The sequence below is a fragment of the Asterias rubens genome, chromosome 4, assembly GCF_902459465.1.
Source record: "Asterias rubens chromosome 4, eAstRub1.3, whole genome shotgun sequence".
Lineage (NCBI taxonomy): Eukaryota > Metazoa > Echinodermata > Asteroidea > Forcipulatida > Asteriidae > Asterias > Asterias rubens.
Window position 1 is genome coordinate 19984596 of NC_047065.1, and position 58252 is coordinate 20042847.

At 39.0% G+C, this 58252-nt stretch overlaps 3 protein-coding genes across 6 annotated transcripts; 1 reads left to right on the plus strand and 2 right to left on the minus strand.

The window, feature by feature from the left end:
* Window positions 1–15449: 15449 nt before the first annotated feature.
* LOC117289165 lies at window positions 15450–19358 on the minus strand. The gene is made up of 2 exons (XM_033770163.1): window positions 19121–19358; window positions 15450–16252 (listed from the first exon to the last, which is right to left on the minus strand). The coding sequence occupies exons 1-2, from the start codon at window positions 19356–19358 to the stop codon at window positions 16026–16028; spliced, it is 465 nt and encodes a 154-aa protein (XP_033626054.1). The 3' UTR covers window positions 15450–16025.
* A 9533-nt stretch (window positions 19359–28891) lies between these two features.
* On the plus strand, window positions 28892–56267 carry LOC117289288. 4 transcript variants are annotated; one of them, XM_033770347.1, is made up of 7 exons: window positions 28892–28964; window positions 44318–44548; window positions 46340–46418; window positions 47252–48608; window positions 50352–50594; window positions 53350–53457; window positions 54369–56267. In XM_033770347.1, the coding sequence occupies exons 2-7, from the start codon at window positions 44330–44332 to the stop codon at window positions 54922–54924; spliced, it is 2562 nt and encodes an 853-aa protein (XP_033626238.1). In that variant the 5' UTR covers window positions 28892–28964; window positions 44318–44329; the 3' UTR covers window positions 54925–56267. The 4 variants fall into 4 exon arrangements, with proteins under 4 accessions (XP_033626238.1, XP_033626237.1, XP_033626235.1 ...); XM_033770346.1 differs by having other exon boundaries at window positions 28897–28972; XM_033770344.1 differs by lacking the exon at window positions 28892–28964 and adding an exon at window positions 42718–42799.
* Window positions 30048–37848, minus strand: LOC117289166 (paired box protein Pax-9-like). The gene is made up of 5 exons (XM_033770164.1): window positions 37515–37848; window positions 34697–35404; window positions 33074–33197; window positions 31785–31794; window positions 30048–30464 (listed from the first exon to the last, which is right to left on the minus strand). Exons 1-5 carry the CDS (start codon window positions 37528–37530, stop codon window positions 30048–30050), a joined length of 1275 nt encoding a protein of 424 aa, XP_033626055.1. The 5' UTR covers window positions 37531–37848.
* Window positions 56268–58252: the final 1985 nt, after the last annotated feature.

Genomic DNA, 58252 nt, shown 5'->3' on the forward strand with positions numbered 1-58252 from the left:
ATAGGGCTATATGAAGGATAGTCTTTGACAATTACCAATAGTGTCCACTGCCCTTAAAGAAGTACGTAGTGTTGTTATTCCACTCGCTGTATAGGTTCATTGACAAAGAATTTGTCCAGGTGTCTTATAGGTGGTGGTGTTGAACAGCCAGCCAATATAATTTTTAAGGGCAATTTTTTCATCAAAATAAATTTAATGATGAAATAAAATTTATTAAACCTTTGAATGATCAAAACAAGGGGTTTTTTTTACACGTTTTCGTTTTTTTTCTTGTTTTTTCGAATCCCGGTCAGGACACTAACCCTTGTGTCATTGAGTATGATGGCTTTTCTTCTCTTCATTCCATGGGTATGAATTTGTAGAGGGTAGAGGTTGATATTGTGTATGAAAAAGTCTCCCGAGCACCACGGCAGCCACACGGCTGAATACTTCACAGGGCGCTGAGAATGAGTATTAGGGGACGGAAATATAGTATAAAAAATGGTTCAAGTTCTTGATTCATTCTGGCCCGAGAGGGCGTTAATGAACAATGCATTCTTAAATCTATTAATGCATTCCTGTAGAGGTATTATTATTGGCCACAATTGAAGCTAAAGCTAACCGTAGTCCTATTGTCAACTTAACCTTTTTTCGATGACCAGCTATTTGTTATTGGAATGCAGTCCGCATAATACTACATGCACCGCCTCTTGTGCTAGCTGCCGAGGTAGGCCAGTCCGGGACTGCTTTGACGTCTGAAACTTAATCAAAATGACAAGTTCGTCCCCACCGCTGACTTCAAGGGTATAATTTCAGTTTCTAAACTGAACTCACTAGGATTTTTTTTTTACAGAAAACAAATGCCAGGAAAACAACATACCGGCAACAAGACCAGGTAAGTTTATTGTCTGTGTTTTCTAAGCACCGTGAATGTATCTGCTCTGCTCATTTAGCCTTTCGTACTGGTGTGGCAGAGGATTATGTTCCCCCTGATATTCTGTCCCCACACATACGTCCCGGTGAACCGCCCTCTTACGAAGCCTTCGCGATCAGCCCATGTCTAGCTTCCCATGGTGAACAGAATCACCGGTGCACAGATTTCAGCTGTGTAAAAGTCATTGACATACAGTGATTGGTGAAGGAGAGAGAGCAGACCAGAAATTTCCTGATAGTTCGAAGTAATAGTTTCAAGTGTCTGTGCCTCTCTGTATATACATTCTGCCAACCTTTCTGGCAATAAGAAGGATATCATTTGTCCTAGCACGTTAAAGGCACTGCACACTTTTGGTTGTTGTCAAAGACCAGTCTTCTACTGCCTTAATTCTTGTGTGATTGTTTTTTTGGAACCTTGCTTATCAAACGTATAATTAGGAAGATGCATTATCCAGTCTCATGTCGATGGCTAGAGCAAGCTAGTCGAAATGTTGAGACCAATTAAAGACGCTGGACACTATTTGTAATTGCCAAAGACCAGTCTTCCCACTTGGTGTATCTCAACATATGCGTAACATAACAAACCTGTGAAAATTTGGGCTCAATTTGTCGTCGAAGTTGTGAGATAAAAATGAAAGAAAAAACACCCTTGTCACACGAAGGTGTGTGCTTTCAGATGCTTGATTTTGAGACCTCAAATTCTAATTATGAGGTCTCGAAGTCAAATTCGTGGAAAATTACTTCTTTCTCGAAAACTACATCACTTCAAAGGCAGCCGTTTCTCACAATGTTTTAGTGTCAATTTTAAACACTTACAAAGTGAGGTAAATATTCTGCAAAAACAAAACAAGTTTACACGTCCTTCGTAGTGCCATTATTTATGCTCGTCGCCGATCAACACCTGTGCCTTGTATATAATTAAAGTTAAAAGAGTCAAATTAAGGAGAATAAGATTATACCTGGAGCGGACACAAAGAACAACTCATTATTTCTGAGATTGTGAATGAAGTCAATCATCGTATACGGTTCTTTAGAATTTCCCCCACGCACCTGTAGACTGAAGCAATTTCCTACTTGTCTAAAAAAACAAATGTTTATCTAACCCCGCGTCTTTAATCTAAAACATCAGGAAATGTGAAAATCACACCTTTCGAAACGTTGTGATATCTGTCATTGTTTTATAAAAGATCACAACTAAAGTCATGTTCAAGAAAGACGTAGGCCTATGATATAAACTCGTTTTGTCGTGCCATGATTTTTTTAAAGATAAAAGACACATCAATAGTTGCCATTGTCGAATTAGATTTGTTCCTTTCTTTGTTGACAGTTATTATTCTTTAAAGATATAACTCACTTTCTGCGGTTACACAAGACTGAGTGCTTTTTGTAGCGTATACTGTATTTTTGACACAAACAAGGTTTGTTGTTTGCGTTTGCCCCACATCTCAACATTGTAAAAACATAAAACACACATTGAGGGAAAGAGGTTGGCGTTGTCTGTTTGAAAGACAACAAACGGCTCCCTCTGAAGTCACGTAGTTTTTGAGAAACATTTAATTTTCCACGAATAACAAAGATGTAACATTCCAAGATTTACATTCCGAGACCAGGCATCTGAAAGCACACAACTTCGGTTGACAAGGGTGTTTTTTCTTCTCGCAACTTTGGCGACCAATTTATTTTAGCTAACATTTTTACAGGTTTGTTATTTTATGCATATGTTGATATACACCAAGGGAGAAGACTGGTCTTTGACAATTACCAAACATGTCCACTGTCTTAATAATATGAATGATAACGTTGTTAAGTTTGGTAACCATATTGACAATCAAAACGTACTTGGTTATTACTAGCTTTTGATAGTGTACAGAGCATTTTTAGCGTCATTTCCCATCGGAGTAAAACAAGTGAAACTTCTATTTCTTTTGTACCACCCAAAAAACTTAATCTTGGAAGTGTTTCTATCTGAAACGTTTCTCAGATTGTGTATTCCGAGAGCGGATTATTCTTCCTGTGTTGGACAATGGAGGAAGAAAATAATATATAACGGCCCCAGTAGCCGATTTACATAAACTTTACGCAACTGCGCAAGTCCACTTGCGCAACATTTACGGTGTAAGTTGCGCCACAGACGTTGCGCAAGTGGACTTGCGCAGTTGCGTAAAGTTTCATGAAATCGCCTGTAGATTTGCAGTGATGTCTTCACGACTCTACCACCTTAGCAAATGAGATTTTCACATTTTTTTTATTTGTGGTTTTATTGTAGAAATCTAGTTCATATAATTATTAAATGGAACAATGAATTAATGAGACAATGAATCAATTAGACAAAAGAAACTTTTGTTACAGATCGTGGCTTTAATTTCTCTTTTATTTTGTACACATATACTTAATACACATACAACTGAATTAAAAATTGCTTTCAGTTTAAAGATCCCATTGCAGTAAATATATTATATATATATATATATTTATTTTTTTTTACTTTACAATCGCTGTAAACCTTTAATGTCATTCAAAGGTAGTTCCGTTTATGTCTAGTCTATTAATGTTGTTTGTTACCATTCTTAAGTTATAAATTGATCATTACTTTTGTCTGTGGCTGAATCAGCTGGCACATTTAGTGTAAATTATTCACTAACATTCATTTTACTAAAACAGCGTTACTAATATAAACCATGCTCATTAAAAGTAGAATCTCTTATCTCTACTACAATAGAAGAAGTCTTTGAATAATGATTGTACAGTTTACCAATTTGTGAGCTTACATAAAATTGTGCATCACAAATACAATAATATAACCAGGAAGAATTGGTTGCGCTGTGTGCGTTCGCAATGTATTGGTTGAAAAATTCCGGTTTGTGATTGGTCAACACATCAATGGCGGTTGTGTATGTACGCTGAGTAAGTACACACTTTCAGAAAGAAATATGGTAATATTGAAGTGATGAATTCTGAGAGCCCATTATGTAGCACCGTATAAGGGTTTACAAGGTGCTACGGCGCATTTGGCAGCCACAGCCAGGAACACCGGGCGAACCCCTTCTCTTTAGTGCAGCTGTACTGGAGAGCAATGGAGAGCGGTTGATAGTATAAAACAAAAGCATTTTAAGAAACGACTCCCTTTGGAGTAACGTAGTTTTTGGTAACGAGGTAATTTCTCACTCAAATAATTATTTGAATCTGAGAAGGACCTCAGGCTCGAAGCCTTTCTAAGGCATCCGACATTTGTTGTGCAAAAATTGCGTTTTACCTTTCGTTATTTTCTTGCAACTTCGATGACCAATTTAGCTCAAACTTTCACAATTGTGTTGTTTTATGCATAATGTTGTGTTACACAAAGTGAGGACACTGGTCTTTTACAAAATTACCAAACGTGTCCAATGCATTTAAAAATTTGTTTATAACATTAAACTCTTTGCATAACATTCTCGTGATGTGAAGAGCCAACTTATTTAATGCTTCTTTATAATACGTACATAATGGTCTTTCATCATTCATTAAAGGCAGTGGACACTATTGGTAATTGTCAAAGATTAGCCCTCACAGTTGGTGTATCTCAACATATGCATAAAATAACAAACCTGTGAAAATTTGAGCTCAATCGGTCGTCGAACTTGCAAGATAATAATGAAAGACAAAAACACCCTAGTCACACACAGTTGTGTGCTTTCAGATGCTTGATTTCGAGACCTCAAATTCGAAATCTGAAATATCGAAATCAAAATTCGTGGAAAATTACCTATTTTTTCAAAAACTACGTCACTTCAGAGGGAGCTGTTTCTCACAATGTTTTATACTATCAACCTCTCCCCATTACTCGTAATCAAGAAAGGTTTTATGATAATAATTATTTTGAGTAATTACCAATAGTGTCCACTGCCTTTAAACAATTAAATGTACATGATTATAGACCTCTAACTTCTATCGATTAATAATAATATGTCACTTTAGATAATGCCCCTTTTACACATCACATGCACATTGCAATATTATAATAAATAATAATAATCAAAAAAGTGAGGCCTGATAGTAGGGAGTAAGATGAAATACTGCGTTAAAGCCATTGGACACTTTCGGAACAGACAACAAAATTAAAAGTTCATAGATTTACAAATAACTTGGTTTACAGAAGGTAATGGTGAAATACTTCTCTTAAAGTTTTATTCCATGAAATGCTTAACGTGTTGAGAAAACATTAAAACAATATCAATTCTCGATATTGAGATTTACGGGTTTATTTTAAACACATGTCATGACAGGGCGAAACGTGCGGAAACAAGGGTGGCTTTAAAAACATGCTCTTTTAATTAAATGGTAGATTATCAAGGATTCATTACAGAGCTAAAATTAGCATATGTAGTGCTTTTGCTAAGTGGTTTTGCATAATTACGTCATACATTTAAATTTACGAAGTGATCTACTATAGAGCACAGATTTCAAAGAAAAACTCTGTCCAGCGGCTGCTTCTCTAAAACATCATTTTTATAAACGCTCTTAATTCTTTTGTCATACATTTATTTAAGTTTCCAAAAATATAACATTACCATTTTATAGTAATCTACCTGTAACTTTGGTTTAAATAGAAGTATTTTCAACTTTCCTATACTATATTTGTATGCAGGTTATCATTTCAAATTAAAATTAACACCCTTTAGTCAATACATTAAAGATATATCTGGACACTATTGGTAATTGTCAAAGACCAGTCTTCCCACTTGGTGTATCTCAACATATATGTATAAAATAACAAACCTGTGAAAAAGGTGACAAGTAATGGGGAGAGGTTGATAGTATGAAACATTGTGAGAAACGGCTCGAGAAACAAGTTATTTCCCACGGATTTGATTTCGATACCTCAAAATTTGATTTTGAGGTCTCGAAATTAAGCATCTGAAAACACACAACTTCGTGTGACAAGGGTGCTTTTCTTTCATTGTTATCTCGCAACTTCGACGAATCAATTGAGTTCAAATGTTTACGAGTTTGTTATTTCGTGCATATGTTTAGATACACCAAGTGAGAAGACTTGTCTTTGACAATTACCTATATAGTGTCCAGTGTCTATAAGAGAAATGCAAACTGAAACTACGGCTTAGCTGACCTAAAGTGCCTTAAGAAAAACGGTTGCTGCCGGTCCGCATCTTTTTCTGTCGAAGATAAGTTTTTTACATTGTCCGGCGGCTATTTAAAAACATTATTTTAATTATGTTAGTTCACAACTAAAGATTTTACTTATTTATCGTTTAATTTGATTCAATTTATTTGTAATTTATTTGTTATTTTTATACTGTTTATATTTGTTATTGTTTTAAAGTCAACTAATAATATCCACATCATCTAGTTTCCAATTACTGGTGACGTTTCAATAAAAACAACGATTTATATTTTTTTTAATGAATATTTTAAGCACGTTCCCATCCGGCTAGTTTCGACTGCTTACCACAGCATTTTTCATGGACATTTTTCATGGACCAATTCTACCGACCCAAGGCAACGCTTTCCTTTAACGGGATCTGTTTTTCCAGTAAGAGCCCACACTTAACCCTAAGAGAAGTCTTTAAGGTACAACTTCAATGACCAATCGATTCCAGATTTATAACGTTAAGGAGAATGGAAGATATAGTGTAGATAGTGATATAGTGAATAGAATGTACGAGTCTATTCTCTGTTCCCACATTGGTTACGTAACAGTTTCAATTATACACTAGTTAGTTTATCTTTTTTTCTATCTAATTTCCTGTAAGTTGTCAAACGACGTTTGGTCACATTTTACAACTGTCTTACAAAATATAGGCAGGCATACTTAGTGCTTTCAACATGTTTATTGAGTAAAACGTCAGTTTCCTCAGCAAAAAAAAAAGGGGTAATACTAAAGTAATTTTTCTCAACTGATTTTTTTTTTTTTTTTTTAAAGATAACATATTTTCAGCTATGTTTTCACTTCATGCAATGTTTCAGTTTGGAAAAACAGTCAATTTCAAGTTGAACTATTTACTCAAGCTTGCTAATGAATCTACACTCAACTGTAGATTATGTTACGAATCTACACTTAAGTGTAGATTCGTATTACGAAGTGTAAATTCGTAAAAGCAATCTACACTTTCAACAGTAGGTTGACGTCACAGAAATAGTTAATCAATACATATTATGGGGATACACCAAGAGGAAATACTGATCTTTGACAACTACCAAACGTGCCTGGTGCTTTTATGTAAGCTCTATAACATATTCCGTGCCGTAGTCTCTGCGAATCTGCAGCTTTTCCATTCGCACGTCTTGAATCAAGGCTAACTAAACTGCCACTCAAAAACACTCATAATATAACGCCGTGACCAAAAACATGCATTTCCATCCACAATCTATATTATTCAGTAGCCTCCTTACCAATCGGATCTCTTCAGTCAATCAATCATACTGTACCGATCGCACTCGAACTCACTCGGAGATGTTCACATTTGTCATCTAATGTGTTTATTTTTGTTTATTTTGTAATCATTATTAGTCCTATAAGTATTATTGTAAGAATATCACCTCGATTGACTTGGAGGTGCTAAACACGTGAACAGGCGGTGCGTATCCTTAAAACGTAAATTGTCATAATCATAAGTTGGGTCTGATGTTGTTGTTTTGTTTTGTGGGGGATTTTTTTGTGCGCCAAAATCTCTAAATGCATTTCGGTTGCATTTCGGGCAGTCAATAGACTGATGCACTATTCACCCATCAACCCTTGCAAGATCGTTCTCAAACTGCTATGGCTAGTAATACAAAGCCTATAAGGCAATCTTTGCATGACGTCACAACTAAGTAAATGACATCAAGTGACCTTATTCAATTGACGTCATCGTCGTAACAATCTTGATTTAATCGCCATTTTGGAGTCATGTAAATTTTATGAAATCTTGAATGTAGAGTTTAGAGAAAGAGGTCAAGTTTTCATTAAATAAATTGAATATAAAACAAAATATTCCGAATTGAAGCAGTTATAAAACAAACAAGGGAGGTGTTTTCTTTCATTATTGTCTTGCAACTTCGATGACTAAATGAGCCAAAATTTTCACCGGTTTGTTATTTCATGCATATGTTCAGATACACAAAGTAAAGATACTAGTTCACCAAGAACCAAACTCAATTATTCCTTTTCAAACGGTATCCTTCCTTGAAATCTAACAGGTACAACGAGATACCCCTTAGTGAATGGATCTTTTATCGAGCTACGTCTTTAATAATTAGCCACTATTTGATCACGGGTGCAACTAATTATTAATGTAAATAGTGGCATTACACATTACAGCACAATCCAGTTGCAATCATTCATGACCATACTTTGCTCTTGATCATCCTCACATATCCTTGATCATCCTCACCTATGTTAAAATCTACACCACGTGTTGTGTCTTCATACCAAAGAGTATCATAAGGTGTTGAAATAACACTTATGTTAGTTTTTTGTGGTGTTTTTTTGTTTGCAGAAAATAGTGTTATGTTAACACTAGGCCTACATGGTGTCGAGTTGAGCGACCACACCCATTATGTCAATTTTAACACCCCAGTCATTGCAATATACACCGCACAAAAGTAGGTGTTGAAATGTACATCATTGGTGTTGTCATACAGAAGAGTATCACACTGTGTTAAAATAACACCAATGGTCTTGCTTTGGCAGGTGTTATTTTAAAACTACATGGTGTAAATTTAATGTTTTCTTTGTTTTAACGAGACAACACCCATTCAGTCAACTTTAGCACCCCAGTTGATGCAATATACACATTTATCATCATATTTAACCATCTTTACTCGCCTTTTCTCTCATTGACTACTCGTTCAAAGCATCATTCAAGTCTTGGGTACTCAAGGGCGAGTGTTTAAAACTTGGCGTGTTTGTCTGCAAAAAAAATGTTTTCGAATGACATTGTGCTACTATCATATCGTCGGCTCTATGCCATAAGATCATTAATGATCGTAAAGGAAATTAAATTTTTAAAAAGTACCCTTCGAGAAAGACTCTGCTATAGGGTCGAAACGTCAGGCTATTAACAAATTATTTGCTTTTATACCATAAGTCATTTTGGCGGTAAGCAGGTTGCAACAGGTCAAGTTCTACTTTGTTTTTATAAAAAAATGCAATCTATTTGAAGGAAAACAACAATATAAATCAACAAATAGTGTATTTTTATAATTCTTTTTGCCAAACAAAGTGCTTCAAAGATTAGTCTTGAATTAGTCTATAAACTAGACTATAAACTCCATTTACCAGGGGCCATGTTTATAGAGCTGCTTAAGCAGACAAAATTGCAGTTTTCTGCTTAGCAGAAATAAGCAGGATACCGGTCACAAATGGTACATATGACATGGTATTTTGGCTGGTTATTCTGGTAATCATAATTTTGTTGTGCTTCGCACATTTTTTTAAGCAGCTCTATGAAATTGGGCCCAGGAGCTTACAAAAATATAAACAAGCAATTTGTTAAAAATAATCCATTTAAAAAAAATAAAATAATAATAATAATCTTGATAGTCGACCTGAGCGGACGATATACTGTCAAACAAATAGATGTGCCTGCATTGCATCCCATAAGTCCAATTGTTGTTGTTTCGAAATTATTTTCAAAGCAAAGATGATACTCATTTCCACAGATATGCGATCAAAATTACCTTTTCAAACTATCACATTTGATTTGAAAATGAAGGGATTGCTGCAGCTCCTTTTACGAGAGGAGCCATACTCATTGGCATGTTCTCTCACATCCTCAACCGTCTTATATCTATATGTTTTTTCGGTCAATTTCGGAAAATGAGCAGCCAATTTAACCTCCAAGCTATTCTATTTCGCGCGAAATAAAATGCAACCGCAAAGGGTCATTCGATTTCGTCTTCTGATTATTCATAATTGGAGTAATGTATGTAGTTTTTGAGAAATATGTTATTTCACACTCCAAAAATAAAATACTTCAAAATTGGTTCACGTCATTCCTCGTAGAACACGACTCTCGCTCTCATTTCACTCGATTTTTAATACAGTCGACCTTCGTTACAAAGTGTGACTCTCGTTACCAAGTTACTCTCGTTACCAAGTCACACTCGTTACAAAGTGTGACTCTCGTTACCAAGTTACTCTCGTTACCAAGTCACACTCATTACAAAGGGTGACTCTCGTTACCAAGTTACTCTCGTTACCAAGTCACACTCGTTACAATAAGCACACAAGAAGTGTCTGTAAAAAGTACATTCTGAAGCCCCGAATCTCACCTATGCTTTTTATTTCTTCGTTTAGCAACTGTCCTTTTAAAAGCAATGGACACTATTGGTTATTACTCAAAATAATTATTATCATAAAACCTTACATGGTAACGAGTAATGGGGAGATGTTGATAGTATAAAACATTGTGATAAACAGCTCCCTCTGAAGTGACGTAGTTTTCGAGAAAGAAGTAAATTGTCCACGAATTTGGTTTCGAGAATTTGAGGTTTCGAATCAAGCATCTGAAAGCACACAACTTCGTGCGACAAGGGTGTTTTTTCTTTCATCTCGTAATTTCAACCACCAATTGAGTTCAAATTTTCAGAGGTATATATTTTATGCAAATGTTGAGATACACCAACTGTGAAGACTAGTCTTTGACAATTACCAATAGTGTCCAGTGTCTTTAATAACAACGTCACAGCCCAAGTTTTTGCGAACCCAGAGATTGGAAAACTATGGAAAGCCATTAGTGCAAGGCAAGAAAAGATCGCTTTTTGGGCAACAATGTAAACCACATTTCTTGATTTTGTTTAACAAAACCACTAATTTATTATGAGAGGTATTTTGTTTAGTTGAAAGTTTGCAGAAAATGTTGAATTTTGTTAAAACATCTGTATTTACGCTGTAGTGTTTTACTAACATTCGGCCGACCATTTCAACCAAGGCAGGTTGTTTCTCAAAAAGTAATTGTATGTAGCATCAGTTTGGGTAAGAATTATGACGTCATGCATGATTATTAAGAGGGGCGTATAAATAACAAATAGGGTTCTTAGCGCCACCACACTATTTCACTATTACTTGGTACATGCGAGTTAGCTGTGGTATGAGATACTAATAATAATAGTTATAATGAACGGCACTTAAATAGCGATTCACACAACAGTCCCGAAGCGCTTTACAAAACTTAATGAGTAAACATGTTGGTCTATAGTGGACCAAATAGCCACGGATTTCACAAAGAGTTAAGACTAGTCTTATATCGAGTTGGGACAAGTTATTCGTCCTAACATAGACAGCTGTCTGTAGTAGTTTTAAAGAGTCTTCTATATGACATAATCCTAAGTTAGGACTATCTTTGTGAAATCGACCACAGGAATGGATTTCAGAAAGCACTAAGATTCATCTTAAGAAAGGTTGTCATGACTATGACATCACACTTTGCGTAGCGAGTATTGGTACACTGCTAAGATCAAATAGCTCTCTTTGAAATCGGTCTCAGTTGACCTTACTTTTTGGTTGATGCATAAAACAGATAGTAGTTACGAGGAACCGTATTCTATGGTAGGCCTCGGAGCACTTCTAGATCTCTCTGAAGCGACTGAAACACGTGGGCATTAATCCCCAGGGAAACAGTGTTCAATGTGTTTGTTTTTTACCCGCGGTTTTGGGGTAGATAATATGTTTTTGTTGTAAACCTATTCTTTAAAAGGGATTTGTGAATTTAATTCATTTCCGTATAAGGGATGATGATCCTTGTTATTGAAATTCTAAAAAACATATTTTCTACTAATGGGATTTCTTTGTAATAATAGACCAAAGTTACTCAAGATAGTTTACTTCATATACTGATGCTCTTGGGAACGTACGTCAACCTCTAAGTTTGTCAGTGGGTCAGAGGGTTATGGCCGAACGGCCACAACCCGACCTGGGCCCAATTTCACATCGCTGCTTAACGGTAAGCACATTTTTGTGCTTACTGTAGCAGAAAATGTTGCTAACGTGCGGCCATTTTGCGCGTTTACCATTGGTTTGCAGTGTGACGTCATTTATTTTCGTGCGGTAAGCACCGGAAGGTTAGCATGTCTTTTCGTGTGCTTACAGTTAGCGGCGCTATGAATTAGAAACTGTACAGTAAGCACAAAATCGGCCGCTAAGCAGCGCTATGAAATTGGGCCCAGAAAGCACAAAGTCGGCCCTGAACATAATATTTATTGTTATCCTTATTTCAGTTTAAATCTTCAGACAGAGCAAACTACGATAAAAGATACTTCGTTAACCGTGATGAGAATTTGCTATTTTGTTTAACCCGCGCACACGATCGTAAAAGCCAGCCCGCATCATTAGTTTTGAAAACAAGTGAAAATCACAGAGCGATGTTTTCAGGATAGTAGTGTCAATATCAGTGCTGGTAAACACGTTGTTCATGATCAAATAATATTCGTGACATTGTCATTTCTCAAAACATACAGCACCTCAGCATAGTATATTTAAAGGGAAGCTTTATACCAACATTATCTTCAAACCATGAAGGTTTAATGTGAATCTGTGGACAATATGTTTGTTTCGTACAAAAAGTACCCTAACCCTTTCAAACCGAAAAAGGAGCCTTTAGTTTCAGAAGGGAGATTCCTTTTTCATTACTGCAGTGCACGGAGGTCGAGCATCCTTGGAAATCTACAAGTACAATTTTGATTTCACACAGATTTTTGCATACAAATCGGACACTTCTTTTTTCGATAGAGTTCGTGGGGGATTTAATGTAAGAGCTTTTTTATTGGTTTCTAATCACATCTAAGACTCCAAGACCTAACGAGATGGAAATTTAAAAGTGTAATTGCAACCAATAGGGACTTTATAATCGTCAAAAGTTGAAAAACACGTCTTGGGACAATCGCTTCTTATAATATACAGCTATCGCAATTAACTCGATGAAGTTTTACTCAATTTCATTCAAAGCTAGGACATGCGTGGGTTTTTCAGCTGTATTTATTTATGTATATATTTTTATTTATTCAATTGTTTATTTCCGCGTGACGCCTTATTTACCTTTTGGCGTTACTTTTTTCCCCATAGGGAATGCGTTGAATCCATAGGACAACCATGGTTTCAATCGTGGTTGTCTTTTGATGAATTTAACACCATAAAACAGATATCACGACACGCCTCCCTTCCTGTTTACTTCAAAACACCGAACCAAAACTCGTCTTGGTGTGAAAAGATCGGTGTTGACTAATGGAAGTATAATGTCGAGACTACAGTGAGAAAGGCCCAGTGGGAAAGGGATTGGTTTTTATTATTTTTTTTTACATTTGTACCGATGTATAAATGTTCGTTTACTGTTGCGTCGTTAATCTTTGTAATGGATACCATGCAAGAGTCAACTGATGTTTTTTATATGCAGTGATTTGAACATCCACATTGTCATTCTGGCATAAATCTGCATTTCCCTTATTTGTCAAAATGATCAAATGTTTTCCGATTTTCGTTTTGATTTCAACTGGGGAGCTGTTGATGGTATAAAACGTTTTGAGAAACGGTTCCATCTGAAATAACATAGTTTTTGAGAAAGAAGTATAGATTCTCACTCACAATGTATTTAAAAACTCAGGTCTGAAGACTTTTGTTATAGGCACCTGAAAACATAAACATTTTGTGCAGAAAGGGTGATTTATTTTCTTTCATTATTTTCTTGCAACTCCAATAACCATTTGTGGGATACACTATTAAGTGTCCAGTGTCTTTAAGTAATGTTGTTGTTCAATATTCAAAAAAGCACCTTTCTTAAACCTCATGCTTACGTGTTAGCGAAACGATTCTGGGGAGAACGAAATAATATACTGACGTAATTTGTTAGATTGTTTATGGTGGTGTTGTTGTTTTTTTAGATAGATTAAACCGTTCACTTTCTGCTTTACTTGTTTCTTTTCGGGATCCGTAGCTTATTAAATCTAATGATTTTGTATCACAGTACTTGTAGGTTTTTGTTTAAATATCTGGCTTGCCCGGGTTTTTGTTGTTGATTGTCTTCGTAATTCTTAATGATTGATTTTGTAAATGTGTAATTTTTAGTATTTTTTCAGCTTTTTGATATTACCAACATAAATTAGGAAACACAAACAAAGAAAACAGTTTTACAAAACCACCATTTGCCAACACCTTATTTCTTATAACTACACTCTAAAAATAGAATACTAATTAAACGATATGACGTTACCCTGCTTTTTAAAAACGGGCTTTCTATTGTGCAGACAACCAGGGTCGGATCAAATTGTGGCGTGTGCTTTCTTAAAGATGCTATGTCAGATTTTTTGCCGATTTGACCAAAAATGTTGATGGGGGTCGAGAAAGTTACAAGCTTTCATTTAAGCCATTGCTCAAAAAAGTCAGCCAATTATTAGTAGCAGTGAAATAAAGTGCTCAAAATTATTTGTTTTAAATTTTTGTCATGGTTCCTGACCATCAAAAGTAAAAGTTGAACTTTTTTTCGTTAGAGCGGGTGATACTCTTTGAAATACCATTTACAAAAAAAAATAAAAGGTAATTACTGTTCGGGGCAAAAAATCTGTCATAGCATCTTTAATTTAAAGGCAATGGACACTATTGGTAATTACTAAAAGCAATTATCAGCATGAAACCTTACTTATGGGGAGAGGTTGGTAGAAGTATAAACGTTGTGATAAACGGCTCCCTCTGAATTAACGTAGTTGTTGAGAAAGAAGTAATTTCCCACGAATTTAATTTCGAGACCTCAGAATTCAACTTTGAGGTCCCGAAATCAAGTATCTGAAAGCACCCAACTTAATATGACAAGGGTGTTTTTTCTTTACTACGACGACCAATTAAGCTCAAATTTTCACAAGTTTGTTATGTTATGCATATCACCAAGTGAGCAGACTAGTCTTTGACAATTACCAATAGTGTTCAGTGTCTTTAAGTGCATTTTACAATGTGTGAATATTAGACAAAAGGTCAATACAGTCGGTCAAAGTTTAACATAACGCAGTTGGGAAAATGCAGCTCACTCAAGATGACAAGTAGCATTGCCATCTGAGAGTGTTCGATTTCGTAACAAAACTCTTTCCAAAAAAAACTTCAACAAATGCAGCGATATCAAATTGAGAAATGCATACTTTTATTTGAGCTATTTTAAGTCACAAAAACTACAAATAGATACCGGTGGAAAACGTTGTTGGGTTTGTTTAAGTATTTTTAGTGCATTACTGCAGTGTTGGTGAAACACATGAAAGTAAACGATAGGCTTATTATAAGATATTTTAAACAAATATTAAAACTTAAAAACTTACTTGGTAACGAGCATTGGAGAGCTGTTGATAGTATAAAACATTGTGAGAAACGGCTCCCTCTGAAGTAGCATAGATTTTGAGAAAGTGGTAGTTTTTCCAGAAGTCTTTAATTCCTATCTGAAATCACACAAATTCGTCCATGCAGATTGTTTTTTTCTCTCATCATTTTCTCGCAACTTCGATGACCAATTTAGCTATAATTTTCACAGGCATGTGATTTTATGCTTATGTTGGGATACACCAAGTGATAAAACTGGTCTTTGACAATTACCAAACATACCTTCCCTTTAATGAGAAAAAACACATTGTAACAATTTATTGTTGGTGTTTCTAAACGAGGATAGGCACTAAAAAAAACCTATATATGGCCCCACCTTTAACTGAAACAAATACAGTTATCTCAGGTCACTTTAGCTTTTATAAAATTAGCGTTATATACAGAAGTGAATTTCAAAGCGGTGCTTTGTCATATTGTTTTGTATACATTAATATAAGTACAAAGTCAGTACGCGTCGAAAAGCATAACAAAATACATAACATTTAAGAACATCGAATTGTGACAAAATTAATTGGCTCTGCGAAACTAATAAAGCTTTGTATTTTAATGACAATACTAAAAACATAAGTTCACAAAGCCGTCTTCTTTGTAATGTATTTATCACTGTCGGTGGTGTTTTTTTTTTTTTACTGGTAGCAAACTTGCCACTACGTCCTTGTCATGTCGTGTTCAATTTAGCGGTACTATTTGTTACATTATGTGCTTAAGTGTTCCTTCAAATAGTTTTAGATTATACAAAGTGCACTTCCGTAAACGAGAGAGCACAACGGCCCACCAAACAAAAAGATCATATGTTCTCAAGAAGGCTAAATTTATTAATTAAAGAGGCGAAGCGCCTAAGGAGATTTACCGACTGATTCGTATCGAGGAGTCGATGGTGGCCGGACCGTCTTCGTAGACCGTTGAAGAGCTTATATGTCGGTAACGAGTAGAGCCGCTTGGAGACGTGGACCGTCATGGGTGGACCTCCATTCCGCCGGCCGTAGCGAGGTGGGTCGGACAAGGGTCTTCTATCTGCGAAATCAGAACATAAAATGTGAAAACTGATCAACAAAAGAAGATAATATTTATATTGTTTTAATAGATGTTAAATTTGCATCGGGGATAAAGAATATTAATTTTTGGTTTTTACCGTACACCGATGTGTGTGTTAGCACTGAGTGTATACTCAGTACTTCTCCGAGTCCAGTGAAAAAAATCACAGGCATGTTACTCGGGTGTGATTCGAACAGACGACCCTTGCAATTCTAGAGCAGTGTCTTACAAACTAGACTACAGAGGTTGCCCGGTCGCTATAGAGGCAGTTCGAATCATGTTTTGGCAGCGGGTACCGCACCGATACAATAGATGTTAAATTTGCATCGGGAATAAAGAATATTAATTTTATATTGGTTTTACCCTTACACTGATGTATGTTAGCATTGTATACTCAGTGCTGTCCCGAGACCTGTGAACATAAATCACAGGTATATTACTCGGGTGGGATCGAACCCACGACCTTTGCAATTCTTGAGCAGTGTCTTACCAACCAGAAAACAACTCGTTCGTGACAGATCTGTTTTGAAAATCAGCGAAATCTCAGCCAAATAATAGTTATAACCAAGTCTTAAATGGTGCATGTATCCACCAATAAGAGAAACACTTGTTTAAGACAAAGTTCGAAGTTTTTAAAAAATCATAAGACCGGTTTATGTAGCACTTTATAATGGTTTTTGCGGCACACAGTCGGCTTGTCATGTTGACCAAATTAAAACGCTACGCAGACTCTTTTGTGGAACGCAACCCGTCCAAATGTTAAATCAACGCAGATCTGAGGACCTCTTTTGTTCATTACTACACTGCAAAATCTAGAGCAAGCTATGGTCAAAAGTTGAGACCAATTAAGAACTCACTCCGCGGCAGCGAATTTAATAATGAGAAAACCTCTCCATCCACCAAGTTGTTCCCGACCGTTGTCTGCCTCCCAATGTAGCCTTTAGTAGTAAATATGCAGGACAGTTCTTTATCGAACGAAGTATTTCCGAATCGGGAAATCAACCCCGCGGCAGTAGAAACTAAATTATAGCAAAAATTATAACTCTATAGCAAAATATCTAGATATTTTTGTATACAGTTATCGCAAACTGAATATACTCAGTCACCTAATGATGACTAGAGCAACTAGTCGAAGCGTCGATCCGCCCTAGTAATACTATAGTTAACGAGCAGGACAGTTCTTTTCAGAACTGAGAAGTCTCCCGAACCCCCGAACATCTACTCCACGGTAGTAGAATAAAGCAAGACAGTTCTCTAAAGAACAAACTCTACACATAGCAAGTAGATACACACATGGTGTTACCGCAAACCAAATATATATTGATACCTCAGCATGCAATACCTCAAATCCTATTTATGAACTTTATTTGACACCTCTCAAAACAATGCCTCAACATCCACATCAACGCCAATAATATGCAGAACATGGTCAAAATGGCAATGGTGTAAAGTAAGTTCGTTAGATATTGGCACCTGATTGTCAAAAACAATAACGAGTACTGTTTGGAAATAATATAATTCCCCTCTCCTTCAAACAAATAGAAAATTAAGATAGTTAAAGGCAGTGGACACTGTTAGTGATTTCTCAAAATAATTGTTATCATAAAACTTTTCTTGGTGACGAGTACTGGGGAGAAGTTGATGGTATTAAACATTGTGAGAAACGGCTCCCTCTGAAGTGCCATAGTTTTCGAGAAAGAAGTAATTTTCCTAGAATTTGATTTCGAGACCTTAGATTTAGAACTTGAGGTCTCGAAATCAATCATCTAAACGCACACAACTTTGTGTGACAAGGGTGTTTTTTCTTTCTTTCATTATGATCTCGCAAGTTCGACGACCGATTGAGCTCAAATTTTCACAGGTTTGTTATTTTATGCATATGTTGAGATACACCAACTGTGAATGCTAGTCTTTGACAATTACCAATAGTGTCCACTGCCTTTAAGAAATAAAAATGTAATCACGTAAACGAAATGTCATACATTTTATATTACTTATTAGTGTAACAATTGAACGTTTGATATTAAAAACAAAAAACGAGAGATTTTACTTCGAAATGAAAAACTTATTTACCAGTACCGGGTAATAACGCGACTCTCCGAGAAACAACGATCTGTGCTTTTAACTTTATTTTCTCAAAAACTTGACGACTAACGAAGCTGGAACTTATACGGGCAATTTATATGATATATGTCTTTATCTAAGGTTATCAAACCATTTTAAAGGGTCTGGGTACTTTTTGAAGAAAAAAAACATAATATCCGCACATTAAACTTACACAGTTTGAAGAAAATGATGGTAGAAAGCTTCACATAAAATATTACTTGCTGATGTGATGAAGTTTTTGACAAATGAGTAAAACAATGTAATGAACATAGTTTTCGTCTCAGTGATCATGAGACGAAAATTGTTTAAGCATGTAAAAATGTTTGGGGTCTTTTCATTACATTTTTTGTTACTCATTTCAATAAAAAAAACTACAGCACATCAGCAACTAATATTTTAAGGTATGCTTTCTGCTATCTTCAAACGGTGTAAGTTTAATGGTAAGTCTGTTGACATTGTGTAATGCATATAGGATTTGAGGCATTGCGTGGTGATGTATCAATATATATTTGGTTTGCGGTAACACCATGTGTGTATCTACTTGCCAGGTAGAGAGTTTTCTTAGAGAACTGTCTTGCTTTATTCTACTGCCCGAACCCCCGATTATCTACTCCGCGGCAGCGGAAAAAGGCAAGACAGATCTATAAGAACAATCTATACCTAGCAAACAGATACACATGGTGTAACCGTTTTGTGTTAAAAAAGGTACCCGAATCCTCGAAACGTTTCTCCAGTACTTACCCGGTGGTGACGCTCTGGTTCCGGAGTCAGACATCGCACTCGTGGCAGTTCCCATGCTAGCCAATAGCTGATCGCAAGCATTCTGCAAATACGACGGTAATACTCTATTAGGCTGACAGAGATCCAATGTAGCCACTCCACTGGTTTGTTGCATTGTTCCGGGTGCGAAGGCCACCAGCACGGCAAAGAGAACAAACCAGGCCCAAGTCATTGGTGGGAAGCTACCCCTGAACCACATCACGATCGTCTGAATCTCGTATTAATGCGGAAATAGTTTACAATTCAAAAGGCCCCTGTTGGTGATGGTGATTGTGATCAGGACAGCACAGTCTGTGTTGTAAAGATATCTTACCCCCACTCAACAAGTTTGAAGATTTAGACGAATCATTGGTGAAGTGGGCCAAATTGAACATTAGTACAACTATAATGTTACCCACTCGCCGGTACTTATGCGACGGGTCGGCGAGGAGGGCCGGTTTAATACAGTTGGAGGATGTAAACTTGTACCTCACCACTTTTCTTTCCAACTTGTCTCCTAAGAATCTGACCAATGGCTGTGAAGATGATAACCCACGCACAGACATGTCAGTGTCATCTAACTCTGTGGGTGCACCGTACCTTTATACCGTCTGCAAACGCCTCTATCATCGTCTGACATTTCCCTGGACATTTCCCTGGACAATTAATTCTTCCTGTTCCTTTCTTTCAGAAAGAAAAATAAAGATTTCCTCCATGTTTGTGTTTGATTGATGTTTTGAAACTGTGCTCCTTGATGAAGGCACATTGTGTTGACGTAGATCAGATGCGAGTCTCGTGGTAATCTGGGCTCCTGAAAAATAATCTTTGGAATTTTAATCCAAGGCTGAACAATGTGATTTTGTATATCTGCATTGTGATTGACTGATTTAAATGTCCAACTCAAGAAGAGCAAACAGCTAGAGTGACGCAAATATAACATGTGAAAAGGAGCCTGGATCCAGGAAGGTCTAAAACGGACTCAAATGTAATCCTTCAATGATGAAGACATTGTTGATCATGCAGGCGATACCGGGGTATCCAAAACCAACTTGATGGCTTATGGATTTGATAACATTATTAGTATTTTGGAGTTGATAATAATAATAAATATATATTTAATGTTTAATGAATAGGGTAGATAGCCTTACCTTTCGATCCAAACCGGACCTTATTCAGAGGCATAATCAAGTACAGACAAATACATATCCATTTATAGAAAAAAAGGGAAAAGTATTAAGGGCTAGGGAAGGATAAAAAAGCGGGAAAATTATAGATTTAATGTTTGGTTTTATGTTTGTTGCTGAGTAATGCCCACATAATGACGCAAATGTGTGCGTTTGGTGTTAGTTTCATTCGGGATCGAGCAAAACGTGTTTCAAAGAAGCCATGGATCGACTCAAGAGAAGACATAATATTCAGTAGTTTCATCGGTGCATGTTGCGGGCGTATTCGAACATAATTTGGGAACATGACCACTGCTTTTAAAGGCACTGAACGCCCTTTTGTTGTCAGAGACCAGTAGTCAATTGGTCATCAAAGTAGCAAGAGAATATTGGAGAAAGAAACACCATTTTGCGCAAAATTAATTTGTGTGTTTTGCTTTCAGAGGCGTAAAAAGGGGCCTCGGGCCTGAAGTCTTTTCATATTTGAGTGAGAAATTACCTTTCACAAAAACTGCGCTACTTCAGAGGGAGCTGTTTCTCACAATGTTTATACTATCAACAGCTCACCATTGCTCGTTATCAAGTAAGTTGTATATAACAATTACTTTGAGTAATTATAAAAAGTGTCCTGTGCCTTTAACGAGTATGGGAAAGATAACTCCAGCACTTTTAACAGGTATAATGTTTAAATGAGACTTACACAGTCTATTATGCACTGTGACATCACATCTTGGTTTGCAGTGATGATTGGTACAATCTTTTAGCTCTTTGGGTGAAAGCAAAGCCTGGCCGATTTCCGAGTCAGCATGACCCTGTATTCTGGGTGAATTCAATTAACACTTAGACTGGCCAAACAAACAACAACCATGTTAGGAAAACCGTTGCAAAACAGCAGTCAACAACCACACCAACAACAACAACACCAACAACAACAACAACACCAACACCAACACCAACACCAACACCAACACCAACACCAACACCAACACCAACACCAACACCAACACCAACGCCAACGCCAACGCCAACGCCAACGCCAACGCCAACGCCAACGCCAACGCCAACGCCAACGCCAACGCCAACGCCAACGCCAACGCCAACGCCAACGCCAACGCCAACGCCAACGCCAACGCCAACGCCAACGCCAACGCCAACGCCAACGCCAACGCCAACGCCAACGCCAACGCCAACGCCAACGCCAACGCCAACGCCAACGCCAACGCCAACGCCAACGCCAACGCCAACGCCAACGCCAACGCCAACGCCAACGCCAACGCCAACGCCAACGCCAACGCCAACGCCAACGCCAACGCCAACGCCAACGCCAACGCCAACGCCAACGCCAACGCCAACGCCAACGCCAACGCCAACGCCAACGCCAACGCCAACGCCAACGCCAACGCCAACGCCAACGCCAACGCCAACGCCAACGCCAACGCCAACGCCAACGCCAACGCCAACGCCAACGCCAACGCCAACGCCAACGCCAACGCCAACGCCAACGCCAACGCCAACGCCAACGCCAACGCCAACGCCAACGCCAACGCCAACGCCAACGCCAACGCCAACGCCAACGCCAACGCCAACGCCAACGCCAACGCCAACGCCAACGCCAACGCCAACGCCAACGCCAACGCCAACGCCAACGCCAACGCCAACGCCAACGCCAACGCCAACGCCAACGCCAACGCCAACGCCAACGCCAACGCCAACGCCAACGCCAACGCCAACGCCAACGCCAACGCCAACGCCAACGCCAACGCCAACGCCAACGCCAACGCCAACGCCAACGCCAACGCCAACGCCAACGCCAACGCCAACGCCAACGCCAACGCCAACGCCAACGCCAACGCCAACGCCAACGCCAACGCCAACGCCAACGCCAACGCCAACGCCAACGCCAACGCCAACGCCAACGCCAACGCCAACGCCAACGCCAACGCCAACGCCAACGCCAACGCCAACGCCAACGCCAACGCCAACGCCAACGCCAACGCCAACGCCAACGCCAACGCCAACGCCAACGCCAACGCCAACGCCAACGCCAACGCCAACGCCAACGCCAACGCCAACGCCAACGCCAACGCCAACGCCAACGCCAACGCCAACGCCAACGCCAACGCCAACGCCAACGCCAACGCCAACGCCAACGCCAACGCCAACGCCAACGCCAACGCCAACGCCAACGCCAACGCCAACGCCAACGCCAACGCCAACGCCAACGCCAACGCCAACGCCAACGCCAACGCCAACGCCAACGCCAACGCCAACGCCAACGCCAACGCCAACGCCAACACCAACACCAACACCAACAACAACAACAACAACAACAACAACAACAACAACAACAACAGTAAAACAACAACAACAATAAATCAACAGCGGCAACATCAACACACACAACAACAAAACTTTGAATTCTGTGCAAGCAGGAAGTTATACAGAAATCCTCTTTCCTCAAAATCGTAAAAAATCAGTAATTTTTTTACACGTATTAAGCTCATTACCATAGTAGAGATTATACGATTGTACGTGTTTATCAAAAATTGTTATAAAATTAATGCAAAATTGAGATTGTCCATCAACTTTAGTAACCACAACATTAGCATCATCTGGCGGGTGTTTTGGTCAGCATTTTGTAGATCCGTCTTTAATGACTATCAAGGAGGCTTAACGATAGAGGGTAAAAGTATAGGCTTTCTAATGTAACTCTCTTATTAAGTAACTCATCTGTATAACACATACATGGGAGCTTCAAACCTGGAGAGCGGGTTGAATGACTTTATCAACCTCAAAATATAAAAACACCACTTCAACCTCCATTATGTATGGAGGATTGCCTGATAGTGATACCTGTTTAAAAGCTTTCACCTGAGGTCTCAGCGGAAATATACTTGGTGAATAGAAGTACAAAATATACTAATGTATTCCTTCATTATGGTGTGGTTTTGTGGGTTTCATTTTTTCATTTTTTTTTTCTTTCTCGATGAGAGTAGCTCGGTGATTTCTCGTGGGAGTTTATAAGTTATTAAAATAATAATCATTGAAATGATATTAGCAACAATAAACCGCGTTTTAAGATGCGGGTGACGCGCAGACTTATTGACAACGTCGGGTGAATGAGGGCAAGGCTTTTTTTGTAGTAAGTTTTTCAGTTCGGAAAAAAGGTTGAGACAAAATAAATCACAGTTGATGCAGTTTTCAAACAGATTTGGGCGATATTGTCAGGGAGGAAATAAATCCAATTTTAATTCTGTAATGTTTTGTGTAGAAGAATGTATGTCAGTAAATGATGACATCATAATAATATTATTTAACTCGTAATGAACCCTTGATAGAAAACAATAAAATAAAGGAACACGTTGCCTTGGATCGGTCGAGTTGGTATTTGAAAAGCGTTCGTAACCGTTTGTTATAAAAAGCATATGGTTAAAAAAAGATGTTTAAAAAGTAGAATACAATGATCCACACACATTTGCCTCGAAATTGCTTGGTTTCTTTTTACTTTGCTAACTAACACGGTCGGCCATTTAGGGGAGTCAAAAATTTGACTCCCATAAATGGCCGACCGTGAAAATGAAAACCACACGCAATTGTGGATCATTATATTCTACTTTTAAAACATCTTTCTACCCATATGCATTATATAAAAAAAACGGTTACATACGCTTTTCCAAAACCAACTCGACCGATCCAAGGCAACGTGTTCCTTTAAACTTTCCCCAACGCGTGAGTAAAAGTTTTGTTTCTTGTGTAAGCTTTCTTTAAACCCCCACACTACTGTATGGCGCACATATGACAATAATCAGAAGCAGATATATTTATATCAATGACGTGATGTCTCCGTTATAAATAGAGATCATCTCTATTGACAATCATTCAAGAAATTCAATATTTACTCTGTATTCCCGAAACAGAGATAATGTCTATGTTTTATTAAAATAATAATAGTGGCTTCTAATAGTGGTCAGATCCGTCATTCAGTGCTGCTCAGTGCGCTTCAATGTGTGGAACTACGCTCGAATTATGACTGTATACGACGCTTTGAAGCAGTGGTAAAGCCATTGGACACTTTCGGTACAGATACAAAAAAAAAATAACAGATTTACAAATAACTTACAGGGTTTACAGAAGGTAGTGGTGAAAGACTTCTCTTGAAATATTATTCCATGAAATGCTTTACTTTATAGGAGTCAAATTGTTGACTCCCATAAATATAATGGCCGACCGTGTTAGTTAGCAATGTAAAAGGAAAATCACGCAATTTCGAGGCAGATTTGTGTGGATCATTGTATTCTTACTTTTAAAACATCTTTCTACCCATATGCATTTTATAACAAACGGTTACAAACGCTTTTCAAAGACCAACTCGACCGGTCCAACGCAACGTGTTTTTTTTAAGTGCTTTGTAAATGCAAATAAGATGTTTAGTTTGTCTACATAGCACCATACATTGGTTTACAGGGTGCTATCGCGCACTATGCAGCCAATCATATTATGAGTAATGTATCTTTTTTGAACATTAATAGTGAGGTGGATTAAGGACAAAAAACACGAAGATCGTGACACGGCGGACAAAAGCACCAAATTTTCACCAAAGCATCAGTTTGACCCGTAGATTTCAAAAAAGTCATGCTCCAAAAAATCTGAGCACGGGATGACCTTGAATTACGTCATTATGACGTCATTGCGTCTTTTAATGTAATAAAGCAAACGCAAATACCATGGTTGGATTTCTACATGCCAAAATTATGTTTCTAACGCCAAGGAATTGAATGAGGGTGGTATTAGTTTGTAACAAATTAATATCCTTATGGTGACTATGTTCATGCTCAAAAAAATTGCAATGACCTTGACCTTATTATGACGTAATATTATATTCAAAATGGCAGTCATTTCCTTAAAACAGCATAACTTTAGTTATGTAATGTTGATGCAAGTGATTTTAGTTGCGAATTATACATATCGGAGGCCAAGGAATCGAATGAGGGTGGTATTAGTTTGTAACAAATTAATATCCTTTATGGTGACTATGTTCATGCTCAAAAGAAATTGCAATGACCTTGACCTTTTTATGACGTAATATATTCAAAATGGCAGTCATTTCCTTAAAACAGCATAACTTTAGTTATGTAATGCCGATGCAAGTGATTTTAGTTGCGAATTATATGTATCGGAGGTCAAGGAATCGAATTGCAACGTTCTTGTTTCGCTGAAACCAACAGTTTTATGATTTTTGTATTAAATTTTATTTCTTTAGCATATAATAGTATAACATACGTCATCATCACTGAGGACAAATCAGTGGTTTGTATTAAAATATTTTAATATGTTTGATTTTCAGCTCATGGTTCTGATGGCTAGCAAACCAACGTTAGTAACATTTGAAATCAAAACTTGAAATGAATTGAAATGGTTTTGTTTCAAATTGAGACAATGCAATTGCCATATACAACTTTGTAAACTGTTTTTGGGGGCAACTGGTGTCGAAAATGTCCTACGATGACCAAACCACTGATAGTTTTGGAGATCAAAAAACACAAGTATAAACACCATGCATCTGGATTGCGTCAGGTGGTGCCAACAATGTATTGACTGCTATTTTTAGATTAAACGAATGGTATCCAGATTTCTACCACACACTGACTTTTGTTTGAAACCGGAACATGTTCTAGCTTAAGACAAATTGTACAACGATCTAAGCTCCACTATCAGCGACGTCCCAGAGCAAGATCCAATCTTCATCCTCGGGGATCTGAACGCCAGAGTTGGTGCCGATCAAAAATCCTGGTTTTCCTGTATGGGACAGTTTCGCATCAGAAAGTTATAAATGAAAACGGTCAGCGTCTTCTTGAGTTCTGCTGCACAACACTCTCTGCATCACTAACACTTTCTTCAACACAAAGCCCCAACACAAGGTATCCTGGAGACACCCTAGATCAAAGCATTGGCACCAACTTGACCTCGTGCTCACAAGACGTAGGGACCTGATGGGCAGCGTCAAGATAACCCGCAGCTACCAAAGTGCAGACTGTGCACGATACAGACCACTCGGGTGTGCAGCAAAGTAAAGCTTCAACCAAGGAGAGTTCATAGATCCAAGAAGGCAGGGCATCCTCGCATTGACACGAACAAGATTCACAACCCAGAGATGGTGGAAGCGTTTGTCCAGGTCCAAAAAGATGTCTTGCCAAGAGTACCCTGAGATGCATCCTCTGCATCTCCTTGAGAGACCACATACCAATAACACATTGCTTGATAGAGCGGCAAGTCTCCATGTTTACCACCCTCAAGTAGAGACGCATGCCTTAGCTGGGACATGTCACCAAGTGGAGGATGGACGTATCCCAAAAGACCTTCTGTATGGAGAGCTGGCATCAGGGAAGAGGCCGTTCGGAAGACCCAAGCTGCGCTACAAAGACACTTCCAAGTGTGACCTCAAGTCACTTGCCACCAATACAACCACCTGGGAAGCAGCCACTGCAGACTGATGCGCCCGGAAGGAGGAGGTGCAGAGAGGTATTTCCAAGTTCGAGGAAGACCTGTCGCAACGAGCAGATGAGGGATGACTCCCAAGGAAGGCCCAGACTCAAGCAGTTAGAACAGCTTCATCTTTCACCTGCAGTTACTGCGGTAGAGACTGTCATTCCCGCATTGGACTCTACAGCCACACCATACGCTATTCCCTAGCCGACATCCAACGGCACAACTCCGTGGTTCTCAACGATTGACGGATGCCTACTACTAATAATACAACAAACTTCATTTTGACCCTCTGTAAGACTTTTTTGCAACCTTTCCTGTGAAGTTTCCCATATGCGCTATTCAACATAATTAATCTCCCCTATAACCTATATCCGGTCAGAATCATTGTGTTTCATTGTGTTAATGTGTTTTGTTTTGGTTGATAGTATATTGTTTATGATATCATAAAGACATCACGGTATCTTATAGATCAGTGCCATGGTAATTGTACCATATGAACACAAAAAGGTTAGCTACTTGGCGAAACCACACGACATTAATTTTGTTTTCAAACTTTGTGTTATTTGTGTAGTGTTGATGATGATGACGTCATAATTACATCAATATACTCACCATAAAGGATATTATTTTTTACAAACTAATACCACCCTAATTGAATTCCTTGCCCAGAAACATAATTTCGGCCGGTAGAAATCCCATTGCATGGCATTTTCCTATGCTTTATTACATAAAAAGAGGTTATGACGTCATAATGACGTGTTTCAAGGTGATGCCATTCTCAGATTTTTTTTGAGCATGACTTTTTTTAAATCTGTGGGTCAAACTGACACTTTGGTGAAAAAATGGTGCTTTTGTCCGCCGTGTCACGATTTTTTCCTTAATCCACCTCACTATAATGCCCAAAATATACCTCTATGCCACCGTGTGTGAGCAACGCTACCAAGGCCACTTAAAAATCATTCTTTCATTTGAATAAGTTCGAGACATTTAATACAAGTCTTAATCCCCACTGTTGGTACAGCTAATCACATTGTCATCGCGAAGATTGGAGTAAACATAATTTATACATTCAAATGTATTCCTCTCTTCTACAACTCTACAGTGGTAGAAATACAACTCAAATAAATGTGTTATTCTATGTATTAATAGCTCTTTATACATTGTGTATGTTTTATGGAAAGAATAACCTTCAAATATAATTGGCTTAAAGCCCGGTTCTTCTCGCAAATGCGAATGCAATACGATTGTTGACGTCACAAACTCGCAACTCTGCTCAACTCCTGCGAAACGTTCAATGGGAAAACATTCACATTGGCAGGAAGTATGAACCGGGCTTATCATGTTGTCGGTCTCCCCACTGGACTGGTTGCTCAAGCCTGCTCAGACATCGACACTAAAGACCTTTATCACGCTTACACCATCTTGGTCATATTCCCTGTTTCCAATAATAGCATCAATGCTAACATTCATTGCGCATGGCACCAGACTATTATTTCGTCCAGCCTCAGTTTGGTTACAATGAGTTGGAATGGAGTAAAATCAAGATGACCACACCGTGATAAAGGTCTATACTCGACTCATGGAACCTAACTCGGTATTGTTTCTCAAGTCTGCATCAAGTAGCACCTTTTCTCAGTTTACTCCTCTTATCTCAATTACAGATCAAAATGTATTTATACTCAATCTAACGTGCTGTGTTCTTGATTTCGATGTGCTATGCCTTGTACGTATTGCCTGATTAAGGTATTACCGTTAATCCCAAACAGAACTGTACCTCTAGTTTAAAGGAGCAGAACATGAACTACCTGTCTTAAAATAAGATTAAAAAAGTCAGGATTTGAATCGAAGTATTACACTTATTGTTACTTTAGTCACAATTTCATATAAAACAAACTGTTTTAGTCGTGGAAATGAGGAATCTTTTCCACTCAAATGAGCTCAATAGTAAGAAGGAAAAAAAACGAGAAAAAAAACACGATTGTGTTTTTTAGTTTCTGATTCTATAATCCCGAGAGACTATTGGGAAGCCTGATATGTGCTCTCCAGACAAAATCAAATCTCAATAATATTTAAATTAAATTCTGAACATTTTTATTTTTTTTATCAGAACTATCAACTGGAGACTGATTTGAAAGTTTTTGGCGTGAGGTTTGCAGTGATGGTGAACTATAACTCTGGTGAGTTGGTGAGTTCCAAATTTGTTTGTCTTTTCTTGGTGTCCCATGTTTTTATTGTAGGTCTTTTGTGGCCTTTGTTCCTTTTTTTTTTTTTTTTTTATATATTCTTAACATATTTATTGTAATGTTTGTAATTCAAATGCAATTCGGCTTTTTGCTGTGGCTTTTGAAATGTTTTTAACAAACCACTAATAAACCAATGCCGCTCAATGGTGAAGCTGGTCTTGGTTGTCCCATCACGTGTTTCATGCCAGAAACCAGTTTCAGCACGTGTGCCGGACAGTAAAATTAACATGGCCTGAATTATTCAAAAGAGGGCGCTATTGAATTTAACTTTCTAACATCTCCAGGGGACAGAATCTCCTGACACATCGACAATAAACAAACCAAAGAAAAAATAATTACCATTCACGCTTTGCATAACTTTATTCAGACAATCAGAAAGCAATTATAAGTACTGTCTGTGAATGACCGACACTGTTTCAAATAGAAAAACAGAGTATTTTATTGAAGGATATTCATTTAAAATGCTCACAAGGATAATTTCTCTGCAGTTGCTGTTTTAATGAATAATTAAAATTCAAAAGCACAGCCAAAATGTTTCGCATTCCCCGAGAACAAGATTGGGTTATATTATTTTGATGGATAGAATCCATTCTAGAAAATAATCAAATTCGTAGTTTATCTTGTTGCCTTGCAATAACAGTGACTGCACCGAGATAAGCTATTTACATCATAATAGCGATTTAGCAAGGGTCACTTGCTTAATTATAGCATGGTTGTAAACAAAATTCCAAGTGTACCTCTTGTGAAGTAAAACAAAAAGTTAGGCTCAGTATTTTAACTGTTTTGTCTTTTCTCGTCAAACGAAATCAATATATAATTTAAACCTGTCTTTAACAGATTAGGGTTTTAAAAACCATAATGTATAACCACAATTATCACAATTTACTCATTATAAAACCCTCATTTGTCTTAATTTTAAGATACAAAAACACTGCAAAATAAATAAGTTCACAAGAAAACAATTGAACGACTTTGCAAACATGCAAATCGGTCAGTGGTAGGGGGGGGGGGCTTGGATCACCTAGACGTGTTTTCATGTTTGATGCTGGCTGAATTGAATCTCAAAGCTGAGAAGGCTGGGATGTGTCCCATTGCAAGGTTCCATGGTGTAGTGCTTCCCATCGCAGGCAGGTGTCGAACCATCTGATGGCCGGTGGGTGGAGGGTGTAAATAAGACTCAATGGGGTAGGCACCAACCCCTGAGGGCGACAGTGCTTGGTGGAATGGGTGTGCATTGCGACCTAGCCGGGAGGCTTGCATCTGCGCATGTGTGGCCTGAGCAGGGTGGGAAAGCCTCCTGAACAGAGCGAGATTCCACAGCTGAGCGTTGTCTGGGATCGAGGTTGGATACGAGGATGGGAAACAACCCAGTAATGGCGGGAACCAATGCTGTGCTTCTGCAGCTTGCTTGCCGTTTGTTAATGTGTTCATGATCTGTGTACAAAACAAAAGTTAACATTTTGTTTTTAAGTTATAATGTAAAACTAACTTTGATCATAACCATAATGAAGCTTTTCTTCACCCTTGCACCGACCAATGTGTGTAAGCACTGTATACTCAGTATACACTTTTCCGAAATCTGTGAAAAAAACAGGCATATTACTCGGTGGGATTCGAACCCATGACCCGATTTTAAAGCAGCGCATTACACAACTCCAATACCTAGGGTATTACATGCAAAGGTCATGGGTTCAAATCCCACCTTGTGATTTGCCCGTGGGTTTTCCACAAGAGTCTGGAAATATACAGCGCTTCATACACAAAATGTGTACCATGTAGCCATTGACAGCTCGTAATTATACTCGGTCTCGAAAGATGCATCAAGCTTTATTTTTTTCAAGATGGCGCTCGTGGTTCTGGTCAATTGTCGCTTGACTGCAATCACCATGTACCTTTCATCGATCTGGTATCGACTCTCGCCGCAATACGAAACCGGTCAGTAGAGGTGTCAAACACAGTGAAGTGAGTGGCCAGTAATTGACAGAGAAATTAATCGATACCACTAGATAATGTAACTCCTCGGATTTAATGAAGCATCATATCGAGCGTACCTAAATACCTTTAGTATATTGAAGGTCTCCGACTGGCGTAACTAATTATTGAACTCCTTTCCCTAGGGTGGTACAATAGACACCGCGTCGGTCTCTTATTAATATTTTATCAGTTAATAATTGCAGTGCGAGGGAGGGTTTTATTTTGGGGTTCTATAATCCAAACAAAGTCTGCTTCTATCGACCATTCTCTGGTTTTGTGCTTCAACTGTGACAGAAATCCTGATCATTCGATACAGCCCAAGGCCATGCTCGTACTAATCCCTACAAATTACCCAGCCTAGTGCCAAATCCTGGAGTGGAAAGTAACAAAAGGTTACCAAAGTAATTACTTAAAGAATGCACAACGCCAGTTTGTTACACTATGTGAAATCCCTTGATAAAAGGCAAACTTTGTCCCAAAGGCCCTTTGGTTGGCTGGACGTACAAGCTTTTTGCTTCTTCTTTTTAGCGACGATAATAACAGTTAAATACACCAGAACATAATCTGAAAGTAACTGTTATAAGTGTTCATAGCTGTGCTGGTACACGGTTGATTTTAGGAGGGAGGGTAAATCCATTCCAATTCTAGTTTCTCTCCTGTAGACGATTAGAGCATTCTGATCAAGACGTCAAGTTGTCGTCCAGGTTTTTGGTTTTTTGGTTTTTTTTAACTACAATCCAAGAGAGAATTTGATGAACATGGTATTACCGAACACTTTACTTTACAAAATCTGATCAAACCAGTCGGAAATTGTTGAATAATTACAAATTCATGGCTGATGCTTTGTCGGGGATTTTAAGCGGATACCTTATAGTGATTGCTTCAATTTGCTTGGTATGGAGCCAAAATTGTACTGGTCAAAAATTGTGTACCCGCACAAAAACAACTTTTCGGCAAATCTGTACTTGCCAGAAACCAGTTTCTGCACTTTAAAGACACTAGACAACTTTGGTAATTGTCAAAGACCAGTCTTCTCACTTGGTATATCTCAACATATGTATAAAATAACAAACCTGTAACAATTTGAGCTCAATTGGTCGTCGAAGTTGCGAGATGATAATGAAAGAAAAAACGCCTTTGTTACACGAAGTTGTGTGCTTTCTGGTGCTTGATTTCGAGACCTCAAATTCTAAATCTCAGGTCTCGAAATCAAATTCATGGAAAAATACTTATTTGAGTCGAAAACTATGTTACTTCAGAGGGAGCCATATCTCACAATGTTTTATACTATCAACAGCTCCCCATTACTCGTTATCGAGCAAGGTTTTATGCTAATAATTATTTGGAGTAATTACCAAATGAATAGTGCCAACTGTCTTTTTAGCTTAATCAGATATAAGTCTAGTCAATCTATGGTTTGACCTAGACAAAATTTCAACAGAAATGTTTGGTTCGTTGCAAGTTTCGCTTGACACCCTCTCAAACAACATATCCAAAAAGTAGAAAAAAGTTAGCATGGGAAATATGCATAATTTATATAAGTTAAAATTTACCGTTTTCCCCCAAAAATACATATGCGCACCCTGTACAAAGTAAAAAAGAAAAACACATAAATTTATTTCAAGGAAAGATTCCAATTGTATTAACCATGGTCTTTAAAGGCATGGACACCTGGTAATTGTCGAATACCAGTATTCTCCCTTGGTATATCCATAGCCCAACATAATTATGCCTAAAATAACAAAGTTGTGAAACATTTGACTCAACTGGTAATCGAAGTTGTGCTTTAAGATGCCTAAAAAGATCTTGAATATTTTGAGTTGGAAGTTACCTCTTTCTCAAAAACTACGTTACTTCAGAAGCAGCCGTTTCTCACAATGTTTCTCACAATATCAACAGCTCTCCATTACTCGTTACCAAGTAAAGTTGTTATGCTGGCAATTATTTTAAGTAATTACCAAAAGTGTCCAGCGCTTTAAAGCATCGCAATGTATGTGCATTTTAATGGTCACAGAGTCTGACTTACCGTTTGATCTAGGTACTGTTGTTGTTGTTGTTGTTGTTGTTGCTGTTGTTGTTGCTGTTGTTGTTGGTGTTGTTGTTGTTGTTGTTGTTGTTTCTTACCCCCCAGTGATGAGGATTGACGTCCATGGGAAGTTTTAAGTTTCTTGCTTTTCCACTGTCGCTGTATTTCTGTATAACAGAGAAATAATCATCCTATAAGTATGATGTCATTAGTTTACCCCCAAAATAGGCAAGTCCGAATGGCAACAGAAGTGGCATAATTAGAGAGGGGGATAGAACATTGTATCTAACCATTCATTTGTACATTTCTTTCTTTTGTTTCGATCTTATTTTGGGGAGAGGACAATGGTGCTGGTAGCAGGGATCCAGCCCCCCCCCCCCCCCCCCCCTCTCTTTGTTAAACACCTGTATATTTTCTAAGTAAAAGTAAATATCAAAAAAACAAAAACAAAACGGATATTATTTTAAATAAGGGAATCCTTTAAAATAAAATCAGAAAGAGGATTGTTTGAGGTTGGAAATTTATACTTAAGAAAAAAAGTTGCCCACCCCCAGATTAAACGCCCTCTATCTCCCACCAACTCCAGCCCTGTATGCGGAGCGCGCTTCAGAAGGTATACAGGGGATTAAAAGGAAGCTCCTTCGGTAGAGACGTCAAGATTCTCTGGAGCGTAAATGATCTTTAATGACCCCCGTTCTTTCATTCGATGAGGACCCAGTGTCACCCACTGCATTGATCACAGACACTCGATAATCGTGTATCCTTTGTAAAGAGGCACCGTGATAAATAGTCACGTCTCGACCCTTACGAGACAAAAAAAACACCAGATACAGTCTAACTCTCGGGCCCTTTCCGAAACCATGGCGTCGGCTTTGGATTCGGCTCCGGCTAGCTTGGCCCCGCGGTTGTATTGGCATTTTGGCGAGTGCTTTGAGTACCCGCTCAGGGATTCAGACGAGAGGACGAAGCCGAATCCGAAGCCGAAGCCGTGGTTTCGGAAAGGGCCTAAGGGACTCTGCTGAATAGTTACGGGGTGCAGTTAAATTACCGGACACGGCAATTATTTTAAAATTATCACTTATCTTGTTTTGATCCGTCTATCTTTATTGATAGAGCAATTTAATAGCGTTATTAATCTGAAGCCAAAATGTTATCGGTTTAAACGAACTGTATAAAAATTATCATAAGTGCGATGCCATCCTAATTTCAAAACAAAAAATATTATAAAAGCGCCACGTGTGCTCTGTTGGGCATTTTGAAAAGATTGCCTAAACCATAACTTGCATCATAAACACAATAAGAATACATTATAAATGATAGTAAACTTGCGGGTACAACGATGTAATAAATCTGTTGAGTGGATGACGGCTCTAAAAAAATCTTTAAAGAGCCAGATTGGTCTCGACTTTTCGAATAGTATTCTCCTTATGACGAGCAGAGACTGTTCGAAACTCCGATAACCAAGACGGCTCTTGTTTGTTTCCATAGCCAACACTCCCTCAAAAGAGAGGGAGAACCTTAGTGGAGTGAGAGGAAAAAATACATAGTTCCTTGACCGGTGATGGTTTGAGAGAAGATGGTTTGGAAAAAGGGCACACTGAAACTGTAACCTCAAAAACAAGCCAAAGGTATAAGATAACTGGCAAATCCAAGTTTATCCACTAACCTTTCTTAAGTCTCTTAATATCGCATGCCTCTTCCTTACAAGACGTCGTCGTTCCATTCTCACCACGTGATCTCTTCACACCTTTCGTTCCTAGGATGTCGTCCATCGCAAAGGACGTGGTTGTGTTTTTCGTCGTCGTCCAAGCTGATGGTGCGACGGTTGAAGATAAGTCATCAACGGGTCTGATGAGCTCTGTGTTGACCTTTGGTTTCATCCCTAAGAGTGGCTCTTCAGCGAGAGTCGAGTCCGGTGCCCAGTGGTGGTTGAGCCCATCCTCTGTCCCCTTTACGGTGATGTTGCTAGAACCTTCGACATCTTCCTCCTGTCCGCAGCTTCTTAGTATCCGATTGATGGAGCTCACACTCGGTAGGTTGTCCTTGGTGCAGATGCCGTCCACCAGCAACCTCTCCCTGATCTCCCAGGCGAACATGGACGAGTTTGTCTTCTTGTACATGGCGATGCTAGTCACCACGGACGGGGTGGATACCCTGGGCTTACTGCCCCCGATCGCACCCGGGAGGATGGACCCTGTCTCGGCGTAGCGGCTCAGGATCTTGCTGACACACCCGTGTGATACCAGAAGCTGCCTGGAGATGTCGCAGGGACGGAGACCGACGTGTGCCAGTTCTAAGATTCGGTTCCTAATGTAGATGGGAAGTGGGCGGCCATTGGCAAAAACACCGCCAAGTTGGTTTATACCGCCGTGACCTGTAAATATTACAGACGAAGAAAAATATTATCGAATTAAAATCGAAGGAGAAATAAATCAGAACTTTAAAATTAGAAACATACGACAAACAGTTGCGGTAGAACATTGCGATTACGATTCCTTGCAAGTTACATTTTCACAGATACATCATCATTTGACATAACCAGTTCAAAAAAAAAATCTGAACTTTATTTAGAATCGGGCGCGAGACAACACATTATGATTAATGTACCATCCAGGTAACATCACAGTCATCATTTGACACAACCAGCTCAATAAAAATCAGAACAATTAATTACAACCATTCGAGACAATGGCAACATTTAACGATTACTGGACCATCCAATTCCAAGTTACATTTTCACAGACTACACTATTTTACATAACCAGTTTCAAAACAAACATCAGAACATAACCAGTTCAATTTAACGAATTCCAATACACTTAAGAGGTGAAACAAAAATAAACCCTGAAGTACACTAAACGAGAAACGTTTCAAACGAGAAACGTTTCAAACGAGAAACGTTCCAACCGAGAAACGTTTCAAACGAGAAACACTTCAAACGAGAAACGTTTCAAACGAGAAAAGTTTCAAACGAGAAACGTTTCAAACGAATAACGTTTCAAACGAGAAACGTTTCAAACGAGAAACGTTTCAAACGAGAAACGTTTCAAACGAGAAACGTTTTCAAACGAGAAAATTTTCAAATGAGAAACGTTTCAAGCATGAAACGTTTCTCAGATTGTTTTTTCTAACTACGGGTTATTCTTCCTGCGGGACATAAAACGTGAACTTGTAAGTTTTATTGTATACCTTTAAACATTCGAACTGTTCCTCAAACAAAAGGTATTCATTGTCGTTAATGCATTTGTGTTTCCAAAACTCAAAATTCACACAATACAACAAAATGAGTAAACGATCAACGCGTTACATTGGGTGGCACAGAGATACAAAATACTGTATTAATTATAGTATAGTATTGTATAGTATAGTATAGTATCCGCTGCATGCGACTGTTTTCCGGTCAATTTTAGTTAATGCGATTTTTTTAAACTAAAATAAGGCACAAAATCAGCAAATATTTACGGTCAATTGTGTTACTATGGCAGGAATTGCAATAATAAGTTTGGCGGTTCGAATCCTGCCAGGCAAACCTCTGCTTTTATACGACAACTAGAATTCGTTTGTCGCCTAGTTTACTGTGTCACAATTTCTTGAATTGTACATGTTTAACCAACGTTTGTGTATGAGCGAGATTGGCTGTTGTCAGCTTGGCGTTTATAAACTTTATATTCCCCTACCCTTGGGAGGAGCTTTGCCGAGTTCCATTGTTGGGAAGATCATCCAAACAAACATACAAACAACAACCATCTCGATATAATACCAGGATTTATGCATACCCCTTCTAATTGGGTTTTACCCTATAGATTAGCAATACGGCGTTTGTTAATCTACATGACCTTTTACCCTTCCGCTATTTGCAATTGTCATTACATTTTCCGTCAACAATCAACTTATTTTTCTGCTGACTGATCGCAGTGAAGGGATTTCATTGTGGAACACTGGTTTATTATTCTAGCTCGAGTGCGTTTCCTATTCAAAAGAAGGTGTTACAGATTCTGATGACTCAGTTGGTTGAGTTTCGACTCACAAAGGTCGCAACCACCATCAAGCCATTTTGTAAACATAAGAGAAAATGTATAACTCAATTCTGTACAAATAATGTAATTTGATGCATTGCATGCATGGTGAGGTATCAATTGGTTTACGGTGGCATATGCGTCTTTCTATGCCATAACTTTCCGTACGGCGCCACCACTTTTTCACAATTTTTTACAAACAGGGATATCTTATTGGGGTAAATTAGTGGCAAATTAGTGAAAAATTGGTGGCACCACCAGACTTGTCCCCACTGGAAGCTCCACACAATACATCTAGTTGCTGAACAGACTTTGATGAGACCCTCGTAGATGAAGTAAACATGGTAAACAAAACCACACTATTATTTTTTGTCTATCAAAACCTTCATCATGATTTCCCTTGATGCAGTAGCAGCACCTTAAAAAAAATGGAAACTGGATCCGAGTACATAAAATGACAAATATTACCTTTAGTGTTCGCCATGTCTCTCTGTCTGTAGTTACTTAAAACTGCTTACTGTGTAGGTTCTTTTTTGAGATCACGTTAAAATGAAGTGACTTGGCTTCACAATTGCTAATAAACTACACATCAACAATGGAATAATATCGCAGTCTCCATCAAGTTGTTTTCAGCTTTGCTTTTCCCCTCTTTCCTTCAGGAGATTTGTTTGTAACTGGTTGCAAATAATAACGGAGCTACCAGTTGCGGTCACCTTCTGGTTTTCACGCTTGACTTGGCCAAGTGTAACAAGAGCTCCTGTGACAGACCCCTGCTGGCTTCTTGCACCGTACCGATACAGTTATATTAAAGTAGAATGTTTCGGCTGGTTCTAAACACAAGATGTTTCCTTGTTCTTTGGGACGCTCCAGTGCGCCTGTACAAACCAACCCTACCGCCGGCCTGCGAAGTGGAACAGAGGCCTACCTCCCACTTGTGCAGGAAGAGGTGTTGTGGTACGGCCTCTTTTGAGTTTGCTAATCGACCGTTGATAATCCGTTTTGAAAGGTTGGTAGGTAGCGAGTTAGAATGGCTTCTGAGGGTGATTTTCCTCCACAGCTAGCTATTGGTCGAAGCTTTCAGTGAGGCGTGAGCTTTTGGGTACACTCGTGACAACCCTCTCCCCTCCACTGTAGCCTTTTCTCGAGGCCTTCGTGGTGTAAACAGCCTAGCCGCGAATGGAACGAGAGACCACGGGCGCGAGTCGAGCACCGATTGAACATGCGTCGTCTCCCGTTCCAGTCACTTGGAATCGCTTCTCTCACATCCACGACAAAACTCCTTGACAAAAGGCTAACCCAGGTGGGAATGAACATATGTTGTGATGAGTGACTTAAATGATCGATAGCAACCCGAGCTCAAGCACCCATGACAAATTATCCCTCGAATTATCAACAATCGACGAGTGATGTGTTTCGCCATCAGCCCCCAGGGGCTAGTGGTACGCCGACAAAGGGCGATTATCTCTGCATGTCGTGTCGCCGTTTCTGCATCAGCAGAAACCGAGCCGACATGTGAGATGTCGAAAAGATTCAGCAACTTTTTATTGCTCTCGAATGAATGACAAAATAGTTGGACATTGAAGTAACTTGTCCTTCCTCCAGGCTGACATTTTGTTTGGTTTTGAGAGAGAATGAGAAGACAGATTCATTCGAGCAGAACGTTCTCGCATTCAATACCAGCCATTGTTGGTTTCCGGTAACAATAAACTTTATGGTGATCCTGAAAAGCAAGGGCGTCGATGGGTGGGGACGGGGGGGGGGGACCATTTTTAGACTTGGGGGACAGTATATCAACCCCCCCCCCAACCTTTTGATTGATTGTTTCAGTGTAATAAAATGTAAAAATATACATCACATAATATGACATAATTATTTTAATCGATCGAGTATTACAACAATTACGTAAGCGGCCGTTGAATTTAGGCCTACTTTATGTCATAAAATGTGTAAATTAAAAACAAAAAATAAGGAGCTATCAATCAAAAGATGTTGTCCCAAATAAAGTAAAGACGTAGCCCCCCCCCCCCCCCCCCGCCCCCTCATTATAAACCATTTGCTGTGCTGTGCTAAACTTTTACAAACACGTAATAAACTACAGCATTTATAAGACGCACTTTACTGTAAAAGAGGAACATTCAAAGGCGCTGGTCAAGTTTTGTCAAGATGTTGGAAAGCAAGCAAGAACAAGTGTGTTTTGAGTTTCTGCTGGAAGAGAGTGATGTTGTGTAGTCTGAGGTATTCCGGAAGTGAGTTCCAGAGTCTTGGTGCTATGTTGGAGTAAGCCCCACATAGTGTTGTTTGATGGGAACTAGGGGAAGTTATGAATCCATGGTAAGATTTCGCAAGCCAAGATTCTTAAGATGGGTTGTCAATAAGTTGCTAAAAGTATTTGCTTCGCAGGATCGATTCGCACATAAGCTCAATCTTAGCTCTTTGTTAATTTTGTGTGCGTAGTTCAAACATTCCAGATACAATTACTGCTGGTGTTAAAGCAACTGACACGTGATAGTTTTGAACATGTAATTTTTGAAGTGGTGATTCAGAAATAAAAACGTCAGGCCATCGTCGTTTCATTTACGCATATCATTTAAACGATAATAAAATCCACAACTAAGACACAATTACGAACAGCCTTATAGGGTGAAAGGTAGGCCTACATTGCTGTTCAATCAAATTAAAAGGGAAGACAAATAAAACTCTTTAAAAGTCTTTAAACATGTATTCAAATTGTGAATACAATAAATGAAATACATTATCTTACGATAGGGCCTTAGCAAAGGCTTTTTTTCTCAGGCCAATCCGCTGTGCTTAAAAAAAAACTTGAAGCGTTTCATGCTTTAAAAGATTTATTCGTATTATAAGTGATACATTAAGATTTCAAATAGAATATCTTACGATAGGGCATTCGCAATGAGCTTCTTCTTTGGCCAATCCGCCGCGCGTAAGAAAAAGACCATTATTATATCTTTCTTGTTTTTTGGTTTTTTTTGCTGAATGACGTCAGTGCAAAGGTTTGTGCAAAAACCTCAACTTTGAAACTTAAAGACCATGAAAGAATGAATACATTATACATTCATGCCGTTTATTGTATGCATCTGCATCTATCAAGTACTGCAACAAACTCCTCACGGGATATAAGTTGCTGTCGATTTGACCAAACTCCTCCTAACTTCGGATTAATCTTTGGACGTATGATGAGTTCAGATCCGTATCCAAAGACGTCAAGACGCATTGAACTCATCCGTAGTTTGGTGGACGAGTTACTCGTCCTAACTCGAGATAAGATTAATCCTAGCGTTTCGTGAAATCGGCTTTGGTGTGGTGTGGTATGGCAAGTAGACGAAAATTGGTAGTGGTCGAGCTCTACTTATGAAAGTGGTCATTTGGATTTTAATTAGTCTAGTCATGAATGTGTCTATTGATGTACTCTTCATCATATGTATCCTTTCAGATTTGAAAGGCTAAATCGAAATGTTACAAAAAACTGCATTAAAAAAAGCAGCACCACCACACAGAGTACACCTCAACATTGACAATCAATAGTATACTGTTTTCTCTGTCTGTAGAAATGGCTTAATTAACTCGACACCCGGAGTTGACTTACACCCTCTAGTCATCAATCGATCAAATTACGTCATTGATTTGGGAACCACTAAAATACCAACATTACATTAAAGCATATTGCTATGTAAGCCAACAAGTCAATTCATACACAACCTGTACAACAAATTGACGCCACACAAAAACCACTCCCGAGCACTCGAACAACCCGATTGGCGTAACATGTAAACACTGGCAAATTGATGCAAATGTATCAACTCTGGAAGATTGGTGTCGTATTGCATGGAGTTTGTCCGACAGCGCCCTCGTTTGAAAAATCTTCTCAAACCCATGATGATGACAAAAAGACATGACACTGATCACAACCTGTGCGCTGCATGCATGACACGCGCACAGAGTGCCACACCCGAAATGATGAGGCCATTACGGAGGCGTTTTGTTTTGTGGCTTGTGAAATAAAAGTTGTTAATTAGATAAGATAAATTGTACGAAAACTTCACAGCATAGTGCCCAAATGCACGTGGCTAGATTTATGTGGCAATGTTGTCTTCCCCTGCTGTCAAGGGAACTCTGCCGACTTCTACAAGGGGATGGTAACGCCAAGCTGGACACTCAGCATCTCACTCTCTCTCTCTCCCATATACTCGCTTATGATTCGCTAAATTAAAGAAAATGATATAAGAAAATAATGACAAGGATCTGCTAATTTCCTTGTGTTTTTGTTGTTTTATGATGATGTCAGCACGACACCAAATAATGGTTATTGTAGGCTACATTTCCCGCCCATGTCCTGTTTCTAGGAATAAGCCTACTCAGTGACGTCAAGTAAGTGGCGACGAGTATTAAAACGACACGAGACTTCCGCATAGTCAAGAGAGGGCGCCCACTCAAAGCGCAGTTGACCTTTTCGCAAATACCGGGGCGCGCGCGGAAAGCTTGGAATTAGGTGCATTGTGGTCTAGCTGGTATCCAAATTTGATCCATATATATCCCACAATGCACCTCATTCAACAGTGTGAAGGACTTGGGGAGCCGGGGCGCCCTCTACTCCAAACAGATAACCAATGTGTAGTGTACCACAAAACGGTAAAACTGAAAGTTTAATGCAGAAAGTACAACAACTATAAGTACATAGAGCAATAGTTTTAAGTACAAAATCTGAATTAAGATTAACAAAAGATCACAAAACCAACTTTTTAAAGAAAAAACAATTTCCATAGCATGAAATTTCTCTTACAGAACTGTTCTCTTGTGGGCTCAAGATGTCCTCAACTATATAAACCTCTGCTCAAAACACTACTCTTCTCGTCATCTTCAACCTAAAAACAAACAACAATGCATAAATTATTTAACGCACTCAATACACACAGCGAGTGAAAGCCCTCCAGTCATAAGCAGGCAAGGCCCAAATAAGGAAACAAGCTCATGAATATTCATAGCGTCCAAAATAAAAATGACGAGTGGAAGTGTTGAGGCAAGCCCTGCTATAAACAAAAACTAAGTCTTAAACTCACACAACTAGCGTAGTTATACAACCATAAAAAGGCCCTAGAACTTCCTGAAGAGTAAACATCCCTAAGCAAGGGAGCCTGGACAGCTAGTTCACTAAACTACCCAACAACTTAATAACAGTGGCCTTGAAACAAAAATGATAAATCAAGGGAAGAAAAGGAACAAAAACTGCGTAAATGAGAGAAAAACTTAAGGCTAAGAGTTTTTAAGACTAAGACTAAGAGGCTGTAAAGGAGATACGGCGGGAAAACAAGTCTAAAAAGTACACCCTAAATAGACAACATTTACTGAAAATTAATCTACAATACCATTACAATAAAATCCAAGCTTACCACTAGACTTCATAGTAACTACAACCAGTCATATAACGGCCTTCAAGGTGAAAAAGAGGCACTTTCTACGGAGTGGTTCGATGAAAACTAATCACTTCAGAAAACTTATTGGCGAAAAGCACTAGGGCAACACGAGAGGGCGCTAGACCAAAAAGGCGTAACTTTGGGGGGGGGGGCAGAGATGAACATAACAAACAGTCTGCGCTTGCGCATTGGTATTTGCGATAAGGTCTATTATTACAAATAAAAGAAAACATCGGACGACAGCAGCACACACACACATTCAACTGAATTTTGTTTCGTTCAGTCATCATGGAGGTCGGGACTTCCCCTTGCATTTTTCATTGAGTAAGTGAGGGGAAAAATTACGAAACAATATTGCAAAACTAACGGCAAAGGCTTATTAATTGTAGTTGTACCTGCCCTGTCCAGGCAGTCTGTGCAGTCCGTGTGGCGTGTTGTGAGAAACAACAACCAGGGCCCAGGGGAACATTCTTATTTTCATAACAATTCGGTTTGAATGAGTGTTTGAACAACCAAAGACTTTGTTTGCCCTGTAGACTTTGTTCTCTGGAGCGTTACAAGGAAGTTGGAATATCAATGGCGTAGCACACTCCCACAGTGGAAGGGTCTGGTTTTTGTTAATTAAAGTTATGACTGGAAAAGTTTCCGTATGGCGCCACCACTTTTTCATTCGATATGAAATAATATAGTATTTAATTTACCTCAATGAGATATCCCTTTCTGTAAATATGAGTGAAAAAGTGGTGGCGCCATACGGAAAGTTATCCTTAAAAATTACTCTGCAAAAGCATTGAGGTAGGATTGACACATTGAGTTGAGTTGAACTTGCTTTTTGTTTTTTGATGTGTATCATTATCAATTCATTCAAGGTAAGTTAGTTTTAATATAACTAGACAATAATTGATTGATTAAAAATGCTGGGTGGAGAAAGGTCAAACATGATAAATATTTGCAGTGCAATACAGATCATACATGTAAAAATTGCAAGGTTTATCACGAATAGCAAAATATCAAGAGAGGGGAGCTGTTGAACCTACACAGAGAAAAGGCCATGCGTGCGCACGTTCTACTTACTTACATGACAACATACACCGCGGTAGCAAATGCCCCCGTCTGCCTAATCGCGGTGACATTCATAGATTAATGTGATGCAATGAGGGTCTACGCGCCAGGCGCCTATTCAACAAGGCTTTTGTTTTGTTGTACACAAAGACAGCACAAGACTACCTCAGGTCTGTGAGTGACCTTTGACGGGGAAGGGGTGAAGGGTTAAAAACTTCTGGCCAATAATCTTAACCCTTAATCTCTGTGACGAGCCTGGGCCAGAATAGTTGCAATAACGTAACCCTCCTGCCGACGGCGGTCGGCAGGAGGCCGTCGGCAGGAGGGTTACGTTATCGCAACTAGGGCCAGAAGGGTTTTGTAGCCTTATCCTCTTTAATTAAATTCTGAATAAAAACCTTTTCAAGCCATCAATCATGCATTGCATTCACCTATTTGGAAATCTTTTTTTTGTACTGCTGTTGCTCATACATCATGATCTTGTTTGATCTTTTTGCCCGTACTTAAATTTGTTTTTGTAAAATGATGAAAAGGAAAGAAACGTGACCAATGCTACGACAGGTACACGTAGCTATGACTATCACACCTGATTGCTTGGGTTTTCCCCATTTGGCATTGTGAAACTGACCTAGAGATTACAGACAAAGTCGAACATTTGGTGCAATAAAATACACTGTGGACAAAAGTAACAAGTATCAACTAAGTTCATATTCTTTATCCCTGATGCATATTATTACTTCCATGTATTAAATAACAAGTTTGCTTTTATTCTCATAACAGTGATCACCAACAATGTCGTCTAAGCAGTCTAGCCTCGCTGCGTCCGACCAGTTCACCATCTCCCGAGCCTCGTTGCCGAGCCTCCTTGAGTGGACAGAACGTCTTCAAGAACGATTCAAGGTTAAGATCGATATTCAGTGGGAGTTAGAGGGGATCGTCCAGCAAGATGCCCCTCAAGTGCGATGGGTCTACCTTTTCAGCAATAACTTGGAGGACTGTCATGCAGCAAAGGTAAATTATGATAATGGTTGCTTCTTAAGCCCCTGTCACACGAGAGCAATCTAGCAAGGGTCCCTGGCTATATTTTTGCCATGTCAAAAGGGTCTTATGAGCGCGCATATCCGTCATGCAGTGACACTCGAAGCGCTTTAGAATGCAGCCTGCAAGGTATGTGAGACTACGCTTGATTTATGAGACCTACAAAGGAACACGTTGCCTTGGATCGGTCGAGTTGGTCTTTGAAAAGCGTTCTGTAACCGTTTGTTGTAAAATGTATATGGTTAGAAAGATATTGTAAAAGTAGAATACAATGATCTACACATAATATGCCTCGAAATTGTGTGGTTTTCTTTTTACCCTTATCGACTAACACGGTCGGCCATTTATGGGAGTCAAAATTTTGACTCCCATAAATGGACGTCCGTGATAGTTCGCGACGTAAAAGGAAAACCGTGCAACTTCGAGTGATACTTGTTCGGATCATTATATTCTACTTTTAAAACATCTTTCGAACCATATGCATTTCATAACAAACGGTTTCAAACGCTTTTAATAGACCAACTCGTCCGATGCAAGGCAACGTGTTCCTTTAAATAGCACCATGAGGACGGAAAGCCCGGTTCAAATTTTGGCGTCAAATAGGGGCTGTTTTCGCAGGAGTTGAGAACAAGTCGACTGTCGCGATTTATTCATTGCCAAATTGTTGACGTCAAATTGGTATCGCATTCGTATTCGCAGGAAGTATGGACTGGGCTTTAATCTTGCAGCGAATGGTGCAAGGTCTGCCTTACATGTACATTTCAGGCCTAAAAAATACCCCATGGCACCCTGTCCTCTTTGCTGCGGTGCCCGTTGCAAAGGTGAAATGCAATTGAAATTTTTCTCATAGAAGTGCCCTGTACCTGAGGAAAAATTGGTTGTAAGACATCGTTCTAGCATGGCTGCCCCCTCCCCCACCACTTACATGCATTCTAGACCTGATACATTATATACTGGTTAAGCAGAAATTCTATCAACCAGCTCCTGTTCACCATACGTACTTCGTTATGCCAAGAACCAGCCACATCGTTTAAGCCGATAGCGCCTTCTCTCAGTCCATGGACCCAAACTCTGAAATAAACTTCCAAATGCATAATTTATCCACACATAAGACACTTCTGAAAGCCCTCTTGTGTCAAGAGGCCTACAATAAATAACTTGTCTGTTACTTCCTGTGCCTAATCGTAATTTCCAGCTTCCACAAGCGACGATTCTTTTCTTAAAGACACTGGACACTATTGGTATTTGTCAAAGACCAGTCTTCTCACTTGCTGTATCTTCCATCATATGCACAAATAATAAACCTGTGAAAATTTGAGCTCAATCGGTCATCGAAGTTGCGAGATAATTATGAAAGAAAAAACACCCTTGTCACACGAAGTTGTGTGTTTTCAGATGCTTGATTTAAAGACCTCAAGTTCTAAATCTGATTCGTTTTCAAATTCGTGGAAAATTACTTCTTTCTCTAAAACTATGGCACTTCAGGGGAGCCGTTTCTCACAATGTTTTATACCATCAACCTGTCCCCATTACTCGTCACCAAGAAAGGTTTTGTGCTAATAATTGTTTTGAGTAATTAACAATAGTGTCCACTGCCTTTAACAAGCAGAGCTATCAGTTGGGCCCAGCGCTTGTCAGCAAACCTATTGATTTAGGACCTTTATATCTTACCTGATTGACTGATTGGTTGATCGATTGATTAATTGATTAATTGATTGATTTATTGATCTATTGATTGCTTGATTTTGTTTTTTCACCTTGCAGACTTACATCATCACGCTCTGTGATCCGCTGCATAAGCTTAATGTCACTTACCCAGAGGACATTCACGATACCCTAAAATGTAAGTTTTTCATTTCTTTGAATTTTTATAAGGCATTCAGGTTCACTTTCATAGTCCTAAATGTCTTCTTCATGGGTACTTTATGTTGGATGGTATGAAGTCCGTTTAGTTGTTATATCAGTTGTCTTACACTGTTCGATTCTTTCTAATGTTTTTATGAAATAAACCAACAAATATAATCAATATAAAAGAAAACAATTTTAGTGTTATAATTTTACTTACACCGTTGTTCATTGAGGTTTTTCAGTAGCAATATGTGTAAATCTCTTTTGAGTAGTGGTAGTTTTGAGAAGAATCGGTGGTTGCCACTATTCAAGAGTTTAACTTATAAATGAGTTGTACTGCTGACTCGCAACATGCAAAACTTCCAATTCTACTTAATACTGACTATTGTTGTCCGCTTACGTTTTAAAGCCATTATACACTTTCGGTACAGAAAAATAAATAAAAGTTAACAGATTTACAAATAACTTACAGGGTTTACAGAAGGTAGTGGTGAAAGACTTCTCTTGAAGCATTATTCCATGAAATGCTTTACTTTGTGAGAAAACAGTAAAACAATATCAATTCTCGGATTTATTTTAAACACATGTCATGACACGGCGAATACAAGGGTGGGTTTTCCCGTTATTTTCTCCCGACTCCGATGACCGATTGAGCCTAAATTTTAACAGGTTTGTTATTTTATATAGAAGCTGTGATATACGAAGTGTGGGCCTTGGACAATACTGTTTAACGAAAGGGTCCAATGGCTTTAAAAACAATGAACATGGTTATTTCATACGTCTTTACTCTTTTTCCTTTTCTTTTTTCCTTTTTTTCTTTCTTCTCAGCCTCACAAGGTAAGCTTGAAGTTAAGTATTCGGTCGTGATTCAATTCACTAAGACTGGCCAGCTGATAATCAAGAGCCAAGACCAGATGAATATGATGTTAGTTCTGTCTTACATTGAAAGCTGTGCATCAGAGTTGGAGAGGACATCCTTTCTGGAGACCCCAAGGAGGTCGCCGAGAACATCCTCGGCTGCTTCAAGAAGACGAGAGATCAAAGAGCAGCTCCCATATGTGGAAGATTTAGAGACAGATAGCATTGTAACAACAGCAGATGAAGCGGAGGAAGCGCCCTCTGCTGCTGATAGATCAACACTGATAGATTCAAAACATCAGTTGAAGAGAAGGCCACGCTGTGAAAAAACAAACAATACGTTGCTTGCTCCTCAAGATTTTGTGTTCTCCTCTAGTGCGATATCTCCAGATAGAAAGATGATAAAATCATCGCAACTTGGTGACCTCAGTCCAAAATCAATTTCCTCGGATAATTTGTGTACATTTTACGATTTAAACGCACGACAAAAACAAGTCGTCCAGAGAATACTGCAGAGGGGGGAATATACAAAAGCACAGGTGGAAAGAACGTTGGAGCGGAAACAAAACGACTGGAAGTGCTCTGATTTCCCGGAGCTCATTCGCGCTGAGAGAGACAGGAGAAAGGTGCCACAGACCTCCTCCAGGAATGACCCCTCGGGGGATCGCCTGGTCGATTTGAAAGAAACACAAGGATCTCTAATGCAGAGCCTCGAGTCGCCACCTCATTCTCCTCAGTGTTCCAAGACGGCAGCGTTCTTACCCAAAAGATTCTCATCTCCTCTTACTACGGGACCTCTCGAAGACTTTATCAGTGGCTCTGATATCAGTGAAAGCTTCATCACAATCAGTGACAGCGATGGTACTGTCGTTGAGAGCGATGACCCCATCACCATCCTGAGTCATAACGAGTCTGAATACATCGTAGTTAACTCCTCCGAGGAATCTGATACACCGGAGACATTCTACGTTCCAACGCCTCCTTCAAGACGCAAGTCGTCGTCTGGCGAGAAAGAGCTGCATGGGGTTGTCGAGGGTTTACGTCAACAGCTTAAGGAGCTACAGGATAAGCTGGAGAAGGACAAGCAGGAGCAGCAACAGCAGTTTCAAGAGAAGTTGCTGGAACAGGAAATAAAAATAAAGGCAGAGCAGGGTGTTCAGATCCAGAAGCAGATTCAAGAACAGCAACAGCTCAAGAAGAAAGAAACGACTCCGAAGGCACCTCTTAATCAGAGTCTGACTGAGGATCTTGTGATCGCACCGGCAAAGCGGAACAAAGACAGTCCACTTAGACCTGTTGTTATTGATGGTAGCAATGTAGCTATGAGGTAGGTATACATTCTCAGATGAAAGAACCAGGGTTAAGCTTGGGTGATATCGATTTATTTTATTCACGATATATCGCCGACAATACATGTATATCGCGATATTCGATATAATCGCGATTAAATAAATTTGATTTTGAGACCTCCGGTTTAGAATTTGAGGTCTCGAAGTGAAGCATCTGAAAGCACACAACTCCGTGTGACAAGGGTGTTTTTTTCTTTCATTATTATCTCGCAACTTCGACGACCAATTGAGCTCAAATTTTCACAGGTTTGTTATTTTATGCATATATGTTGAGATACACCAAGTGAGAACACTGGTCTTTGACAACTACCAGTGTACCTTCCCTTTAGCAAATTAGGTTACTATAGTTGACGCTACTTGGGCCGAACGCGGCTCAATATGTGTTTTTTCAATGTTCTTGGGTAGCACAAACAGCTTTATTGTGTTGTAGGCCAACGGCGTTGAGGTCATCTATAATCTGTGATATGTATACATGTATAGGTGCAGCAGAAGCTCCTACCCTGTGAAAAGGGTTCAGATGGTTGGTTTTGTAGATTTAAGAAGGCAGCGATTGGAACATCAGGTCTTGGCAGAGCATGGCCAATTAAAGGCTATGGACCCCGTTCTGCCCTTGGTAGTTGTCACAGACCATTCTCTTCACTTGGTGTATCTGATGCACAAAATAACAAAGCTGTGAAAGTTTGAACTCAATTGGTCTTCGAAGTTGCAAGATATTATGAAAGAAAAACACCCTTGTCACACGAAGTTGTGTGCTTTTAGATGCTTGATTTTGGGACCTCAATATCTAATTCTGAGGTCTCGAAATCGAACCAAAATATTGAAAGCCAGTGGACACTATTGGTAATTGTCAAAGACCAGTCTTCTCACTTGCTGTATCTCAACATATGCATAAAATAACAAACCAGTGAAAATTTGAGCTTGATTGGTCGTCGGAGTTGCGAGATAACTATGAAAGAAAAAAACACCCTTGTCACACGAAGTTGTATGCTAAACTTCAGGACTCAAAATCAAATTCGTGGAGATTTCTTTCTTGAAAACTACATCACTTCAGAGGGAGCCGTTTCTCACAATGTTTTATACCATCAACCTCTCCCCGTTACTCGTTACCAAGTAAGGTTTTATGCTAATAATTATTTTGAGTAATTACCAATAGTGTCCACTGCTTTTAAGTGAAAACTTGCTTCTTTCTTGAAAACTATGTTACTTCAGAGGGAGCCATTTCTCACAATGGTTTGTACTATCAACAGATCCCAATTGCTTGCTACCAGGTAAGTTTTTATGCTAACATTAATTTTGAGCAACTTTGACCAATAGTGTCCAGTGCCTTTAAATAATAATAATAATAAATCTTATAAAGCGCTGGTTACTACTAATACAAAGGCAGGGTACGTGTTCAGCATGGAGATCTTTCTCAAGAAACTATCTGGAGGTTTTACTATAATTGCTTCTCTCCACCCAGGGGTAAATGGGTACCTGTGAGGGCAGAGATCGTTCTTGTGAATGATTGATTTAGCCGAGTAGCGATACATTGCGCTCAGGCTTTATACTTTCCAGGGAGCTGAGATGGTTTAAGGAATGATTTAAGGCCCAGTGACATGGGGTAATAATGTAAGAAGCGCTTTGAGACACCCCTCGGGCGTGAAAAGCGCTATATAAAAACGGTATAATTATTATTATTATTATTACCGAAATTTTCCCAATTTTTTTTTTTTAACCTACAGTCATGGGAGGGGTAGAATCTTCTCTTGTCGTGGAATCGCAATCTGCGTCCATTACTTCCAGCAACTCGGTCATCAAGACATCATGGTCTTTGTGCCTTTAGGGCGACGGACTCAACACCCAGATAGCCGAGACAGACCGATACGGGATCAACCTATTCTGGATCAACTGAAGAAGCAAGGGCTACTTTCGTACACGCCGTCACGGAGGATTGGACACTCCTACGTCAATTGTTATGATGACAAGTAAATATATTAATGATTCATACTTAACTATACCTCATACATGTATGTTTTTTGTTGGAGGGGTCTGGGAGGGAACATCGCTTTGATGCCAGTTAAAACTTTTGCCTTACCCTGGACGGCCCCTGCCAATAAAGAAATATGTCCAAAGGTTTAAAAAAAGAAGAAAAAAAAAATACATATTCATGACAGTGAATCGAGTTCTGACTGGTCCATTCATCATCATGTGGCAGGTGTTTTCACATGGTTAATGCGCATGACAAAGACTATGCATGAGCTATTCTACTTGTCATGCGCAATAACCATTGTGCCACCGGTCCGCGCGGGCGCTATTCTACAGCCCGGGCGCTTTAAGATCGTTGTACTGTTTTGGACACACGCACGAGCATCCAACACTGGACAAACTTATCATGGTGCATTTTAATTCACGGTCGTCATTTTCCCTTGTACCACACAACTATTATGTATGGTCAAACAAATATAGTATGGTTTATTTCGAGTGACTAGCCGATATTAGCGTATTCCTCGGTATTGGAAGTTGACAAACTAAATACAATACCTTGGGAGATAATATTGACTAGTCACCCTCAAACCATTTAAAATTTTGTATAATACTGGCTTCTTATACGTAGATGATGTGACCTATGTTTACATTCATACAGCCCTCTGTTGACAAAACACTGTATACGTCACGGGCAAAAAGACACTAAGTCAATTGGTAAGATTGAATACACTTTCTAGCTGGCTGCCAAAACACAAAGGTTTTGCCCAGCGTTATGCGCGCGAATCGTGTTCTGGTTTTTCGAGTGACGTCAGAGGTCACATCATCCATACTATTTATAGCGTGCATATCTGTCATATCCGCTCATAGTGATACTCAAGGTGCTTAAACATACAATATTTCCTGCAAGGTATTTGGGACTATGTTTGAATTATGAGACCTACTCCTTATACAGCACCTTGTTATGGTTTACAAGGTGATATGGCACAATTTGCTGCCGTCCAAATCAGCAATAGGAGCCTGAACGCTGAGTGGTTTACAGCATCAAGTTCATGTTCTGGTGGTTTAGTTATCAGAGTGTGCGTTAGTTTCCCGGTCATGACACATGTGTCCTAGAGCAACGTGCTTTACTATAATAGTTGATTTCTTCACCCAGGGGTATAAATGGGTACCTGCGAGGGTAGAGGTTGATTGTTTGTTTGTTTGTTTGTTTGTTTTTTATTTCCAAATATCACAATAAATAATCATAAAACATACAAGACAAAAGAACAAAGGGTAATAAGAGGAGGGCACAAGGAAAAAGCCTCTAGCTTGTACAGAGCCTGGACCCTTTATAATATAAATTAATTGGTTTTAATTTATAACAATAACAATGTTGATTTATGAAATAAAAGTGCAGTGAAAGGTATAATGCATACAGCAAAAAATAACACAAAACAATGTTTGATTTTAATTAAACTGTTTTACACAATTTGTTTGCTATGCAGCCTTCAATACATATTGAGAGTTGATTACAAAAAGGAAAATTAACAGGAACATAATTACTTAAGAAATTACAAAACTAGATAAACTGGAATGGATAATCATGGTACGCGTGTAGTTACAGGTGGTGTCATTTTAGACGATACTGGTTATAAGTAGGTTTTTCATGTATTTTTTGAAGCTGTGCACAGTTCTAAATGAAGGTATTGGGGTGAGCTGATTCCAGAGTAGGGGGCCTTGATGTCTGACTGTTTTCATAAATAAAGTGGTCCGAGCCTTTCCAGTATGAATTTTAGTAGCTGATCTAGTGTTTTGTGAGCCACTGTTTATTGAAAAAGCCACTGGAGCACCATGGCAGCCAGATAGCTAAGAAAGATTACAGTAATTTTATTGACCCAATGACCAGGGCACTAATGTAAGGCGCATTGATACAGTTATTTTAGAAAGGACTGGACTATTTCTTATTGTATACCGCATGTAAAGAATCGTCTAATCTGATTGGTTAAAAATGGAGTCATGGAAATAGCTCTGTCCCCTTTTTCTACCAAGATGACGTCATAGTGACTATGCCCGGGGCATAGTCAAATGACTATGCCCGCTCTGAAAATAACGCAACTATGATATAAGGTACAACTAGTTCGGGCATAGTCTTGGTTTTTACATCGCCTTGGGCCTATAATTTTACCTGTGCCCCGCATATAGCAGTCAATATTTCCATATTATTGTTGTTTATCATCAACATAAAGGCATTGGACACCTTTGGCAATAGTCAAAGACCAGTCTTCTCACTTGGTGTGTCTCAACATATGCACAAAATAACAAACCTGTGAAAGTTTGAATTCAATTTGCCATCGAAGTTGCGAGATAACGATGGAAAAAAAAACACCCTTGTCACACAAAGTTGTGTGCTTTTAGACATGTTAGATGCTTGATTTTGGGACCTCAAAAATAAATTCTGAGGTCTCAAAATCAAATCCAAATATTCTTGTGGAAACGTACTTCTTTCTCGATAACTTCGTAACTTCGGAGGGAGCCGTTTCTCGCAATGTTATTTAACTATCAACAGCTCTCCATTGCTTGTTACCAAGTAAGTTTTTATGCTAACAATTATTTTGAGTGATTACCAAGAGTGTCCAGTGCCTTTAAGGGCTGTCGCCCAAGAAAACAAGTGCTTCGTTTAAATAATTTAATACGTGGACATTTATTATACAGTCAATGCACATTGGAACTTATCTTTTATTTTGTTTTCTCTTGCTTTTCTTCGCTAATTTTCAGATTTATCGTTGAGCTTGCAGTTGAAAATGGCGGCGTGATTGTCTCCAACGACAACTACAGGGACCTGATGAGGGAGTCATCACGATGGAAGTCTGTCATCGAAAATAGGTAACTACTACTAATTTGAAGAAAGAAAGGTTGACTGGATCGGGACTTGAACCAACGACCTCCGGATTAATGTACCAGCTCACTAGTTATAATAATAACAAAAATAATATCGAAGTCTTATACATGTATATAGCCTACGTATCTACCAAACAAGGTACTCAGTGTTGAGTATATACAAACTTTCAGAAATATATGTTATTGCAGTGATGAATTCTGAGACCCAATGATTTAGCACCTTATATGAGTTTACAAGGTGCTACGGCGCATACAGCGGCCACAGCCAGGAACACCGGGGCGAACCCCTTCTCTTTTCGATAAGTGCACTGTGTTCTTTTACATGCTTTACACAACACATGGGACCAACGGCTTTACGTCCCATCCGAAGGAGTTATCCAGCCCTATGTTGGTTGTCTCCCTATTAGTCAATATCTTTGTTTGGGGGTGCCAGTCAGGGGGCCCCAATAACCTAAAGATGCCGTGTGGCCCAGGATCACAACAAAGTTTCCAAATACAACTTGGGAAGTAGCAGCATGGGGATCATCTTAAGGGGTTGCAACTTTTGAATATAATATCAAGTTATAAACAACAAGGGAAACTGAAAGTAGTTTTGGTGTTTAACAAACAAAGTTTACTTATTGTTTCTTATAAACTCTTCTCCGAGGAAGTCGCCATTTTTATCACTCGCCATGCTTGAGTATGTACACGCGCATGCCACGCAGATACAGTGCAATCCCAATTAATCTGGTATATGCTCTGTTTTGAACAGAGGATCGAGATGTATTTCGTTATTTATTTGTATTTATTCATCTTTTTGTATTACTAGCGTCCAGCTACAAAAGCGTGTTTCATTTTGAAGCAAAACATGGTTTCCAGTCTGATTCCTCATTGACAATCCCTTTGTCATTTCACAGGTTGGTCATGTTTACTTTTGCTGGCGATCGTTTCATGATTCCTGATGACCCTCTTGGTCGAAATGGTCCGCATATACGTGAACTCTTAAGAAAGACCCCCAAGTCAAAAGCGACAACTTCAAGGACCCAACGAGTCACCCAGGTAGCACCTGCTATGCAGCAACTCAGACCTGCTACACGTGCTGTTGCACCAGCCACTGCATCAAGTCACAACAACAAACAGCTTGCTCAACGTGCTGCCCCTCATTGGAGGGCAAGATCAACAGCACCAGCAGGCAACTTATTACCACAAGGCCCTGCCGTGGTGCACCCCGTCAAAGTATCACCTCAAAAACCTCAAAAAAGTACACCTAAAAAGTTACTCGAGCCGACAGTCGTCACTGACGCACCATTCGACCCAAAACTCTCGCCATTTTTTAAGACGCTGCAACCTGTTTTTCCGGATAACGAGGCAGAAGTTTTAAAAGTTCTGACAGGTTTTAGGGACGTGACAGAACTGAATGATCTGTCGCTGTTGGTTCTGGCGGAGATAAGAGATGGTTCAGCGCAGACTTAGGGCCAATCCGAATTGACGTCTACGGCTACGGCTACGGCTACAACTGTTGCTATTGGGTGTGGCTCGGGATGTCCTATACTTCAACGCACGATATCGCGAAAATCTAACTGTAGCCCTACACATGTAGCTCTAGCCGCCGATTCGGATGAGGCCATTTTTTCCACTAGCGCAAGTTTCGGATCATGACGACACAGCCTCTTTAAAAACCTTCCATGGATGACTTATTTTGTCGTCTAGTTACTGAGTCACAATAGAGCGATCCATTAGGCTTTGCCCACGGCACAGGAAGACCACGTGCACCTCTCCAATGCCATTCTGCACAACTCTGCCAAGCTCCCCAAGCAAACGAGCATGCATGTCGGCCATTAATTTGTCAGACTTTTGGCTGCGATATGGGTTGTGATCGGTCAATACGTAATGGGGCAGGGCTTAATGAATCGGTCTATTTCTTGATTTGTGTAATTCATAATCATAGACGTTAAACCAAAGTTTGTATAAGAGAGATTGGATGTTGCCGTCTTGGGGTTTATATCCCTTTGTGGGAGTTTTCAGAGTTGTCTCGATATTTCAAACAAACTTTCAAAATGCTTTATGTCAGGCATGATATTCTTCCTACTTTTGACTAATTTCCGTTTTTTTGTTTTGTTGTTGGAAAAAAAACAGAAAAATTGTGATTAAATTGCCGAAATAAAAGTCACCTGAAGCTTCACTACGTGTAGGTAAACACACAGGTTGCTCGTTTTGCTCTAAAAATAACAAGTGACTCACTGTCTTCCATGGACCTGGATTAACCATGCCTGATATGTACCAGTAAGCAGATAATTCTGCTAACCAACTTCTAGTCAAATTCTTGTACAAGATTTAATATGCAATGATGCGTTTCCCATTCCTCTCATAGTGTTTACTTGGCACAGAAATTTATTTTTGGATTTAAATTGTTTGTAAAAAAGTACTATCATTTCAATTTACATTTCATTTAAATTGGTAAACTATCAAGTTTTGCCAAGTGGAGTTTTTTCTTCTACTTTCCCTTTTTTAAAATTCACTTTAAATATTGTTGGTGCTAAATTAATATGAAGTTGAAATTGTACAACTTATTCGCAATTTATGTTTCCAGGTTTGGGATAAGAAGTTTTAAATTTTATCTGAATCTTGAGAGTTTAAACTTAAAGTTGAAATTATTTAAAGATTTATTCAGTCAATTTCCTTTGTGATTTAAAATTACTTGACAAACATATTAGTCTTACTTTTCTGATTTAAAGGCAGCTGACCGCATACTTATGTTATACTTAAAGGAACACGTTGCCTTGGATTCGACAAGTGGGTCTTTGAAAAGTGTTTGAAACTGCTTGTTATGAAAAGCATATGGTTAGATAAATAATATGAAAGTAGAATATAATGATCCACACAAGTATCACTCAAAATTGCATGGTTTTCCTTAAACATCGTGAACTAACACAATCGGCCATTTTATGGAGTCATAATTTTGACTCCACAAAATGGCAGACCATGTTTCTTTGCGACGTAAGAGGAAAACCGTGCAACTTCGAGGCATGTTTGTGTGCGGATCATTATATTCTACTTTTAAATTATCTATCTAACCAGATGCATTTCATAACAAATGATTTCAAATGCTTTTCAAAGACCAGCTCGTCCGATCCAAGGTAACGTGTTCCTTTAATGGTTTGAGGCATTGCATGGTGAGGTATCAATGTATATTCGCTTTGCGGTAACACCATGTGTATACCTACTTTGATGTGTAGATTTTGTTCTTTGGGAACTAGGTCTTTTTATTTTACTGCCGCAGAGTAGATTTTGGAGTTCAGGAGACTACGTAGTTCTGTAATCAGCTGGCACTATAGACCGTATTGAATATGAAGTCACCGTTCAAATATGTGCCCTACAACATCTTACATGGCGTTTGTGTGGGTGTGTGTGTGTGCGTGTTTGTGTCGTAGAAATCAAACCGGGAATGCTGCGTGCTTCATTGATGTACGCGTTTTGGATGAGCGGACAGTTTGCCCTACAAGGTGGTGACTTTCATAGCAAAAAAGGGGTTATTCAATTCAATGCAGTCTTAGTAACTAATTAGTCTCCTGGTTTTGTAAACCTACTACATGCTTTCGACAGTAGCTAGTAGTAAAACATTTGTAGTAATTTGTTCAGGCAGTCTTGTTTTTGTTTTTTGTTTTTTTCTTCTTCTTTTTTTTCATTTTTCCTTCTTTAAATGCTTTGAAATAGCAGCAAGTTCGCCGTGCTATGTTGAATAATAGATACACTTATAGAAACTTCACTCAAGCTGCATACGGAAGAGTAACTCTGAATTGTGACTCTTTCTTGAAGTTGTAGGCCTATAAATGTAAGCTAATTATTATAGCTATGTATTAATTTATTACATACGTAGGCATTGAAAAAAAAATTATTGTACAAACGTTTATTGATTACAGGTCCCTTTCCCCCCCCCCCCCCCCCCTACACCCTTCTCTTTGTTGAAAAAAACCTGGCTAGCACTTAATTTTGCGGCACCTCATTTCAAAAACAGGCACTTCTCGGAAATAATGAAGTGTCATTTTAATAATTGTTAGCTTAAAGACAGTGGACACTATTGGTAACTGTCAAAGACTAGTCTTCACAGTTGGTGTATCTCAACATATGCATAAAATAACAAACCTATGAAAATTTGAGCTCAAATGGTCGTCGAAGTTGCGAGATAATAATAAAAGAATCAACACCCATGTCAGTTTTGTCACACGAAGTTGTGTGCTTTTTTATGCTTGATTTCGAGACCTCAAATTCTAAACTTGAGGTCTTGAAATCAATTTTGAGGAAAATTACTTCTTTCTCAAAAACTACTTCACTTCAGAGGGAGCTGTTTCTCACAAATGTTTTATACAATCAACCTCTCCCCATTACTCTTAATCAAGAAAGGTTTTATGATGATAATTATTTTGATTAATTACCAATAGTGTCCACTGCCTTTAAAACTTACCTGGTAATGAGCAACGGAGAGTTGTTGATAGTATAAAATATTGTGAGAAATTTCTCCCTCTGAAGTAACATGGTTATTTCTCACTTCTCAAATAAAAGAAGCCTTTTATTATGCATCTGAAAGCACACAAATTTGTGCAACAAGGATGTTTTTTCTTTCATTATTTTCTTGCAACTTCGATGACACATTGAGTCCAAATTTTCACTGGTTTGTTATTTTATGCATATGTTGGGATACACCAAGTGAGAATGCTGGTCTTTGACAATTACCCAACGTGACCAGTGCCTTTAACGGGAATGTACACGTTTGGTAGTTGTCAAAGACCTGTCTTCTCACTTG

What these genes read in the sequence shown, in the direction of transcription:
- LOC117289165 (XM_033770163.1), bottom strand. Translation starts at nt 19,358, where the DNA reads ATGTGGTTCAGGGGTAGCTTCCCACCAATGACTTGGGCCTGGTTTGTT. An exon ending in AACCAGAGCGTCACCACCGG is followed by an intron (nt 16,253 to 19,120) that starts GTAAGTACTGGA and finishes CTGATTTCGCAG; the next exon opens with ATAGAAGACCCTTGTCCGAC.
- LOC117289166 (XM_033770164.1), bottom strand. An exon ending in TATTAAGAGACTTAAGAAAG is followed by an intron (nt 33,198 to 34,696) that starts GTTAGTGGATAA and finishes TCTGTTATACAG; the next exon opens with AAATACAGCGACAGTGGAAA.
- LOC117289288 (XM_033770347.1), top strand. Translation starts at nt 44,330, where the DNA reads ATGTCGTCTAAGCAGTCTAGCCTCGCTGCGTCCGACCAGTTCACCATC. An exon ending in CATTCACGATACCCTAAAAT is followed by an intron (nt 46,419 to 47,251) that starts GTAAGTTTTTCA and finishes CTTTCTTCTCAG; the next exon opens with CCTCACAAGGTAAGCTTGAA. An exon ending in GGTAGCAATGTAGCTATGAG is followed by an intron (nt 48,609 to 50,351) that starts GTAGGTATACAT and finishes TTTAACCTACAG; the next exon opens with TCATGGGAGGGGTAGAATCT.